The 72,089-nt window shown below is 46.0% G+C and overlaps 1 protein-coding gene across 1 annotated transcript; it reads left to right on the top strand.

Annotated features, from left to right (window-relative positions):
• The first annotated feature begins 24,426 nt into the window (after nt 1-24,426).
• ENTPD6 (ectonucleoside triphosphate diphosphohydrolase 6) lies at nt 24,427-61,102 on the top strand. Its single transcript, XM_040429653.1, has 14 exons — nt 24,427-24,507; nt 27,285-27,523; nt 32,389-32,465; nt 34,008-34,151; nt 34,851-34,926; nt 35,016-35,051; nt 41,244-41,332; nt 42,458-42,537; nt 44,241-44,305; nt 48,982-49,083; nt 51,198-51,335; nt 51,565-51,621; nt 56,096-56,208; nt 59,931-61,102. The coding sequence occupies exons 1-14, from the start codon at nt 24,500-24,502 to the stop codon at nt 60,015-60,017; spliced, it is 1,311 nt and encodes a 436-aa protein (XP_040285587.1). The 5' UTR covers nt 24,427-24,499; the 3' UTR covers nt 60,018-61,102.
• Nucleotides 61,103-72,089: the final 10,987 nt, after the last annotated feature.

Here is a 72,089-nt window from a genome sequence, read left to right as displayed (position 1 = left end):
GCAGAGGGTGCAGGAGTTAGGGGAAAAACTCAGTTCTTTTGAGTTAGGGCAAGGTTCTTCCACTCCTCAGGCCTCCAGTCCGCATTTTGAGCCCCAGATTAAGCTCCCAAACTTTACTTCCGTTTGCGCCCCGTGTCCTCTGGCCCCGAGAGTCAACGCGTGGGCATTATCATTTCCCGATTACAGGGTGATCCCCAGGACTGGGCGTTCTCTTTACCTGCTGGCACCAGTTGTTTATATTCTGTGGAGGGGTTCTTTCAGGCCTTGGGGACCCTCTATGATGAACCAGACAGGGCTCTAGTAGCCGAGACGGCTCTAAAGGCACTGGTTCAGGGCAATTTACCAGCGGAGGATTATTGCACCCAATTCAGAAGGTGGTGTGTCCCCTCAGGATGGAACGAACCAGCCCTGAAGAGTCAGTTCAGGTCAGGTCTGTCTGGTAAATTAAAGGATCTTCTGGTCAGTTATCAACTTCCAGAGACCTTAGAGGAGATGATGACCCTTGTTGTCCGACTTGACCGACGGGTTAGAGAGAGACGACAGAAACAACAGTTCTCTTCCCAGATGGTGGTCCAGCCAGAGGCCTATCCCAGAGACAATGCTGAGGTCTCCACCGAGGAACCCATGCAGGTTGGCATGACCCGAGGGAATCTTCGCCGCAGACGTGGAGAATGCTTTTACTGTGGAGATCCTGACCATTGGATCAACCAGTGTCCTAAGAAGGTCCTCTCTGTCAAGTCTCCTAAGACAAGGCAACCTAAAGACCAGGTACACCCTGAATTTTCTAAATGTAAGCTTTCGGTACCCATTACGATTTCTCTGGGAGTAGATAAATGGCCGGGTAAGGCCTTTATTGATTCTGGCTCAGCGGCTAGCTTTATTGACTCTGAGTATGCTGTAAGATTGGGTATTCCTATGTTTGCATTACCAACTCCTATCCATGTCATGGCTATTGATGCTACTCCTCTTATTGGTGGTACGGTGAGCTTATGTACCTCGGAGATTTCTCTAACCGTGGGTGTGTGCCACTCAGAGAGATGTTCGCTTCTAGTCCTGGAGAACCTACCTGCTGAGGTGGTACTAGGGTTGCCTTGGCTCCGACTACATAACCCCACTATAGATTGGTCCAATGGGGAGTTGGTGAGATGGGGGCCTAAGTGTGACTCGTGCTTGTCCGTGGTACAGGCTGGGGTCTCAGTAAAGTCTGATACTTTACCCTCTGTTGTTAAAGAATATTCTGATGTATTCTCATCACCAACCCCGGAGGTTCTACCCCCCCATAGACCTTATGATTGTACCATAGAGTTAGTAGAGGGGGCCAAGTTTCCTAAAGGACGAATTTATAATCTTTCTATGCCCGAACGCAAGGCCATGGAAGATTATATTAAGGAGAGCCTTGGTAAAGGGCATATTAGACCTTCTGTCTCTCCTATGGGGGCGGGGTTTTTCTTCGTTAGGAAAAAAGATGGTGGTCTTAGGCCATGTATCGATTACCGGAGATTAAATAAAATCACTGTCCAGAATAGATACTCCCTCCCATTAATTCCGGATTTATTTAACCAGGTTCTGGGGGCAACCTGGTTTTCCAAAATTGACCTGAAAGGGGCATACAATCTAATCCGAATCAAGGAGGGAGACGAATGGAAGACGGCGTTCAATACTCCGGTAGGACACTTTGAATATCAAGTGATGCCTTTTGGACTCAGCAATGCCCCAGCTGTGTTCCAAAACTTTATGAATGACATTCTTAGGGAGTACTTAGGTAAATTTGTTATTGTCTATCTTGACGACATTTTGATATTCTCTCCTGACTTCGAATCCCATGTGTCTCATGTTAAACAAGTATTAGAGGTGTTGAGGGAGAATCAGCTATCCGCTAAACAAGAGAAATGTGTCTTTGGTGTACAGGAGATTCTGTTTCTAGGGCATGTTCTGACTCCTCACGCCTTCAAGATGGATCCTGGTAAGGTACTAGCAATTAAGGAATGGGTAAGACCTTCATCCTTAAAGGCCTTACAACGGTTCTTAGGTTTCGCCAATTACTATCGTAAATTTATTATGAATTTTTCCGTAATTGCTAAACCGTTGACCGACCTTACTAAGAAAGGGGCGGATTTGGAGAATTGGTCTACTGAGGCCATTTCTTCATTTGAAAAATTAAAAGAGGCATTTAGTAGCGCTCCCATTCTGATCCAGCCTGATCAGGAGAGACCTTTTATTGTGGAGGTGGATGCGTCCGAGGACGGCGTAGGAGCAGTCCTTTCACAAGGTCCTGCTAGCCTCACTAATCTGAGACCATGTGCCTTCTTCTCCAGGAAATTCTCTCCCACGGAGAGAAACTACGACATAGGGAATAGGGAGCTGCTGGCCATTAAATGGGCATTTGAGGAGTAGAGGCATTTCCTGGAGGGGGCAAGACATTGTGTAACTGTTGTCACTGACCATAAAAACCTTATGTTTCTCGAGTCTGCTAAGAGGTTGAATCCCCGTCAAGCCAGATGGGCTCTGTTTTTTACTCGTTTTGATTTTTCCATCACGTTCAGGCCGGGAAGTAAAAATGTGAAGGCGGACGCATTATCTCGGAGCTTCCAGGCTTTTCAACCTACTGAGGTACCACCTGAATCCATCCTACCAGCAAAAATCTTCTTAGCAGCTCTTACCCAGGATATCTCGGCTCGCATTAGGTCTGAACAACATCTGGCACCGGTATCCACCCCAATAGATAAGTTGTTTGTTCCCGTACAATTTCGTCTCCAGCTGTTGGGTGAGTGTCACGATTCTGCCTTTTGTGGAAATCCGGGTGTTGAGGGCACTAAGGATCTGGTTTCTAGATCTTATTGGTGGCCCACTCTAACCAGGGATGTCAAGTCCTACGTGTCAGCCTGTGAGGTTTGTGCCAGGTCCAAGACACCTAGGACTCGCCCTGCTGGTAACCTACGACCCCTACCCATTCCCAGTAGACCCTGGTCCCATATCTCGATGGACTTTATAACTGACCTACCGCTGGCGGAGGGTAAGACTGTGGTTTGGGTAGTGGTCGATAGGTTTAGAAAGATGGTTCATTTCATTCCCCTGTCTAAACTTCCGAATACTAAAACCCTGGCATCTATTTTTGTGAGAGAGATTGTTCGTTTACATGGCATCCCGGAAAATATTGTTTCTGACAGGGGTGTGCAGTTTGTCTCCAAATTCTGGAGGGCCTTCTGTCAAAGATGTAAAATTTAATTGTCTTTTTCTTCCGCCTACCATCCTGAGAGTAATGGGCAGACTGAACGCCTTAATCAGTCTGTGGAACAATTCTTGAGGTTGTATGTTGCTGATGACCAGCAATTATGGGTCAAATTCCTTCCGTTGGCTGAATTTGCTTTGAATAACCGTGTCAATTCTTCTGCTGGGGTCTCCCCTTTCTTTTGTAACCATGGTTTTCATCCCCGTTTTCATTCTGGGTCGTCCGTCTCCTCCTCTAACCCTGAAGCGGATAAACTCTCCTCCGAACTGTGCACAGTTTGGGCCCGGGTTCAATCGAACCTAGAAAAGGCTCAATGTTCTCAAAAACTCAAGGCCGATAGGAGATGTTCAAGGGGGGTAAACTTTCAGGTTGGGGATAAAGTATGGTTGTCCTCCAAGAATCTATCTCTCAAGGTAGCTTCTAAAAAATTAGCTCCTCGTTTTATTGGACCATATAAGATCACGGAAGTGATTAACCCAGTATCTTTTAGGTTGGAGCTGCCTGAGTCATTCCACATTCATAATGTGTTCCATAAATCTCTGCTTAAAAAATATTTTGAACCGGTAGTACCATCAAAAGCCTCGCCTCCGCCGGTTCTTGTTAATGATGCTGTCGAGTATGTGGTGTCTAAAATAGTGGATGTCAGGAAGGTGCGTAATTCCTTGCAGTACCTGATTCACTGGAAGGGGTATGGACCTGAAGAGAGATCTTGGGTACCTGCCAGGGAGGTTCATGCTCCTAGACTTGTTCGTAAATTTCATTTAGAACACCCTGAAAAGCCATCGCCTGAAATCTTGGGTCCGGTGGCCCCTCGTAAAAGGGGGGGTACTGTCACGGGGTTCCGAAGGTGCACTCGGTCCCCCATTGCCCGCAGAACTGTTGCTTAGCTTTTGGAATGAGGTTCTGTGTTTGACCTCATTCCCAGGGCGGCTTTACTAGCTGGGTGGCCCCCTGCTCCTAGTCTGCCTTGAGCGCCGAGCTGATCACTCGGTGCTCGACTGGTTGGTCTGTCGGTCATGTGACGCTGTCCACGTCACATGACCCTCACTCCCCACTATAAATACAGGCAGCCTGCTGGCTACAGGTTGCCTGTTAATTTCTAGGTTCCTGGCTATTTGTTGGACTGCTGAATACTTACCTGATCCTGTTCCTGACCATCCTTTTGCCTGCTCCTCTTGTACTGCGCTTCCGTCCTGGTATTGTGACCTCGGCTCCCACCTGACTACTCTCTTAGGACTCCTCTTGTACTTCTCTGCTCTCCTGGTATTTATGACCCCGGCTTCTCCTGACAATTCTCTGCTTGCTCCATTTGTACTTTGCAGCTTTCCTGGTATTGACTCGGTCCGTTCACGTCCTGTTGTTTGTCTGTCTGTCATCCCTGCACTTACTCCAAGTTAGGGATTGCCGTCCAGTTGTCCCCTGTCATTAGGACTCGCGAGGCAAGTAGGCAGGGCCAGGGGTAAGGGTGGAGCGCAGTGGTCACTTCCCTCCCCCCTGTGTGTGTGTGTACGCGACCGTTACAGTTTGAAGGAGTTTTCCAAGTGTTTTTTACTGATGACCTATACTCTGGATGGGTCATCAGTATCTGATCGGTGGGGGTCCGACACCCGGGACCCCTACCGATCAGCTGTTTGAGAAGGCAGAGGAGCTTGCAGTAGCACCACAGCCTTCTCACAGCTTTCCTAGGCCATGTGATGTCACATTCATTGTTGACCTGGCTAGGTGCAGCTCAGCCCCAGTGAAGAGAATGGGGCTGGGCTGTAATACCAAGCACAGCCTCTATAGTAAGTATGGCGCTGTGCTTCATGAGCTGAGAGAAGGCTGCGGTGCTGATCTGTGGGGGTCCCGGGCATCAGACCCCACCGATCAGATACTGATGACATATACAAAGTATAGGCCAACAGTAAAAAAAACTTTTGGAAAACCCCTTTAAACATTCTGAACAGACCATTTTTATTCTGCAGCAATTTTGACCACTGATACCTTCAGTTATCACTTGTTATTATCGTGCAAAGCTGCATCCAACATTTCCCAGTAGACATATAGGGGGTCATTTATTAAGACCAGCGTATTAGACGCTGGTCTTAATAACCCCTTGTGCTGGCGGTGGATCCGCCAAAGTTATGTAGAGGCGCCGACTTAGTAAATGACCCCCATAGTATTGAAAGCTGATCACTGCAGTCAATGGGTGACCATCTAGGGTCGGGTCCTCCAGGTTAAGGGCTGCTCTTCCCAGCTCTCCTATGTGGGTCCTCCCCTCCTATCATATGGACAGTGATTGCCTTAACACAACCAGCCATGACAGTTTATTATGAAGAACGACGTTCTGTCTGTAGACAGTGCTACAGGAGACTGGGAAGGGCTATCTACACGCACAGCTAGTAGGACAGCCAGGACTCTTCAGTGAATTAGAAAGCTTTTTCCGGATAAATGGTTTTGAAGTGTTTGGATAATTAAAATGGATTTAAGCACTTTCTACTTCTTATCTCAAGCACATAAATTGTGAGTAGTGGAATTAATGTTTCACTTTGCAGCGTGTTGCTTTTTGGCTCAGGTTGGGTAATGAAATGTAGTGCAGATGTTTCGGCTAAGAAGTGGGGAAAATGCACCGTATGCCGAATGCTTAAGGACAGAATCATGCCTGATTTTTAATTATCTCTGACTTTTGAGGGTTGGCAGCCGCTGAGCAGCTTCAAACATCTTCTGGGTCATACTGGTGGATTCACTAGAAGTACTCTGATAATCCTTCCATACCCTTTAATGAACAGCTATTAGTGGGGTCAATAAACTTGGATCCCAATTCATTAGTTTACTTTGTCCCATTATCACAAGCCAGAAACTTCACACATGCAGCTCCTCACAAGACAACATTTCCTGCCCTGCTTCAGGTATTCAGTCTTGTCATTAAAGGGGTTATGCCATGATTGATGTCAAACATGAAAATCAGCCATCACACAGTACAGGACAATCTCCTAGAACCAGCCCTGTACCACACATGGATCCTGAGATCTCCCCATTCATTGCTCTGCTAGATTATCTTCGACCTTGCGGCTCAGGGGCATGTCCTTTCTGCTGCAGCTCAGGGGCATGCCCTTTCTGCTGCAGCTCAGGGGCATGCCCTTTCTGCTGCAGCTCAGGGGCATGCCCTTTCTGCTGCAGCTCAGGGGCGTGTCCTTTCTGCTGCAGATCTCTTCCTGTAACTGCCACAGCTTCTAACAGAACATATGGCTGGGGGCAGTTGAAGATTTAAACTGAGCATGTCCGACCAGATCAGTGAGACGGACAAAAATATAAGGAAAATAACAAACAGCAGGTGGCGCTGTACAGATACATTTTATTAAATAGCTCACTGGTTATACAAAATTTTTAAAACATGCAATAACAAAGCTTTTCAGATAAAGGTGCTGATTTGTAAAAGCTAGAATATGTTTTGTAACACAACCCCTTTAAGACACTGTGAGGCTTTAAAATGCAACACCTTTCTAAAAGCAGTTTTCTCATTTCAACATTTGTGGCATATAACTAGGATAATGCCAAAAAATGTCACATAGGTGAGGCTCCCACTCCTATCTCCAGAACAGGGCCCACACAGGGAGGGTAAACACACCGCTAGTGTGCTGCGTCCTGTCCATTCACCGCTATGAGCCCTCCGAAAATAGCTGCACCTGTCACCTGTCTAGTGCCTGTAGCCTATCAGACTAAGGGTCCATTCACACGTCCGTAGCGTGTTTTGCAGATCCACGGATCTGCAAAACACGGACAGCGGCAATGTGCGTTCCGCATTTTGCGGACCGCACATCTCCGTCACTAATAGAATATGCCTATTCTTGTCCGCGGACAAGAATAGGACATGTTCTATTTTTTTCAGGAACGGAAATGTGAACGTGGAAGTGCGGGTTCGTTCGGCCCCATAGAAATGAATGGGTCCGCAATTCCGTTCCGCAAAATGCGGAACGAAATTGCAGACGTGTAAATGGGGCCTAATGCGCCTAAGACGTCTCTCCCCTGCCCCACCGCAGCATCCATCTGTATCGCTCTCCTGTGGACGTCAGTACAGATGAATATAGAGATGAGCGCTTCCACAATGGAAAAGCTCATCTCCCGCTGCCCTACCATAGAAGCTGCACATGGGCCCCCCTCCCACACTGGGCCCGTGTGCAGCTGAACCGGATGGATCTGAAATACTTAGAGAGTTATTTATTAATTAATACCCCTTTAGCTGGCAGTGGAGGTGCCGAACTTATGTAGAGGCTCCGGCCTGTAAATAACATCCCTTGCTGGCGTAGATTTGGCCCATTTTCTATGCCTAAGGGTCCATTCACACGTCCGTAGTGTATTGCAGATCCACCATACAGCTGGCCGACCCCCTTATAGAACTGCCTATTCTTGTCCGCAATTGCGGACAAGAATAGTACATGTTCTATTTTTTTCCGGAGCTGCGGACCGGAAGATCAGGGGCGCGCTCCTGAAATGCGGATAGCACACTGTGTGCTGTCTGCATCCATTCCTGCCCCATAGAGAATGAATGGGTCCGCACCCGCTCCACAATTTGCGGAACGGATGCGGACCCATTCTACGGACGTGTGAATGGACCCTAAAACAGGCGTAGAAAATGACAAATGAGAAGGGCCTGCCGACCCGCCCCCTTCCCCGTCCACGCCGCGCCCCCTGGCATGAGCGGCGAAAAGTCACAGATTCTGGCAAAAATAACCTCTGTGCCGCAATCTGCCGAAGCAATACGCCACAAAGTGGCGTATATCTGTTAGTAGATGGACCCCTTAGGCTACTTTCACACTAGTGTTTAGGCTTTCCGTTTGCGAGATCCGTTCAGGGCTCTCACAAGCAGTCTAAAACGGATCAGTTTTGCCCTAATGCATTCTGAATGGAAAAGGATCCGCTCACAATGCATCTGTTTGCCTCCGATAAGTCACCATTCCGCTCTGGAGGCGGACACCAAAACGCTGCCTGCAGTGTTTTGCTGTCCGCCTGACGAAGCGGAGCCAAACGGATCCGTCCTGGCACACAATGTAAGTCAATGGGGAAGGATCCATTTTCTCTGACACAATCTGGCACAATAGAAAACGGATCCGTCTCCCATTGTCTTTCAATGGTGTTCAAGACGGATCCGTCATGGCTATAGAAGACATAATACAGCCGGATACGTTCATGACAGATGCATGCGGTTGTATTATTGTAACGGAAGCGTTTTTGTAGATCCATGACGGATCCGCAAAAATCGCTAATGTGAAAGTAGCCTTAGTCTTCAGTATTTCTTATTTTTTGCTATTTTTGCTGCCCTCAAACAGAACCAGGTTTGTCCAGGAGCTGTGCCTGGTATTGCATTTCACACAACCCACAGGCAGACATGGCACGGTTTCTGTAAAAAGCCAACAGGGGAGAGCTGACCCTGTAAGGGCGCATTCACACGTGGCAGAAAATTCTGCGACTGAAAATCAGTTCCATTCATTTGATGGATAGATTTCTGCAAGGCCCATTAATGTGAATAGAACAGATTTTCAGTCGCGGAATTTTCTGCCACAAAATCTGCCGCATGTGAAAGGTGCCCTAACAGCTCCTTTTGTGTACACTTGTCACAGGTAGGGTTGCCACCTGGCTGGTATCACCGGAAAAAACTGTATTTTAGTGGCCCTGCTGGTGCCGATAATTTTTTTTCTACCAGCAATTTTAATTGCCGGTATTTTCCTAACAGGACTGCTACTAATGAGCGCTTCCATTGCGGAGCGCTCATTAGTGCAGCCTTGACCTCCCCCTATGTGTTAATAAAAATGAAAAAAAAGCACTCACCTCCTCCATTTGCTCACGCTGCTGACTGGAGGACAGGACCTGTGAGATGTCATCACGCTGGAGCGCAGGTCCTGTTCTGAGCCTCCAGTCAGCAGTGGGTGTTCACAGTGGTGCGAGCAAATGAAGGAGTTTTTTTTTTTTTGCAGAAACAGAGAAGGGGGCACTAATGGGGGCATTATTCTAACTGGGGGCACTAATAGGGGGCATTATTCTAACTGGGGGCATAATTCCAACTGGGGGCAATAATGGGGGCATTATTCTAACTGGGGGCACTAATGGGGGGCATTATTCTAACTAGGAGCATTAATGGGAGCATCATTAATTCTGGGTGGCACTAATGGAGGCATTATTCTAACTGGGGGCACTAATGGGTGCATTATTCATCCTGGGCGGCACTGATGGGGGCATTAATATTATTGGGAGCCACATTATGACAGCGACTTAACACGCTGTGTTAAGCCATGCCCACCACCATACCCCCTTTAGGGGTGTGGCTTAACGTGGCTGGTATTTTTTGTTGGGAAAGGTGGCAACCCTAGTCATAGGCCTTAAGCAATCCACAGGGATGTTTTGTTTTTTTGTGAAAAAGAGCCTACTTTTTCCAGGTTAGGGGCAAAATTTGGTCCATGGACAAATCCATATGGGGTAAGGGGTAAAGGGTAAAGTAAAAGGCTAAATTCACATGCAGCAGATTTGTTACAGAAATTTTGGAGACTGTCACTGATATCAGAAATGGGCTGGATTTCTGCAAACACCATTGAGATGAATGAGACTGCAAATCTTCAGCAGGTGACTACACTGATATCTGGGTAGGCCAACGTCATGCACTGAAACATGAGTATTATATGGAAGATTTATCAAAACTGGTGTAAAGGAAAACAGGCCGAGTTGCCCATAGCAACCAATCAGATTCCTCCTTTCATTTTTCAGAGCTCCCTTGGAAAATGAAAGATGGAATCCGATTGGTTGCTATGGGGCAATTCAGTCAGTTTTCCTTTACAGTAGTTTTTATAAATGTCGCCTATATGCTTATCCTACAGCACATACTAGTAACTAGGTCCTTTTTAAATACCACGGTACAGCCAATTGGGGGTATGTAGCCTGTGTAGTATCCGCTTTCTGAACAGAGCGTGAGAAGTAAAGGGGGCTTCTGGTTTAGTGTGCATAGAGTTTGTTCAGGACATAACGTAACTTTCAATCATGAAAACATTCCAAATAGGATAAGTGTTAAGCATGGTATTACATTGCTGTGTTTGTGCTGGGGGAGGCGGGGCCACATAGGCTTAAAAGGCAGCAGCCGTTACCTGCTGCACGATCGCCGGCACGTCTGGGGGTCAGGAGGCAGAGCACTTCCGGGTCGTTGTGTTTCACAGGTCGGGCAGCGTGAGGGCTGGTCGCATCATCGCGACTTCAAGTAAGACGGGGGCTGTGGTGCGGTTGCTGGACACTGTAGGTGGGGTGGCAGAAACCGGGAGGCACGGCTCCAGTCTGCTCACGGGCGGCGGTGGCTGTGCAGTTCAAGCCGCAGTCCCCGGCGGGACTCGCACCCCACGGCGCCACCTGGTGGGCACTGGCGGCAGGCCAGGGAACATTACATACATTGGTGAAAGAGATGAACTGCCTTTTGCGTGAATGCAATCTAATAACGTTCGCCAGCACTTTATTAATGTTCTTTAGGAGGATTTGCAGCAGCATGTTTTGCTTAATACGTAATAGATGGTCACCTGTAATTACTCTAAGAAAGCTTTGATTTTGAACCCAGGCCAACTCTAACATTCATGAGCCATGGCCAAGGCAGAGTGATATAAAAAATAAAAATAAAAAAATAAATTTCCACACCTGCGGTGGCACATACCAATGGGACATCGCAACCACGGGAATGGTCATTCAACATTGTCAACATTCAACAGGCTTGACCTCTCCTGCCACCCCCCCCCCCCCCCCCGCCACCCCGTTTCTCATAGCGGCATCAGGGCACGCATCCACTCACCAGGTCTGTTCAGGCCTCTCGCACAAACAGGTCATAATTAAATTACCGCGGCCATGCACAGAGGCAGCAGGCAGGGGTGCGTTCCATCGACCTGTTCCTGTCACCAGCACTCTGTCCAAGCTGGGGGGGGACAGGACAGGGTACGTGCCCTACACACCACAGAGGTGTGGGGGCACCCATGCCTGCTACCAGCCGGTTCTGTGCGGTGGGGGGGGGGGGGGGGGGGTAGAGTCAATCTGCTGGTTTCATGGCGCAAGTAAAAAAAATAAAAATTATTTTTGTTTCCACAGTTCGTGTCACGTTCTGTGGCGCCATAGGCAAATACACGGCAGATAAGGTACGTATCAGTTTCCAACTCAGCCACAAGCAGTCAGACATCCATTACGTTAAGCCAACGGTGGAAGGGTGCCCCACGCACCATCCCGAAAAAAAAAAAAAAAAAAGGCTGTCACGACCTCAGACTCACATAAGTCCTGTCACGACCACGGGCATTCAAACGCGTCTGTCACGTCTTCAGACTTGTTATACAATCCTGTCACGACTACAGGCATTCAAAAAAAAAAACTGTCACGACTACAGGTGTTCATGTTCAAACGTCTGTCACGTCCACAGACTCGCAATAAAGTCCTGTCACGACCACAGGCAGTCTTGGTAAACACGTCTTTCACGTCTACAGGCCAGTTCTAAGTCCTGTCACGCCTACAGGCACATCACCTGCTCATCCACACATCAGCACAAAGTCCTGTCACGACCACAGGCACACGTACCGGGACGTCCTCTCAGTCATGGTCACACCACAGGTCCCGCCTGGTCAAATCTGTCACGACTACAGACACAGACCAGGGCCTGTCACGTCTTCAGGCTTCACAGGCCCGGGAGGCCAGTGGGCGCCATCACGCACGCAGCAGGTGGCGGTGGCACGGATGTCCGCCACTGCAACTGCAGGGCGGACAGCACCCATTAGTGGTCGGGCACAAGGTCGCGGTTCACAACTCGGGAAAAGGGGGGTACTAATGGCTTTTAATTAATGACCAGTAGGAAGATGTCGCAAGAATTCACGCCTGGAGGCTCTTCCGCGTCGCGGGATAGCGGGGACACCCAGTCTGAGCGAAGCGTGGGACCTTCTTTACGTTCCTGGACCATCCCGAAGTTGTCCGCCGAGCTGCGCCGGAGGGGCATCCCCTTTCCAGCATCTGCAAGAAAAGCCGAGTTATATCGTCTTCTGATGTCAGACGTACCACCCGTGAGCCAGGATGAGGTATCCATGGGAACCATTCACACATCACTCACCCAACTACACGCCGTGATCAACAGTATAACATCATCCATGACAGACCTACAGGCCAGAATAGAATTAGTGGAAGCCAGGTCTGCGGCGGCAGCATTAGCGGCACCAACATCGGTGGAACCTGCGGCAGGGCAATCCAGTGCTTCTGGTGGGTCTTCCCAGTTTCCCACCATCGACCCGTCCCATTTCATTCTGGCCAATATCAGGCAGGACATATTGGAGGGCAAAGACGTCAACCTGGCATCCCTGCTCATTGCGACACATGAGGCCCCGGACAATAGAACCATTGCTTGTGGGGAGGTTTCGGTCATCCTGAAGTCAAAGAATGCTAGGCTTAACAGGAAATTGAACGTCACGGAATTTGTCCTAGCATTCAGCTTATACAGGGACGTCATTTGCACAGCCAACCCGCATAGGAGGGCCGAGCTAGATTTGTACATGTACAAGGTGGTGGAATTAGGATATAAATATGGCGGCACAGCATTCTTCGACTACCACCGATCATTCTCAGCCAAAGCAGCAGCTGCCCTGATACAGTGCCAGCACGTTCTGGATTGGTCTAACATAGACACTGAATTATTCTGCCGCCATTTTGCAGGGCTAAAAGCCCCGACGTGCACGGTCTGCAACTCATACTCCCACACTGCGGGTTGGTGTTCCAATACGGGCCACGTAGCAGATCCAGCACAGCCTTATGCAGCCCCAGGTCCATCAAATATCAAACCGGCATCCGGGGTTGATAAGTTTGGACGTCCCATAAAATACCTTGGTAGAAGCCAGATATGCAACAATTACAATTACGCCATCTGTCATTACAATCAGTGCAGGTTGCTACACCTGTGTGCAATCTGTTTCAGGGCCCATCCACGCGCAGCATGCCCTCAAAAGAATCAAGGCCCGGCGTGACTAAGCGTGGTTGACATGGATCTGCTTGCATTATTCTTGGCTGAGCATCCACACCCGGGCTGGGTGCAGTTCGTCATCCACGGCTTGATCCACGCTTACCACACGGGGCTTCTCCCTCTCCCACAAACCACATTCGAATGCGATAATTTGCAGTCTGCAGCCAGAGACCCAGAGGCGGTAACTCAGTTTATCCACACAGAACTAGACCGGGGGTACTTGATAGGGCCGTTCAACCAACCTCCCTTCGCATGCTGGAGGGTCAATCCAGTAGGTATTGTGACCGGGAAGTTCAACAATAAAAAACGCCTAATCTATGATTTGTCCGCCCCCACATTCTTTACACATACCGAGCTTGAACTCATTGATTCCATCCGAGGAATTCTCCATGAGATATGCATCAATAGACGAGGCAATACAGGTCATAATCAAATTGGGAAAGGGCACCTGGCTGTCAAAAGCAGACATCACTGATGCCTTCAAGTTACTACCCATCCACCCTGAGTTATGGCAGTGGCACGGCATGAAATGGCAGGGTGCTTATTACTTCGCCAGCAAACTGACCTTCGGGTCAAAGTCCAGCCCCTGGTTGTTCGACCAGCTGGCCAGCGCGCTGCATTGGGTATTGACTAACACCTTCAGGGTAAACCATGTCATCCATTACCTGGATGACTTTCTCCTGGTAGAATCCCCAGATCAAGAACCTCAAGATCTACAGCTCCTGCGCACGGCTTTTTCAGACCTCAAAATTCAGTTGGCCCCACACAAGGTGGAGGGACCTAGCACAGAGATCACCTTTCTAGGCATTCGCTTGAACACAGTGGACATGAAGGCCAGTCTTCCTCAGGATAAGTTGGCCAGAATCAAGACTGTCGTTCACAGACTAGCGCAAGTGAGGGTGACTACCAGGGCAGATCTTCAGTCACTCCTTGGCATGTTGAATTTTGCTATGCGAATCATGCCGCAGGGCAGGTCCTTCATCTCAAGGCTCCTGGCACTCTTCCCACAAGCACCCTGCCAGGACAGCCCAGTCCAGCTGGACCAGAACGCCATCTCAGACTTACTGATGTGGGACAACTTCCTCTCCCAGTGGAATGGGGTTTCCCTGTTCATTCCAGTGGCATCCAGTAGTTCCCCAGTGGTCCACACAGACGCCTCGCCCACAGCCGGCTTTGCAGCCATACATGGCACTCATTGGTTTGCTCAACCATGGCCAGTAGACATCACCAGCATAACAGGGTTTTCAAGGAGTTCCTCACTCTTTGAAATCTATCCCATAGTAGCAGCGGCAGTCACATGGGGGGCACAGTGGAGAAACCAGACAGTCCTGTTTCTGACCGACAATGAGGCTCTCGCTGACATCCTAATGAAGGGGAGGTCAGCCTCCAGGGACATCATGGCGTTCGTGCGGAAGCTCGTGTGGCTGGCTCTGCAAAACAATTTCAATTTAATTTGCACACACATAAGTGGGCAACGTAATGTCGCAGCCGATGCTCTTTCTTGGTTTAACTTTCCCCTCTTCTTTCAGGTCTTTCCAGAGGCAGATCTCTCCCAAACACCAGCCCCGCCTCATGGCCAGCTATTGATGGAGTAGCGCCATTTCTCAAGTTGGCTAAAAGCCTCATGTCCGATTCTCTGTCCAGCAACACACGAAAGGCGTACAGGACGGCCTGTCGATTGTTCAACAGGTTCAAATTCACATACCCTCCGGCCGGTGAAGCTCCTATCACATACCTGCTTCCGTTTACAGCTTTTTGCCACTCACAGCTAAATCTATCCTATAGCACCATCAAGCTGTACCTCGCTGGCATACAGCATCATTGGTATGTACAGTTTCCGGATCAACCATCACTATTCACGGCCCATCCGATTAAATCCTTGTTGAAGGGCATCCAGAAACAGTCCATCAAAAGAAGACCCACTAGGCGACCTTTTACCGGCAACATGGTTAGGACCGTTTCTGACGCACTGGCCAATGACCCGTTCGGCAAATATATCAGCTCACTTGTCAGGGCGGCACTGTATCTGGCGTTCTACGGGTTCCTCAGGCCAGGCGAGTTTACTTGTGCAAAATCATCAAGCAAGTTTTTGCGGAGGAACCAATTGCTTTGGGACGGTACGCACCTCATCCTCAGCTTGGACTCCAGCAAGACGGGCCGACCTGGGGAATCCGTGCAGGTTAGGTACTTTGTCACCAACAACAAATGGTGCCCAGTGACAGTCCTACGCGAGTGGTTGCAGTACACCGGGAACGTGCCCGCGGAGTCCCCCCTGTTCCAATTGGATGGGTTTCCCTTGAACATTCAGACTTTCCTCACTAGTCTCCTCTCCAGGGGTCAACCCATTAGCAATAACAGGGCATTCATTTCGTATAGGTGCCGCCTCCGCAGCCTCCAAAAATAATGTACCAGCCCATGTCATCCAGAAATTGGGCAGATGGAAATCTGCATGTTACGCTCGTTATGTTCCTGACCCTCAACAGGAAATGTCACTTGCATTCAATCAGTTGCTGTTGTAAAATATCACACAGAATACACAGATTCATACCTTCCCTGCATCCGTGTGGTTTTTGGCCCCTTCAGGTTACCCTCAATACAGCAGTTCGGGCACAACTCTACTGCTTCAGGTAGGTACAGTTAGGTAGTTCTCACTCAGCCGATCCAAGCACAAGTGTTAAGCAATGGTATTACATTGCTGTGTTTGTGCTGGGGGAGGCGGGGCCACATAGGTTTAAAAGGCAGCAGTCGTTACCTGCTGCACGATCGCCGGCACGTCTGCCCACCCAACCCCCCCCCCTTTCCACACACAATCCACACTGGGGTAGCCCCCTTCAGGCTACCCTCAATACAGCAGTTCCGGCACAACTCTACTGCTTCAGGTAGGTACAGTTAGGTAGTTCTCACTCAGCCGATCCTAGCACAAGTATAGACCCCATTCACACGACCGTATTTTTGGGTCGACATTTTTTGGGGGATCAGATGTAGACCCATTCATTTCAATGTGTCCACATAAAATGCGTATGTCTGATCCGTAGCTCCGGAAAAAAAATAGAACATGTTTTAGTGACCACAAAATACACACAGTCGTGTGAATGCAAATGGAGGCAAAGGCTGCAAAGGGTGCATTCACACGATCGCATATATTTTTGCGGTCCGCAAAACACAGATCTGCAAAAAATACGGATGACCCAACATGGATGTGACATCCACGTTGGGTCAGTTTTTTTTTTTTTTTTTGAGGACCCATTGTAACAATGCCTATTCGCAAAAAGGTCAAGAATAGGACTATCTTTTTTGTGCGGCTGTGGAACGGACACGCGGATGCGGACAGCATCTTTTGCAGCCCCATTGAAACTAATGGGTCCTCATCCGATCCGCAAAAAAAGTGGACTGAAACTGCGGTCATGTGAATGGGGTCTTACCTTTATATTGATCACCTATCTAGAGAATAGGTCATCAGTATAAAGATCTCAGAAAATACTGGAACAATGTGCTGGGAGCCACTCATATACAGTATAGCTATATATGAGCAGCTCTCCGTTTTGCCTTGTATAGGGAGTCCCCTCTCTACGACGTAATGGACAGCGGCTGTGACAACTTCCAAAATTCACTCACTGTTCGCTCTAGTTCTGCATAATTCAGCAGACTGCAAATCAAACATGCCATAATGATTGGCTGTGAAACAGTACTCCCTATGAGGACACCATGTTCTGATTTATAGTGGGATATCATGATAAACTTTCAGACAGCGCCCTCTCCTGGACACAGTTCACAGTTGCATCATTTCACTGCAGTCAAAGTTTGTTCCCCGATCCACGCAGATTACTGCGACTGTCACCAGTGTGGGCATTTTAAGGTGGGGGAGACAGTCTTTGATTTTTGTACAATTCATTCTTTTGTTCATATCAATCCCAGTAGATACTGCAGGGCTCATGCACACGACAGTATGTATTTTGCAGTCCGCAAAACACGGATCTGCAAAAAATACGGATGATGTCAGTGTGCATTCCGTATTTTGCGGAACGGAACAGCTGGCCCCTAATAGAACAGTCCTATCCTTGTCAGTGATGCAGACAATAATAGGACATGTTCTGTTATTTTGCGGAAAGGAAATACGTAAACGGAATGCACACAGATTAACTTCAGTTTTTTTTTTTTTTGCGGATCCGCAAAAAACCGGAAGCCGCCCGTGTGCCTTCCGCAATTTGCGGAACAGAACGGGCGGCCCATTGTAGAAATGCCTATTCTTGTCTGCAGGGCCGGCCTTTGGGGTGTGCGGGCTGTGCGGCCGCACAGGGCGCCATAGCAACAGGGGCGCCGGGCGGCCAACAGCCCGCCGTGAACTAAGTCTAAAGGAGTCTTTACTCACAATTAATCTGCGACTGCGGGCGGCCGACTAACAGCGCTCAAAGCGCACGGTCCGGACAATTGAAGAAGTGAGGAGGGGGCGGGGCCCGCGGCCGCTCTGAGCTCCGCTCTGCTGCCTGGCATGCCTGTCTCTTTAAGAGAGCAGACCAGTGGCTGCTGGAGCATAGCTGCCGCACAGGCACGTCTTCCCTTTTGACGTTGCCACTGAGCTCCGCCCCCAGAGAGAAGACTGAGCGCTCCCGAGCGCCAGCCAGCAGCCACAGCAAGGAAGGCCCACGCGGCAGCACTACAGTCTACACAAAAGACCAAGTAGGTATTTGGAGAAATGTGCCTGGGGGGCTGGGGAGAAATGTGCCTGGGGGGCTGTGGAGAAATGTGCCTGGGGGGCTGGGGGAGAAATGTGCCTGGGGGGCTGGGGGAGAAATGTGCCTGGGGGGCTGGGGAGAAATGTGCCTGGGGGGCTGGGGAGAAATGTGCCTGGGGGGCTGGGGAGAAATGTGCCTGGGGGGCTGGGGAGAAATGTGCCTGGGGGGCTGGGGAGAAATGTGCCTGGGGGGCTGGGGAGAAATGTGCCTGGGGGGCTGGGGAGAAATGTGCCTGGGGGGCTGGAGAAATGTGCCTGGGGGGCTGGAGAAATGTGCCATGGGGGCTGGCAGAGATGTGCCATGGGGGCTGGGGGACAGAGATGTGCTGATGCTGCAGTGCCCATCTGGAGGGGAGAAATGTGCCATGGGGTAGGGGGGACAGAGATGTGCTGATGCTACCCATCTGGAGGGGAGAAACGTGTCATGGTGACTGGGGGGGGGGGGGGGGGGGATGTGCTGCTGCCAGCCCACTGGCCCATGGAGTGGGAGAAGTGTGCAATGGGGGAGGCTCATAGAGAACAGGGGGACAGCGTGCTTTCCTGCTACTACATCAAACCCCCCAGAGATTTTGGGGGCCATTAAGGGTTGGACTTTAACTCCTTGCTGCTGATGTTGAGTGTGCACAACACATAGCCACCAATCATATTCCTCTCCCCCAGCACATCAGTTACCTTTAGGAGTGGGGGATATGATTGGTGGCTATGTGCACACTCCGCATCATCCAACTCCTAATGCCCCCCAAAATGCCCGGTGTGGGGGGTATGACAGGCAGGAGGAGCAATGTGTATGCGGGCCCTTGCCCTGCACTCGCTCAGCTGTGCTTGCATACATATCGTGCCCTGTGTCCACTGTCCTGTGTCCACTCTGCTAAAGCCTGGCATAGCCCAGCTATACCAAAGCAGACAGGCAGGAACTGTGATGTGATCATATTTATTGTATGTATGTGTGTGTCCGTCTCTTCCTGTGTGTCACCATCACCATGCCCACAGTGTTCCTATGTCTTGACGCAGCTGCATCAGGACGTTCTCTGCGGAGGAAGAAGGAAGAGGAGGCAGCGCCGCCAGCAGGGAGTCCGTCTGATAGACACAGGAAGGCACACTAAGGACGAAGGTAACACTACCACATTATCAGCACTAGTGTTATCTGTGGTTTTACATAGGACTGCAGGTAACACTGCTACATTTTCAGAAATCAGAGAGCCATCACTGTCTGTGTTATCTGTATTTATTTATGCGACCAGGTGTAAGGAGGGGGGGGGGGGGGGGGCGCCACAAGGTTAGCTCGCACAGAGCGCCTGAACACCTAAGGCCGGCCCTGCTTGTCTGCAAACCGGACAAGAATAAAACGTGCTATATTTTTTTTGCGGGGCCACGGAACGGAGCAAAGGATGCGGACAGAGTGCTGTCCGCATCTTTTGCAGCCCCATTGAAGTGAATGGGTCCGCATCCGAGCCGCAAAAACTGTGGCTCGGATGTGGACCTGAAAAACGGTCGTGTGCACGAGGCCTAAAGAGGACCTTCCACCGGTCCTGACATTACCATATAAATACCTGGCTGTGTAGGGCATACAGATGGCATGCGATATCGCTCCTTTTTTTTTTAAATATGCGCTGCTCCGTTTGGGCCGCTGTGCCCCCCGTTCCGGTTTCCTGCCCTGTATGCTAATCCATACCATCGTTACAGGGAGGAGGAGACGGCCGTGTTTCTAAGGGGCGTCTCCTTCTCCCTGACTGTGAGCTGCCCAATCGCAGCGGAGGGCGTCACAGTCAAGCAGAAGGTGAACAATTTTTTCTCCCTGGCTGTGACGCCCATTGAGAAACAGCACCGTCTCCTCCTCCCTGCACCGATGGTATAGATTTACATACAGGGTGGAGGGCTCAGAGCAGCGCATAGAAATAAAAAAACAGCGATATCACATACCATAAGTATGCCGCCCTACACAGTCAGGTATTTATATGGTAATGTCACGACCAGTGAAAGGTCCTCTTTAATGGGGTTTTCCAGGAATTCAATACTGAAGGCCTATCCTCAGGATAGGTCATCAATATTTGACCGGTAGGGGTCTGACTAGCTGCACCCCTGACCATCAACTGTTTAAAGAAGCCTCAGCGCTTCCTAGGCCGGTGACCTCACATTTATTGGTCCTATTTGCAGTTAAGTCCCATTCAAGTGAATGGGGCTGAACTGCAATACCAAGCACAGCCACTATACAATGTATGGCACTGTGCATTGAATGCTATATAGATATCGGCAGAGTTCAAGGCACGTCACAGAGGAGGGACCAGACTGGAAGGCTCCAGGGGAGGTACTGGGAACAAGAGAAGGGGTGATGCTCCGCCAGGCATTTTGGACCTCATTTGCATACCAAACAAAGTTCATTTTCTGGTGTTCTGAAAGATCAATAACCCAGACAAAGGTATTGTTTTAGTCATGTTACACAGAACTAGATAGCATTGCCATGGGTTACAAGCCGTGACAGACTCCCTTTGACAATTTATATTTCTGGGTGGTTCTGGAAGGTGATGGCGGACTTTGGCAAATGACTGGACATTCATAGCAATCCGTATTTTTCGCCCTATAAGACGCACCGGCCCATAAGATGCACCTAGGTTTTTGAGGAGAAAAAAACTAAAAAAAATATTTTGAACCAAAAGGTGTGCTTTTGGTGGGTTTTGAACTAATGGTGATCTGTGGCTGACACTTATGGGGGGGATCTGGGGCTGACACTGTTATGGGGGATATGTGGATGACACTGTTATGGGGGATATGTGGATGACACTGTTATGGGGGCATCTGTGGATGGCACTGTTATGGGGGCATCTGTGGATGGCACTGTTATGGGGGCATCTGTGGATGGCACTGTTATGGGGGCATCTGTGGATGGCACTGTTATGGGGGCATCTGTGGATGGCACTGTTATGGGGGCATTTGTGGATGACAGATATAGCATCTTATGCTATGTGTCATTCACAGACCCCCCCCCCCCCCCCCCCCTAACAGTGCCCCTGTGTAGTGAATGACCCCCAATACAGGGGGTGGGGGCCGGCATCTAGTTTTGTAATGTCAGCGGGGCCCGGTGCAGTCACTGTATTCTATTGCACCGGGCCCCGCTCACTGTAGTAATCCTATCTATAACTGTGGGCATTGTTTAACTATAATAATCTTCAATACAATCCATTAATCTTCACTTACTAACGTCCGTATCAGGCACTCATTCCGTATCAAAATTGCGGAACGGATGCGGACCCATTTTGCGGATGTGTGAATGGACCCTAAGGGATCATGCACACTAACGTATTTTCTTTCCATGTCCGTTCTGTTTTTTTTTTTGCGAAGCGTATGCGGAACCATGCATTTCAATGGGTCCACCAAAAAAACTAAAGTTATTCCATGTGCATTCCGTTTCCGTATGTCCGTTCTAAAAAGAATAGAACATGTCCTATTATTGTCCGCATTACAGACAAGGATAGGACTGTTCTATTAGGGGCCAGCTGTTCTATTCCGCAAAATACGGAATGCACATGGACGTCATCTGTATTTTTTGCGGACCGCAAAATACATATGGCCGTGTGCATGAGCCCTAAGGCCTCTTTCACACGACCGTTTTTTTTTTCGTTTACGGGCCGTTTTTTTGCGTTCCGTATACGGAACCATTCATTTCAATGGTTCTGCAAAAAAAAACTGAATTCCGATTCCGTACTTCTGTTCCAAGATAGAACATGTCCTATTATTGTCCGCAAATTACGTTCCGTGGCTCCATTCAAGTCAAGGGGTCCGCAAAAAAACGGAACAAATACGGAAATGCAGCCGTATGTCTTGTGTATCCGTTCCGTTTTTGCGGAACCATCTATTGAAAATGTTATGCCCAGCCCAATTTTTTCTATGCAATTACTGTATATGCTATACGGAAAAACGGAACAGAAACAAAAAATGGAACGGATCCGTGAAAAACAGATCGCAAAACACTGAAAAAGCCAAAGCCATACGTTGTGTGAACTCGGCCTGAGGCCTCATGCACACGATTGTATTTTTTCACGGTCCGCAAAACAGGGTTCCGTTGGTCCGTGATCCGTGACCGTTTTTTCATCCGTGGGTCTTCCTTGATTTTTGGAGGATCCACGGACATGAAAAAAAAGTCGTTTTGGTGTCCGCCTGGCCGTGCGGAGCCAAACGGATCCGTCCTGAATTACAATGCAAGTCAATGGGGACGGATCCGTTTGACGTTGACACAATATGGTGCAATTTCAAACGGATCCGTCTTCCATTGACTTTCAATGTAAAGTCAGGAGTTAATATACCATAGGATCTGAGTTTTCTCCAATCCGATGGTATATTTTAACTTGAAGTGTCCCCATCACCATGGGAACGCCTCTATGTTAGAATATACCATCGGATTTGAGTTAGATCGTGAAACTCAGATCCGATAGTATATTCTAACACAGAGGCGTTCCCATGGTGATGGGGACGCTTCAAGTTAGAATATACTGAGAACTGTGTACATGACTGCCCCCTGGCAGCACCCGATCTCTTACAGGGGGCTGTGATCCGCACAATTAACCCCTCAGGTGCTGCACCTGAAGGGGTTAATTGTGCATATCATAGCCCCCTATAAGAGATCGGGTGCTGCCAGGCAGCAGACCCCCCTCCCTCCCCAGTTTTAATTTCATTGGTGGCCAGTGCGGCCCCCCCTCTATTGTATTATTTTCATTGGTGGCACAGTGTGCGGCCCCACCGCCCCCCTCCCTCTATTGTATTATTTTCATTGGTGGCACAGTGTGCGGCCCCCCCTCCCTCTATTGTATTATTTTCATTGGTGGCACAGTGCGCGCCCCTTCCTCCCTTCCTCTATTGTATTATCATTGGTGGCCAGTGTGCGCCCCCCCCTCTATTTTGGTGGCCAGTGTGCGGCCTCCCCTCCCCCCCCCAACCCGATCATTGGTGGCAGCGGAAAGTTAGAAGCATCATACTTACCTGCTGCGATGTCTGTGACCGGCCGGGAGCTCCTCCTACTGGTAAGTGACAGATCATTAAGCAATGCGCCGCACAGACCTGTCACTTACCAGCAGGAGGAGCTCCCGGCCGGTCACAGACATTGCAGCAGGTAAGTATGATGCTTCTAACTCTCCGCTGCCACCAATGATCGGGTTGGGGGGAAGAGGGGAGGCCGCACACTGGCCACCAATTATATTAATACAATAGAGGGGGGGCCGGGGGGCGCGCACACTGGCCACCAATGATAATACAATAGAGGGAGGAAGGGGGGGGCCGCACACTGTGCCACCAATGAAAATAATACAATAGAGGGAGGGGGGGCCGCACACTGTGCCACCAATGAAAATAATACAATAGAGGGAGGGAGGGGGGCCGCACTGGCCACCAATGAAATTAAAACTGGGGAGGGAGGGGGGTCTGCCCCCTGCTGCTTGGCAGCCCCTGATCTCTTATAGGGGGCTATGATATGCACAAATAACCCCTTCAGGTGCAGCACCTGAGGGGTTAATTGTGCGGATCACAGCCCCCTGTAAGAGATCGGGTGCTGCCAGGCAGCAGTCATGTACACAGTTCTCAGTATATTCTAACTAGAAGCGTCCCCATCACTATGGGAACGCCTCTGTGTTAGTGAAAACTCAAATCCGACAGTATATTCTAAGTGAAAACTCAGCTCTGAAAAAGCTTCCATACAGACGGATCTTCGGATCTGTCTGTATGAAAGTAACCTATGGCCACGGATCAAGGACGCGGATGCCAATCTTGTGTGCATCCGTGTTCTTTCACGGATCCATTGACTTGAATGGGTCCGTGAACCGTTGTCCGTCAAAAAAATAGGACAGGTCCTATTTTTTTGACGGACAGTTAACACGGATCACGGATGCGGCTGCAAAACGGTGCATTTTCCGATTTTTCCACGGACCCATTGAAAGTCAATGGGTTCGTGAAAAAAAACGGAAAACGGCACAACGCCCACGAATGCACACAACGGTCGTGTGCATGAGGCCTAATACTCATACAGCTGATGTCCAGCACCCTCAGGTTGTGTTCTATATGGGCATTGTATAGGCTAATAGATATTCTATATGGTGATGTCTATTGTAGTGTCCTGCCCATGATACCCTCCTTTTTGGGGTTATGGAAATGACCACCCTAGCAGGGGGTACCAGATGACCCCCACCAATCAGCCGGAGTATAAACCATCATCCAAACAACCTGAAGTGAACAGTGCACATCACTTCTTTTAGACAGGACAACCTCCCCCATCATCCCCCTGCACACAGAGCCAGAGGATCTCCCCGCAGCCTCGGAATGCGGACGGAATGCGATACGGTAGCAGCTGGACTCAGACAGCAAGCTCCTCCCACTTCCCGTCTGTTCACGTGACCTTCCTCCCTCTGTTCCCTAGCCTATGAGAGCAGACGCTTTGCTTACGCTCCTCCTTCTCTCCCCTGGGGATGACGTACGCGGGGGGATGACGTACGGGGGGGCGGGGCAGTGATGTGGAGCTTTTCCGTAGTGACAGGAGCAGCGGCCGGCACCGCCAGCCCTATGGCTTGTGACTATGAGCAGGTAAGTGGTGGTGACAGGGCTGCCCCTCTGCCTTTCTCATTCAGAACCGCGGAGCAGATAACCGCCTGGTGTGAATGCCGGCATTCATTCACTTATTGGGGCACATAGAGACGTCCCTCCCTGGCATTGTCCCTGTCACTTTTCTGAATTGTAAGGCAGTGTGATTTCCAAGCTTTGCCCCATTTTCAGTGTAATCAGGTCACAGATGTGACATCACTATGTTGATAATTTAATTGCCTCTAACGATTTTTTTCCTTGCCGGTGTAACGTTCTACTTCCCTACCTCGTGAGATTTCCCTACCCTTCCACAGGCGCACAACGACGGGTTAGGGAAATTTCACAGCAGAGTGCGCATGCGCCGGGAGGGAAAATGTATGTGCCAGTGCGCAGGCGCCGTGATCGGATGGATGTTCTCAGCTGGACACTGGCCGACACTGCGCATGCGCTGGGAGCCTCACCAGCGGTTAGGGTAGGGAAAAAGCACTGGCCTGTACGTAATTTTTCCCTTCCCTAACCGCTGGTGAGGCTCCCGGCGCAGTGTCGGCCGGTGTCCAGCTGAGAACATCCATCCGATCACCGCGCCTGCGCACTGGCCCATAATTTTTCCCTCCCGACGCATGCGCACTCTGCTGTGAAATTTCCCTAACCCGTCGTTGTGCGCCTGCGCGGCGCACCTCCTCACGTCATATCCGGTGCGACCGGAAGTGACGAGGGTAGGGAAATCTCACGAGGTAGAGAAGTATAACGTTACACCCCGCCGCTTGGAATCCATTAAGCCGCCCACCGTCTGTACGCCGTACCGCTAACCTCTGACAGTACGCGGCACAGCGGGGCTTCAGTTGTAGGATGAGTCCAAGTGTCAAAGTTAAAGAAGTTTTTAGCTAAGTTTTATTTATAATGAAGAGTTCCTCTACTTACTAGTCTACTGTCTTTCAATTTTTCGTCAAATTTAAAGGGGTTGTCCAGTTTTCCTCTTCAGTTAATTGCTTAAAGGGGTTCTGCAGTTTGTTTAAACTGATGATCTGTCCTCTGGATGGATCATCTGCATCTGATCAGCAAGGTGTCGGACCCCCGCTGATCAGATGCAGATGATCTATCATCAGTTTAAACAAACTGCAGAACCCCCTTTAAGTATAATATGCGCTTTAATACACGTGAGGTCTCTGCCACTCTGCTTCTATGAAAAACCACATTGATGTTCCATAATGATCAGGAGAACGGAAGGAAGGGGGGCAATCAGATTGCTGTTTACAGCCCCCGGCTTTCCTGGACATGTGACTGGCAAAGCTAAAGAACGAAAAACGAAATCTTGTCTCCCTCCCTTCCATATCATTACAGAAGTAGCCACATTCACTATACTGTACAGGCCTTTAGTAGGAACCTGAGCGACAACCACTGTGTTGGCTGAAACTGTTGTCAGCTCTCCCAGAAAGCGATGAAGAGCTCTTTGAATTGCCCATACTCCGTAGATCGCTTTAGACTTGGGTGTTGGTTCAGCCAGCAGCTATTCCTCCAGTCTCCACCTGTACACATGCACACTCAGCTTGGCCAGGCATGCTTGTGTTTTTAATGGGGAGTGCGAAATTAGCTGCCATATCCTTCTAGCAGTGGCCTGAAGCAAAGGATCAGGCATGTTGAACTCTAGTGTGCCTGATCCTTTCTCCTTGGTGTCTGTGGAGAGTTCGGACTCCTGCTGAAATTGATGGGGTTCAGAAACATCTGGCAGCATTAAGGTACAGTAGGTCCGCACGGATGAGAAATGCTGCTGAATACAGTGGCAGGTAGGTGGATCCGATTTACCAGATCTCATCCACCTGTAACATTTTCCACTTGGAAGTAATCCTGCAGATTTTAAATCTTCACCCTAAAGGGCCCTTAACACGGGCCGAGAATCCCAAAGATAACGCTGGTTAGCGATGATCTGGCGGTGTGAATATACTGTCGTTTACCGTCAGCAGATCGTGCTGTGTAAACAATAAGTCAGTATGGGGAAGAGCGATGGCCTTAGTGATCGCTCCTCCCTATACTGTGGAGGAGATGGCTGTATGTAATAGCAGTGGTCTTCTCCGCTGACGAGCAGGCAATGGCCAGGAAGCTGCTCATCTGTCGTCCCAATGTAAAGGGACCTTATAGGAGCTTTAGTCAGAGAAGAAGGACTGATATGCATTGGTGATCCTTTGGTAGGGGAGTATGCATTGATAATATTTGGCCAGCATGTCGAGGGTGAACACACTTGGGCTGTATCCACACGAATGTCCGTCATGCGGCTGACTAAAGTCTATGGGACTATTGACATGGCCGTTTTCTAACTGCCAGTGAATAGCGGCTGTCACAAAATAGGATATGTTCTATTTCTGGCTGTTTTCGTGGCCAGACAGATCCCATTGGAATCAATGGGCCTGTTTTTAACGGCCATTTAGATAGGTGTGTAAGTGAAGGGCCTTTCAGGGGTTAAAATAAGATTTTAAAAACTCCCACTTGCTATACACTGAAGGCAGCAAGATCTGACCCCCCCAGCGTTGTGACGTCACATGACGTGCCTCCAATACGGAGCAAGTGTTTTTTTGGGTTTTTTTTTTAACGGCTGTCAAAAACGGAAAGGCGGACAGAAAATGGATGAAAAAAGGCTATGAAAAACGGCCAGTTTTTTAACTATTTTTACCATCCGCCTCTTTACACGTGGGGTGTGAATGCTCTTCCGTCCACCCTGGGTATGTACTGTGTGTGTCGCATTAGTGTCCAGCTCTTTGACTATAACGACCTTCAATGTTTTTCAGTTCTGAAACCACAACCATGAAAATCCCAAAGCTTCCGTTCCTCCTGCTTCTTGCTTTGTGCATCACGCTGTATCTCAGCTACCTCCGATGGAATCCTAGTGTCCAGATCGAGAAACCGGAGTCTGACCTGAAGAACGCACCTGGAGCTGTCCGACGTGAAATACTCTACGGTATAATGTTTGATGCTGGGAGCACAGGAACACGAGTGCACGTTTACAAGTTCAGTCAATCATCCTCCGGTAAGAGATCCTGTATACAAACTTCTCATTGGCGAGCCAAGAATCTAGCTTAACCCCTTCACGCCCGATGACGTACATGTACGTCATCGGTCCGGTCTTTAAACATGGCGCCTGATCGCGGGCGCCATAGCCGCGGGTGGCCGCCTGCTTCTTATAGCAGACACCCGCGGCTCTTGTCCGCAACCGGCAGTAATGCCGATCGCGGACATTTAACCCCTCAGACGCCGTATCGATCCTGACTACGGCATCTGAGCGCACTGGAAACCAAAAGCGCTTTGGGTTATGCTCCGGCTCCCTCGTGTGGCGATCGGAGGAGCCGGAGCTTGTGTGCAGCAGCTCCTGTCTTTGTGAATGACAGGAGGCTGCTGCATAGTATTTCCTATGGAGCCCTTGCCTGTAATAGGGCTCCATAGGAAAGTAGTAAAATCATTATAGATTCCAATGCAAGTGCATTGGAGTTTATGATAATAGCAGATGATTGATTTAAAATTAAATGTTTTAAAAAATGAATAAAAATTCAAATCACCCCCCTCCCCTGCATCCGCCTGATCAGCCGGCTCTGGTCCTTAAGGGGTTAAAGGGGTTATCCCATGATTAATGTAAAGAATGAAAATCAGACATCATATAGGATGGTCTCTTTCTAACATTTGGGAGATTTTTTTTTTTTTTGCTAACCCGCACCTCCTGGACATACCTACAAAGGGGAGCATACTTGCCTGCTTCCCGGCGTTGGGTCCTGGCTCTTTCACTCCCCAGCCTCGGCTGCCTTATTCAGGTCCCCCGTTGTCAACATCTGCTTGGACAACGCTGCAGCCAGTGACCTGCTGACTTTGCATCATGTGACCACTTTTACATGGTGTAAGGGCCACAGGTAACCTCTGCAGCCAGTGTTTGGCTGCAGTGGTGTCAAAGCAGATATTGACAGCGCGGGATCCCAGCTAGGCAACCAAGGCTTGGGGAGCAGGTAAGTGGGCAGATCTGCCCCGGGGGAGGGGGTATGCCCAAAAAAAACAAAAAACTAAAACAAAGGTGGCCGACCCCCTTAAGACCTGACTGTCTAAGAGAGACTGGTAGGGATGTGCTGTCTGACAAACTATGTGGTTGTTAGGAAATGTAGCCCTAACACCTAGATTGTTAGCCTTGCTTAAAGGGGTTTTCTGGATAGGTCATCAGTATCTGATCGTTGGTGGTCCGGGACCTTCGTCAATCAGCTGTTCGAGAAGGCAGCGGCGCTTGCAGTAGCGCCGCGGCCTCCTCTCTGCTTTTCCTAGATCAGTGACGACATGTTGATCAGTCACATGGCCTAAGCGCAGCTCAACCCCATAGAAGTGAAAGGGGCTGAGTGCGATACCAAGCACGGCCACTATCCAATGTATGGCGCTGTGCTTGGCAAGGAGCTCACAGGAGCGCTGGCGCCATCTCAAACAGCTGATCAGTGGGGGACCCGGGTGTCAGAGCCCCCACCGATCAGATACTGATGACTTGGCCATTGGTTAGCTCATCAGTATTAAAATCTTGGAAAACCTGCATTTTCTGCGGCTTTATTGTAATACCATACCCGGTGTACTGATCTATGCAGGAATATCAGGGCTATTACTGTTCAGTCATTAGTCTCTTTTGGGTTAAAGCTTGTTAATAGGAATTCAGGAAGCCCGGTATATGTACATTTAGTATAGGCTGAATCATAGGACAGGATTGCCAGGACATATACAGCTGCTGAATCGGGATGTTTCCTATCGCAGACCCGGAGATCACGGTGTGCTTTATATAATGGAAGTCACAGGAAGTAGGACATTTGGGCTGCTGCTGTTTGAAATTCTTAATGACGTCCATTGGTTTTCCGCCTTTGTGCTGTAATTTGCGTGTCCCAGCCTGCTCCGCTTATCTCAGTATATTAATTGTATGCAGAATTTATTAAGGGGTGTGATGAATAGATTATTCCCTCCTTCTGCTACTCTGATGGATTTGTCGTAGCCGCTGGTCCTTATTTACTTCAAGGGAATCGTCACCTTGAAAATAGTGTGATCTGCAGGCAGCATGTTCTAGAGCAGGAGGAGCTGAGCAGATTGATATATAGTTTTATGGGAAAAGATTCCATATAACTTGTATTTTCTTCATCTAAATGCCGGCATGTTCTGAGCTCAGGAGTTATGAGGGCGGTCCTTCTCTTGCCTTTGTGATAATGCATAGACCAGTAGATGTCAGTTGCTGACCGCCCACAGCCATATCTACTGTAAGAAGCTGTGACAGTTGGGGTATGTTCACACAATGGATTTTGAAAATCTGCCTACAAATTAACGAAACCACGTCTGTGTGTGTTTCCCATTTAAATGAATGGGAGGCGTTTTTAGGAGGCAGCTCTTTAGCTCCATGTTGTGAAGTAACTTGTCCTCCTGTGTGATTAGGACAGGTTATGTGTGTACTAATAGGACTGCGGCCATTTTATTTCTCCTGATGATTGCTCCCCAGACAAAACGAGCCACTATAACTAATGAGAGGTATTAGGGAGTATATTTATAATAATCATATTTAAGTGTTTTAATTTTCTTAATTCCCGGTGTGAAAGACATTGAGTGGTTAATGAACATGAATTGTGCTTATTGTACTTATTTGTCAAGTAGTCTCCATTTTGAAGTTTTATGCTTTAATGTCTTGGGCTAATATAACATCTATGAAGAGCATGAATTTTAACTGAATTAAATGGGTTATCCAATCCTATAAAATGCCCCCCACGCTGAATATATTTATCTGGGTCCCCACTTCCTGCACCACTTCTGGTCCCCGCATCGCCACTGCTGCTTCTCCCTGTGCACGGATGAAAACATCCGGTGCTGGGGTGGGGGGGGGGCAGGCAATGGGGGACGAGCCTCCTTAGTGTCACCCTTGATGCTAGGGATGCTCATCCCCGTCCCTGCCTGCCATTGGCTGCTCCCATAATCAAGCCTCCCCTCCCCGCGGGGACCAGGAGCAGCGCAGGGACCCAGGTAAGTATATTCAGCGTGGGGGGCCCGGCATAAGGGGGTGGTTATAGGATTGGATAACTTCTTTAAGAAATATAGTCTGTTTCCTGTTCTGTTGTATTGTAACATTTATAAGGAACTTAGACACTGAAAATAGGGAACTACTCAGACACTGAGACATTAGGAAATCTAGTGTGAGGAGGGGGCACCCGGATGTAATGTTCAGATGTATTTTCTCCATACCAATGCTTGTGATTGGTCATATTGAACTTGTACCCAAAAAAAAGGGTGAAACAGCCAACATATATACCGCACGGCCATGGACTATGAACTCCTATAATTGCACAACACACCAGCGGTAATGTTCATACAAAATCTTTATTTAACATATATGCATACTGACAAAAAATGAATAAATACTATATAATACAAACTCAGTAGGGAAATGCAGAAGAATGTGGATGAAAGCCCCCCAGACCAGTACATATATAAATAAATAATGCTTGTATCAGATTGCCACTGCCCATATGCTACACTGGATACTATATAAATCACGATGGAATATTGAATGCGCTCACATGTCAGTCAACTCATTAAGTGCACGACCTCCCCACAAGCTGCAACAGCCACACCTGGGTGGATTGAGATGACTGATGAGCATAACACTGTGCAAAAGAGAATAGCATGAACCCAGTGACACAAATGGGCAGCAATAGCGGCATATACAGTGCATAACTCGTATAAAAATACTGAACCTGGTGAGGGGGGGCGGCCCGACGTCCGTTTCGCACGCTGGCTTTTTCACAAAACTTGATGGCTAAAAGGGGGGGGGGGGGGTTAGCCCCCCCCCCCCCCCCGCCCTCCAATGTACAACTAATAAAATTGGCTCTGCAAATGTTGCCTGGCAGAGAGTGTCTGGGTCTTTGATTCTTAGATCGACCCCTTGCAAATGGGGAGAACTTATTAACCAATTTGAACCCCACAGACAAGTGAGATGTGGTCCCCTAGTTTGGGACTTGTCCTAAATTGCAGCGACACCAGAGAACCCCTTTAATGTCTATGGTCACCTTGTGTTGTAAATGATGGTAAAGTTCTTTATCCTTACTAGTAGTTGGTACATGGTTGGGGAAAAAAGTTTAAAGGAGATTTCTGACTTTTCTATACTGATGACCTATGCGCCAGTGAATAGGTCATCAGTACCTGATTGGTGGGAGACCAAGTCCCGGGCCCCCACGGTCAGCTGTTTGACCCTAGGCCAGTGACGTCGTCTAGGTGCAGCTCACCCCTATAGAAGTGAATGGAGATGAGCTGCGATACCAAACACAGCCGCTATACAATGTACGGCGCTGTGCATGGCGAACTGTCAGTAGGCAGCGGCACTACTGCTAGCATACAACTGATGGGTGTTGGGCCACCGCCAATCAGATGCCAATTACCTATCCTGAGGATAGGCCATCAGTATAAAGTCGGAAAACTCCTTTAGAGCGAACCTTTAAGGAGGACTGAGGCCCCCACAACACCACTGCCTTACAGTGTGTACACGTAGCTGTGTATACAGTCAGTACCTGCACGCTGCGTGTGAATGAGGTTCTGGGAGTCATGGAGGTGGAGCCGCTTGGCTGACCAGTCATGGTGGCTGCTCCTGTATAAGGCTCGCACTGTCTTGATTGATGTCCTCTCAAGCCGTTCTCATGTGCAGCGAAGCAGGGTGTCCTCGCCCCAGGTTCCAGTGCATGGCGTACAGAATACAGGTAGTGATTATCCAGATGGAGACCTGTACGGGCGGTTATGTATACCCACCATAAGGCAGTGCGGACTGGGGGCCCAAATCCTGCTGACTGGTTCCCTTTAACCCTTCGTGTGCAGAAGCTGCCACCAGGACAATCATGTGTCTCTTTGTCTCAGGGGCACCCCATCTGGAGCACGAACTCTTCAAGGCCATAAAGCCAGGACTGTCCGAGTATGCTGACCAGCCAGAAAAGGTAAGTGCAGAGGATTGGGGATATCTTCATGTTTTCTTATAGGACTACACATGAAATGAATTACTAGCCACCGGTGTGAGAGTCTTTCTTCTCCCATCAGTCAGATTTCTGTTTGCATATTTTGGTCAATATGACATTGGCCCGAGGAACAAATTCCTGAAGGGGCACAAAAGAGAAAAGACTGGGGGGATGCATCCTTCTAATGCCAGTGTGAGCCTGCACTACCCTAAATCTGTGCTGGTAGCTGCCAAAGCAAATATTAGATAGACTGCTTATTGCCTTAGTTATGGCTGTGAAGTACTTGTTAAATGTCATGGGATTTGATACGAAGTCATTACTTTTTATCCGTGTCCTGGAACATTACTTGTTTGCATAGGTATTATGTGAGCTTTCTGCAAATAGGTCGGTCACAGAGACTGAATTATTTCACACCTTCCTGATTGAGTTTTGGAAAATGTTTTATAACAAAAAACAGTGCATTGTCATGAGTAGGGATAAGCGGACCTGAACATTACAGGTTCGGCGTTTGGGCAGTGGAGGAATCCCGTTATGGATTCTTTGACGGAATGCAAAATGGAAGCCTTTAAGAGACGTTCCGTTGTGATCTGTCATAATAGAAGTCTATGGTCAAGCATATCGAATCCGTCTAGTTTCCGTTATTATGACAGATCAAAACAGAACGCCTCTTAAAGGCTTCCATTTTGCATACCGTCGTAGAATTGCGTTATAACGCAATCCATAACTGGATTCCTCCACTGCCCAAACGCCGAACCCGAACATTAACCTGTGATGTTTGGGTTCGCTCATCCCTAGTGATGACAATGCACTGTTTTTGTTATGAAATATTTTCTAAACTTCAATAAAAATAATTTGTGAAATAATTCAGTCTCTGTAAAGTTCAGGTTCACTCATCCCTAGTCATGAGCAATAAGCGGACATTTCGAAAAGTCGCAGTGACTGAATTAATGCCCTGTGCCGTCTCATAAGAGCCAACAATCCCTGTCATAGTCACGGATGAGATAAAGCACTGTATTTATTAGTGAGGTATTTGAGGTATATAACTAAAATTCCCGAACCCAGGTGGAATTTTAAAGTGTTCCTCCAGATCCATTCCTTGGTCTGATTTGGGATGCAGAGCAGCCTGTACATCAGGCATCCTCAAACTGCGGCCCTCCAGCTGTTGTAAAACTACAACTCCCACAATGCCCTGCTGTAGGCTGATACCTGTAGGCTGTTCGGGCATGCTGGGAGTTGTAGTTTTGCAACAGCTGGAGGGCCGCAGTTTTGAGGATACCTGCTGTACATGCTGGGTGTTGCTGTTGCTGAGGAATCTGCACGGCACCAGGATACTATTTTGGTAGCAGGACTCGGGTCCTTATGTAGGAATCATCAGATAGGTGAATGTGACCAGTGCCATAGGAGACAGGCATGTAGTAGAGCAACCAGCTAAAACAAGTAGATGTGAAAGTATAGCGGTGTCCAAAGTACCTTTCATATAGAATGAAGAATCTACTCCCATAACCTTTTCTCTTATGACCCCAGTGTACTGCAGGAATAAAAGAGCTGCTAGATATTGCCATTAAAGAAATACCCGAACACCTCTGCAGATCGACTCCACTCGTCCTCAAAGCGACAGCTGGATTACGCCTTTTACCGGAAGAGAAAGCACAGAAATTATTGGACACGGTAAGAAAAAATAATCCATGTGCCCCTTATATGAATGATCGATGAAGGGGGCCGTCTGGTTTACAAACCCCATTTTCAAGAAGCCTGTTAGGGCTATGAGCGATGAGTCTCATTCAGAGAGGAGCTACAACAATCTCCCTCTGTGTCTCTTCCTCCACAGATTGAATTGTTCTCGGACAAATTACATTTGTATCTTATGAACAAATGACAATGACAGGACAATGAATGCGTTTATTGTAGTCAGTGACTACTAGCGGAATCTATTTCATAGGTTGCATCTGTCATTCTTCATATGTATCTCCAACAATTTATGACTTAACCCCGTAAGCCACAGTGGTGTAACTGTACATCTTGGATTGGCTTGTAATGGCAGGGATTGGAGATAACACTGATCCCAGCCAATTTACCGCCTAGATGCTGCTGCTGTCCCCCTCGCTCCCGCGGGATCTGTCATAAATGTACGATAGGTGCCATCGCCAACAGTGGGACCTATCGTGTGAACAGTGCCCCATCTTGCAGCCATAGTGACTAGAGAGGAGGCCGCACATGCATGGCTCTCTTGTTTACTTCTGCAGGAGTTTAGAAAATAGCCGAGTATAGGCCATACATGTCCAGATGAGATTAACCCTTTAAGTGTATATAAAATGTCTTGTAAGTAATAAAATCTTGATTTATTTTTCATTTGTTTCATATATTTAGGTGAAGAACATTTTTCTGTCCTCTCCATTCCTTGTTGGAAAAGAAAGTGTCTCTATAATGGATGGAACTGATGAAGGTAAGAAATCAAGCTATAAATGAGAACCAGTTGCCAGCAAAATATATGCAATATCCAGTTTATCAACAATTGCGTTTTTTATTTTCCAGGAATATTTGCTTGGATCACTGTTAACTTTCTAACAGGTAAGCAGTGCTGGCTGCCTTTTTATTGGAAAACGTTATCTATTTGCATGTGCCCATTATATAGGGCCCAAGGGGTCTGTGCCCTGAAAAAGGTGCCCAAGGATTGGAATCTGTACAAGGTGCCACTGTCTCTTCACATCTACTTTAGAGATTATAGGGGGACAGTGTAAAAGCATGTCCTGGACATCGTGTCTGCAGAATCACCTGTTCTGAAACCTTAGCGCTTCTTTACCCATACAAGTACGACCGGATGATATTTTCTGAATTTTCTCTTTAAGGACAGAATTTATTTATTTATTTATTAACACAGGAGTTGTCGGGGTTGAATTTTTGCATGGTCCCTAAACAAGGACTCGCCATGTTGTCTGCATTGCTCCAAATCTTAAAAATGTTTCTAGGGGCAAAAGGATGAGAGGACATGACTCATGGTGGTATTTGAGTCTTCCTCTTTTGATCCCAAAAGATCCCTTTTATTAGCAAAAACGTGGGTGTTACCCTCAGAACCTAAATAGAAATAAGCATTGTGACGTGTGTTTTAACAAAGAATGATCTATATATCCTCAAACTGTGCATCTGGACACAATTTAGAAATTCTAAGGCTACTTTCACACTTGCGTTCGGGGCTCCGCTTGTGAGTTCCGTTTGAAGGCTCTCACAAGCGGCCCCGAACGGATCCGTCCAGCCCTAATGCATTCTGAGTGGATGCGGATCCGCTCAGAATGCATCAGTCTGGCACCGTTTGTCCTCCGCTCCGCTCAGCAGGCGGACCCCTGAACGCAGCTTGCAGCGTTCGGGTGTCCGCCTGGCCGTGCGGAGGCAAACGGATCCGTCCAGACTTACAATGTAAGTCAATGGGGACGGATCCGTTTGAAGTTGACACAATATGGCTCAATTTTCAAACGGATCTGTCCCCTATTGACTTTCAATGTAAAGTCAAAACGGATCCGTTTGCATTATCATGAACAAAAAAAATAAAAAAAAAATTTTTTTTTTTTTGTTTTTTTTTTTTGTTCATGGTAATGCAAACGGATCCGTTCTGAACGGATCTAAGCGTTTGCATAATAGGTGCGGATCCGTCTGTGCAGATACCAGACGGATCCGCACCTAACGCAGGTGTGAAAGTAGCCTAAGGCAGGAAAACCAAAGCAAAGGAATTCCTTCGTCTAGATACATGATGTTCCCACTGTTGCCATCTAGCTTTTATACCAAATATTACAACCTAGGTATATCCAAGATTTAATTATGTTTAACTAATCCTACTATATCAGAGTGGAAACAAATTTGAGAAGTATCAGTATCTTCTTAAATGGGCTTAGTACTGTATGCAGCTCGTCACATTCAGAAGCTAAAGCCAAGGTAGAAACCTGAGGGTCAGCTTTAGGTTTTTGCTACTGATTCCACGGTGCAAGAATCCACCTTTGTGAAAATCTGCTTTCACTGGGAGTCATTTACAAAAGAATGGCATTTCACACTCCAGTCTTAATGGGGTTGTCCAATCCTATAAAATGTCCCCCCATATGCCGTGTCGTCCCCCCCCCACACACACACACACTGAATATACTTACCTGAGTCCCTGCGCCACTGCTTCTGTTTATGCACGGATGAAAACATGCAGTATCGGGGGCAGCCAATGGCAGACGGGGACAAGCCTCCCTAGCTCTATATAGTTACAAATGAACCAGAAGACCAATAACGCCTTTTTGTTTCATGTGCCAATTATGAAAACATAAAATGTATTAGATCCATTGTTAAAGAGGACCTTTCATCAGTTTTGACATAGGCTAATTATGGCATTACCTTGTAGGATGCCATGGATGTAGTATTTTTATTAAATAAAGAAATAAACTATATATATATATATATATATATATATATATATATATATATTATATATTCCATTCTAAATAGAGTCGAGAGCAAAGAAGTACTTGAGCATGCGCAAATGAACAAGGCTAATTGATGAAGACGAGACTAAGTCCGAAGACATGTGTGAGATCGGTGATCTGTAGGAAAGAGAGACTAAGTTCCGTGACATGCGCAGTGTTGTGAATTGTGAGGCGTAGAGCCTAAGGCTAGTTTCACACTAGCGGCAAGGAACTCCGGCAGGTGAACAGCCTGCCAGATCCGTGCTGCTGCAAGTGCATGAGTCCCGGCGGAGGGCCACTCCGGCCCCTTTGTCGTAGTTTTATTCCGGCCGCCTCTCGGCATGTTTGCCGTGCTGCCTCTGAAACTCCGGCCCGCCCCCATTATAGTCAATGGGACCAGAGCGGTAGTCCGGAGTTCCTTGCCGCTAGTGTGAAATTACCCTAAGTCTCCTTACATGCGCAGTAGACATGGGCTTGAGGTTTGAGGACCAAGTCTGTGTTCATGCCCAGGAATGTATAGAGAGAAGGAAGGGGGCGTACACAGTGCGGATGTCCGGTAAAAGAAGGAGCGGTAAGGATGGGATTCTTGCAATTGGAGTCTTTCTAACTTAGGACTAATGCTCAAATGGGAATATGGAAATTAGCAATGCGCTAGAGACATGGGTGATGTCATCAGCAGAGACTTTATAGAGCCATCCCGGCCTCTCTCAAACACACTGCCCAATTTCCATGAAGATGCCAGTTTGACTGGTGAAACATGTCGGTGGGGCAGTGTTTTCTTTAGCACAGCTAGTGCGCATAGGGAATGAAGTAGCACCTAGGATCTAAACACTTTATATAGCGAAGGGTTTACAGGACAGTGAGCCGTGAACTAGTGCACAGCATCTGCTCATTGGCCCCTAACTAGTAAAAGTGGACTGTGAGTTAAACGGCTCTGTTGTAGAGAGAAAAATATAAAGCAACCATGTGACACAGCTGATATTTGTAAACATGTTTATTATATTTTAACAATGGATCTAATAAATGTTACATTTTAATAATTGGCACATGAAACTAAAAGGAGTTATTGGTCTTATGGACCATTTGTAACAATATAGAGTAAAGTGGAGCCTTTACATTGGACAAGGGCCAGCAAACAAGTTTGTATTTAGGGAGCCTCCCTGGCGTCTCCCGCAATGCTGGAGAGGCTCGTCCCTGCCTGCCATTGGCTGCTCTCCCCGCCAACACCGGATGCTTTCATCCGTGCATGGGGGAAGCAGCGGCGGCGGTGCGTTGACCAGGAGCAGCGCAGGGACCCAGGTAAGTATATTCAGTATGGGGGCTTTTTTTGGATTGAATAACCCCTTTAAAGGGGTTGTCAAGTAATTATTATTCAGGACTCCAGATAGCGACCAAAATGTGACTTAGAATTTACAAATGGCGACAATTTTGCAACTAGACCCGCCGCCGCAGCTCTGCCGTTGAATACAGTGGCGGGGCACCGGAGATGATAGTTCTCTGCCCCGCCGCCTATGTTCTTCTCAGCAGCGCAGTGGAGGAGTCTCTCCCTCCCCCCTGTGCTGCCGCCACCAATAAGAAGAGAGACAGGAGGAGGAGGGGAGGGGCTGTGGCCACTGCGCCACCAATGAAGATAACTGACCTGTTAATACAAATACAGGAGGCGGGTGCCGGAATCAAATAGCCGGCACCCGACCTCTGACAGGGAGCTGCAATCAGCGGCAGTTAACCCTTCAGGTGCGGTACCTGAAGGGTTAACTGCCGCTGATCGCAGCTCCCTGTCATAGAGGTCGGGTGCCGGCTATTTAATTCTGGCACCCGCCTCCTGTATTTGTATTAACAGGTCAGTTATCTTCATAACACCCCCACCCAAGCACCCCAGTATAATAAACATTGGTGGCGCAGTGCCAATGAGGGTTAAAATAAATTAACTCCCCTCCTCCAATTGATCGCGTAGCTGCCGGTCTCCTGTTCTTTCTTCAGGACCTGTCAAAGGACCTGTGGTGACGTCACTGAGCTAATCACATGGTCCATTACCATGGTGATGGATCATGTGATGTACCATGTGATGAGCACAGTGATGTCACCACAGGTCCTTTGACAGGTCCTGAAGAAAGAACAGGAGACCGGCAGCTACGCGATCAATTGGAGGAGGTGAGTTCATTTATTTTAATTTTTTAACCCTCAATTGACCTTCTACTAAGCATTCTGTATTAAAGAATGCTATTATTTTCCCTTATAACCATGTTATAAGGGAAAATAACACAGTGAATAGACTTACATCCTAGCAACCATGCGTGAAAATCACACCGCATCCACACTTGCTTGCGGATGCTTGCGATTTTCACGCAGACCCATTAACTTCTATGGAGCCTGCGTTTCGTGAAAAACGCACAACATAGAGCATGCTGCGATTTTCACGCAGCGCACAAGTGATGCGTGAAAATCACCGCTCATGTGCACAGCCCCATAGAAATGAACGGGTCCGGATTCGGTGCGGGTGCAATGCGTTCACCTCACGCATTGCACCTGCGCAGAAATCTCGCCCATGTGAAAGGTGCCTAAGGGTGAATAGGACAAGGGTTCCAGCTCCTAAGGGGGCTAATAGTAAGTAAAAAAAAACACAAACACTAAGGCTACTTTCACACTTGCGGCAGTGTGATCCGGGAAGCAGTTCCTTCGTCGGAACTGCCCGCCGGATCCACCGATCTGGATGTGACTGAAAGCATTTGTGAGACTCATCCGGTTGCGGATCCATCTCACAAATGCATTGCAAGAACGAATCCATCTCTCCGCTTGTCATGCGGACAGACGGATCCGTCTTGTATCTTTTTACGCATTTTTACCGGTCTGCCCATGCAGTATTTTGAATGCCGGATCCGGCACTAATGCATTCCTAAGGGGAAAAATGCCAGATCCGGCATTCAGGCAAGTCTTCAGTTTTTTCCGCCGGAGATAAAACCGTAGCATGCTGCGGTTTTCTCTTTTGCCTGATCAGACTGAACTGAAGACATCCTGAACGGATTACTCTCCATTCAGAATGCATGGGGATATGCTGGATCAGTTATTTTCCGGTATAGAGCCCCTGTGACGGAACTCTATGCCGGAAATGAAAAACGCTAGTGTGAAAGTACCCTAAAATATTTAAGTTTAAATCCCCCCTTTCCCAAATTTACATAGAAAATATATAAACCATAAATAAATAAACATATTACATAGCGCTGCATCCGAAAAGTCCAAACTATTAAATTATTTAAAAATATCTCCTATGCGGTGAGCGCCGTAAAATAAATAAATAAATAAAAACCATGCGATTCGCCATTTTTTAGTCACCTTGTCATCCCAAAAAATAGGATAGGACTGTTCTATTATGGGCCGGCCGTTTCATAAAATGCAAAATGCACGCTATACTTTTTTATGGTGACGAAAGCGAATCAAAATTTTCGTATCGAATCAACCCTACGCCGATCTGATCGGCGTAGGGTTGTCACGATACCAAAATTTGGATTCTGTTTCGATTTGGCGACTAAAAATGTAATTTGGCTCCTAAATTTTTCAGTTAAGGAGCCAATGGCTACTTTTTTTTTTTTTTTTTTTTTTTTTTTTTTTTTTTTTTTTGTCTGGAGCACTGTTATTGATGACCTATCCTCAGGATAGGTGATCAATATCTGATCGGCTGTTAGAAGAACTATCCGTGAGTGCCGCAGGCTTTTCCAAGGCCAGTGACACCACTGTACATCGGTCACATGGCCTAGTTGCAGCTCAGGCCCATTCAAGTCAATAAAGCTGAGTTGCAATAGCAAGCACAGCCACTATACTATGTACATCGCTGTGCTTGTAAAGCTGCCTGGAGCCACCTGTGCTCCCCACCAGATCTCTGGGGAGTGCGTCGGCTCTTTGAAACAGTTGATAGGCGGGGGTGCCAAAACTCTGACCCCTGCCAATCTGATAATGATGACCTATAACTGGATCACCCCTTTAATAAAGGCTGCCATTGTAACATGCAGCCTAATTATTAAAAGACACAGGCTTCTTAATAAATTTGTGACGTCTGTGCATCAGAAACAACTAGGAGCTGGCGTAGATTTCAGTTCTAATTTATGCCAGTTTTATAGCCTAAATTATATATATTAAATGTGTTGGGCTGTGGTCGCCGACCCCCTTCTGCAAAGCTCCTGCCACTTTTTAAGAAGTGACAGGAGTGGTGTAGAAACGGAGTGGGTATCTGTTAGGTGTGCTCCAGCCTTTTCACTGCAGCCTGTTTAATAATGGTATGTTGATGAGAATAACGTGTAGGTGGTTTGCCTCTAATGGTGTCTTATGCCAACAGGGAGTTTAACAAACCCTTCTGCCAAACTGGCTGGCATGCTGGATCTCGGCGGTGGATCAACACAAATCACCTTCTATCCATATGAAAAGGTATAGTTGGCGAAGATGACCTCCTGCAGTAATTATATGAATCCCCTGCATCTTGTTGACAGGCTACAGTGTTCATCTGCCATAGGATTTTAAGGAGAAACTCATATAGTTTTATATTCATGAGCACTTTACGGTAAAGGAGAGTCTGACCACTAGGTGGCCCTCTTTAAACTTTACTAGGACTGAGTCATTGAACGCTGCCATGTATGTTCAGCACTAGACCAACTTTACTAAATGTAGATGTCACGGTAGGGAGCAATGTGCCCTGAATTCACCTTTCCCACTGTCCCTACCTACTTGCAAGATCCGTGGCCCACAATTGGTTGTCAGTCCCTTCCTGAGTAAGTGCAGTGGTCTATATGGGAGGGAAGAGCTGGAGGAAAATAATAAACTAGTGACAGATCGGCAGCCACGGAAACAGACAAGCCAGGTCAAACCAAGAGAGAGGACACTAAACTGAATCAGGAACCAGCTCCGCTAAAATCAATACCAGGAGAAGAGATGGGGAAAACCAGAAATATACATATGAGACCCAATACCAAGCCGGAGTCAAAACCAGGAAGAAACATCGGGGTCCAAATCAGGCAAAAGTCAAGGTTAGAGTCTAAATAGGAGGTCAAGAATCCAGTAGACAAATACACAGAAGAAGGCTAGTGGGGCAATCCAGAGGAATAGCACCAGTCATGGGGAATTTGTGGCCAGCAAATTGCCTGTTTACATAGGCTGCGCCTCCAGGTGACGTGACGCGTCCAGCATCACAATGACTGGTGATGCCAGCATGCCTGATGTGCCAGCGATGCCCCTAATTGGCCCATGCTCCTGCACAGGCACTGCTTACTGGTGCTTGATCCGGCCTGGGAGTAGAGCAGCCCAGCAGCAGGTGCCAGATGGTAAATCTGGAGCCTCTTTATACTGTTTTTAGTCTAACTTTGCACCATCTATTTTTTGGCTCAATGAAAATTTTTGGTGCATTTAAGCTGTGCCCTTTTAACGCAAAGTCGCACCCTTTTTTGGACAATGCACAAAAAAAAAGTCTGAAACAATAAATTACTACATTTTATGCGATTTTATATTTCTGTGTTACAATGATTTTTCTGCAGTAAAACTGTATTCTCTCCTATACAGTCCACATTTACTGGTGCTCCACCTGGCTATATTACCAACTTTCAGCTGTTTAACCGCACGTTCCACCTCTATTCACACAGGTGAGTTATAATCCGATTATGTTAATACTGTTGAATTATTTTTTTTGTCTTTTACAGTTAACTATATTAACAAGTCAACTTGAGAATGTCAGGCTACTTTCACACTAGCGTTCGGGTGTCCGCTTGTGAGCTCCGTTTGAAGGGGCTCACAAGCGGCCCCGAACGCATCCGTCCAGCCCTAATGCATTCTGAGTGGATGCGGATCCGCTGAGAATGCATCAGTCTGGCAGCGTTTAGCCTCAGCTCCGCTCAGCAAGCGGACACCTGAACGCTGCTTGCAGCGTTCGGGTGTCCGCCTGGCCGCGCGGAGGCAAGCGGATCCGTCCAGACTTACAATGTAAGTCAATGGGGACGGATCCGTTTGAAGATGACACAATATGGCTCAATCTTCCAACGGATCCGTCCCCCATTGACTTTCAATGTAAAGTCTGGACGGATCCGTCTGAACTACTTTTACACTTAGAAATTTTTCTACAATATAATGCAGACGGATCCGTTCTGAACGGATCCCAAGTCTGCATTATATGAGCGGATCCGTCTGAGCAGACATCAGACGGACCCGCTCTGAACGGTAGTGTGAAAGTAGCCTCACCTGGAAGCAGACAGCCATGGAAGCACACATACAGTGAAGTGGTTGTTCCATTAGCCACAATGGTTTCCACCATTAGTCCTATGTAGTTATCCCTTGAAAGTGTCCCGTGTGCTGACCCAGCTCATATGTCATGTAACACTGTTGCTTTACTGAATGTCAATGCCATGTTTCAGTCAGGCCATGGATGCATTACATAGGACTGACTGATTCATGGGCTATACCAGGTGTCAGCAACCTCCGGCACTCCAGGTGGTGTAAAAACTACATCTCCCATCATGCACACTTGCTTGGCTGTTCTCTGAACTCCCACAGAATTGAATGGAGCATGCTGGGAGTTGTAGTTTCACAACAGCCGGAGTGCCGAAGGTTGCTGATCCCTAGGCTATACCATTCTACTGTGCAGATAGGGGTCAACAACCTGATACAAGAAAGGTATTTAAGCAAAATTGTAAATACTTGTATATTTGAAAATTTTATAATTTCCTATTATATAAACAAATTAAAAAAATAAAAACCAGAATACCCCTTTAATATCTCTTCCCTTATATTTGTTATAGATGTATATAGATATGAATTGTCTGTGAATAGGATGTTTTATGGCAATGTATGCATTCATCTTCCGACTATGAATCTTAGAGCAGAGTCGTCAATCATGCTGTAGTCCCTCCCGCCCCCATTTAGCTGCTCACATTGTAAAGATTACATGTAAAACAACAGGAGGAGTTACAGTATAAGAGGACATTGGCACAACTGTATAAGTTGTCGTGTGCCATAAATTGCGGGTCCGCAAAACACGGATAACGGCCATGCGCGTTCCACATTTTGCGGATAAACACATCCCCTCCCTTTGTTAGAAATGCCTATTCTTGTCCAAAAACAGACAAGAATAGTACACATAATATATAATTTTTATTTCTACACTATGACACGATACAAAATGTTTTAAATGTATATCAAACACTTGGTATTCTGTCCCCCAAAACATGAAAACACAATTACTGATGTGCATCCATATTCTCTTAAATGTTAGACTTGGATTTTATATATTTTTTCTGTTTTAGAAGGCCTTACTATTTTTTATTTTATTTTTTTGTCCATCTTTTGTCTGCAGTTACCTTGGACTTGGATTAATGTCGGCGAGAATGCAGATTATGGGAGGCACTGAAGGAGAACCAAGTAATTTATTTATTTTTTGTTCTTTATTAAAAAGGGAAATAATTGTATTCTGTACATGTGACTTATCTGAAGACATTTATGATGCTGTAAGATCTCTGCAGACACTGAAAGTGTAGGCTCACATTTGAAGAAGCCACACTTTTAGTCAATAACATAATGGCCAACTCTCTAGCATACTGGAATGATTGTAATTTCTGTCCTCGGGGCTGGAAATCAGGAATTACCGACTATTTAACCAGTCCATAGATGACCAGTTCGCAAGTCCATATCTGCATGGGATCTTCTCTTTACAGGCCCCATAAGATGCTGAAGTTATAATGAAATGCAACATTACAGCGAGCATTTTGTGTGACATCAGACACTTGTGGGCCATGGTTTTAGAGTGGTTGTTCAGCTGGGCAAAATTTTAGTAGATTGCATAGAATAGTTAAAATCTCCTGCCACTCCCTTTCAGACACCAGCCAGGTCCGGTCTCTACATGAGGGAAAGGCCCGCTCAGCCAATCACTAGCTGAGGTGAGTCACCACTGCACCCAGTAATTGACTAAGCAGCAAAGCCCACACCAAGAGGCAGGTACCCAGAAAATGTTGGAACAGGAGCAGTGGGCAATTCATTTATTTGTAATTTTTCTTTAACCACCCGGGATACTTTACCGAACGTATTGCCCCATTGTACAACCCTATTAACATTAGCGTAGGTGGTTAGGAGGACCATGGACCTGAAGTGTCAGATTATCAGGTAAAGTCCTTTTTAGTTAGTTTTCAGGATATCCTGATCATTACTTGCTGGATTAATGGACCTTTACTGCAGATTCCATCCCTTATTCCAACACAAGCATTTAAAATTCAATTATAAATTCAAAGTAATGCTGTGGACAGTTGATCTCTATCCTCTTGGAACTTACTGGATTACTGTAATTAAGAAAATCCAATAATGATTATTTATGCAGTTCCCTAATTCTAAATAAGCAGTGGGTTTGCCTGCAGGCTGGACATATACAGCCAGCCTAAGGCCTCTTTCACATGGGCGTTGCGGGAAAAGGTGCGGGTGCGTTGCGGGAACATGCGCGATTTTTCCATACGAGTGCAAAACATTTTAATGCGTTTTGCACTCGCGTGAGAAAAATTGGCATGTTTGGTACCCAAACCCGAACTTCTTCACAGATAGGAATAATAGGAAACCAGGAAACTGGACCTTTCCTCTACTTCCATATCTGCTGCGCCAGGGTCCAGTCCCTCATGCCAGCATCCCTCAGCTTCATCTGACAGCCTGGAGTTTGAGCTTGCCATCTTAAGACGGAAAGGACTCTCAGACAAGGTAATAAATACTTTAATGCAAAGTAGGAAACCAGTGACTTCCAAGATATATCTTAAGATCATGGAAGGCTTTTCTTTTGTTTGCTAATACCTCCTGGGATCCATCCATGCCTCCAGATCTGGGACTGGTCCTAGATTTTCTCCAATCAGGTCTGGACAAAGGTCTTAGAGTAAGTACACTGAAGTTTCAGGTGGCTGCGTTAAGTGCCTTCATGGGGGTAAGGTTGGCTGATGCAGATCTGATTAGAAGATTTTTTTTAAAAGGAGTCTGTCACCACATTTGAGAATATTAGACTGATCCAATAGCGTTATATGCAGGCTCGGACTGGCCCACAGGGGTACAGGGGAATCCCCCGGTGGGCCCCTGAGCAAGGTGGGCCCCTAGTCTCCCACCCCCTGCACAAGTGACACATAACACATTAGATTTAGTACACTACATACATATATTTAATGTACAGCTCCTCCACCAGCTTATGTTCATATAAAAAACTTGTTAGATTATTTATTATATTTTAATGTATCCGTACGGTGGGCCCCAAAATAAATTTTACTGGTGGTCCCTAGGTACCCCAGTCCGACACTGGTTATATGTGCCTTTGTTGTATCTAATGGAGTTTTCTTTCAGCCAAAAATTAACTTTTAAGATTCTGTAAATGCGCCCTCTCAAGTGCCCAAGGCGGCGCCTCAATCGTCTGAGTCCCAGGCAGCACCTCCTCAACGGCTCATAACCCCACCCTCCGTGTGCCTCTGCTTGCCCGTTTACTCTCCTCCTCTGTCCTTTTCCACGGGCGGGCAGAGGCACACGGAGGGCGGGGTTATGAGCCGTTGAGGAGGTGCTGCCTGGGGCTCGGACGATTGACACGCCGCCCTGGGCACTTGAGAGGGCGCATTTACAGAATCTTAAAAGTTAATTTTTGGCTGAAAGAAAACTCCATTAGATACAACAAAGGTACCGTTTTTAAGTTCTGGGTGGCACATAGAACGCTATTTGATCAGTCTAATATGCTCAAATGTGGTGACAGACTCCCTTTAAGGGTGCTAATAGATTCCACCTAAACTTTAGATGCTCTGTCCCTCCGTGGGATTTAAATCTAGTCTTGTCTGTCCTCATGGATTCTCCCTTTTGAGCCTATTCAGGATTTATCTATGAGACTTTTGACTTTTAAAGGGAACCTGTCACCTCCAAAACACATTTTAAACCAACATCATTAACTTACAGTAGCCCCCAGTGTGTTCCTAATCATGTTTTTCATTCCTCCACTGGTTGTTGTATACTTTTATAAAAAACGCTGTTTTAAACTGTGTTTTCATTATCCTCAGAGTCAGCTTGAAGTCAAGGGGGCAGCGACCTCCATGCTTCAAGTCAAGCTATCCCCGCCCCTTACCCGTCCTCCCTTCACTGTGATTGACATCCTGCTGTGAGGCTGGGATCATGCAAGTCTCGCGCATGCGCGGTGCGGTCCTTGTCACTGCGCAATCCCGGCTCCCGCATTCAGCCGGCCGCTTTCCTCTCTCTGTGCATGCGCCGGGCTTTTCCATCGTGCGCGCCCGGCTGTTTTTTGCAGGATAAGTTGTACTTTCCAACGCCACCATTTAATATTGCGTATGATGTAGTGGGAAGCGGGGGAAAAATTCCAAATGGAGTGAAATTGCAAAAAAAAACTATTCCATGTTTTTTAGTTTTTTTTACGGCGTTCGATGTACGATCAAACTGACCAGCTACTTTTATTCTATAGGTCCAGTACGAATCCGGCGATACCTTTTTTATATGTATATTTTTTTTCTTGCGCTTTGATAGTGATAAAATAATACAAATCGGGAGAAAATCTTTTTTATTTTTTCATCGCCATATTTTGACCCCTATAACTTTTTTTGTAATTATGTGTACGGAGCTGTGTGGGGGCTCATTTTTTGCGGGGCGATCTGAACTTTTCATTGATACCATTCTGGGGTATGTGTGTGTGTCATTTTTTTTTTTTTTTTAATCACTCTTTATTACATTTTTTTGTAGAAAAAGAAGCGACCAAAAACGGCGAATCGGCCATTTTGACACTTTTTTCCGTTTTGCTGTTTGCCGTATGGGGAATATATTTTTATACTATGGAAGTTTTCGCACATATCGCGACACCCATGATGTGTATTTTTTATTATTATTTTTTTTGTTATTTTATTTTTATTTTGGGAAAAGGGGGGGGTGATTTGAATTTTTATGTTTTTATACTTTTAAAAGTTTTTTTTTTTTTTTTTATAGTTCCCATAGGGAACTATAACAAGCAGTCATTAGATTGCTATTCTCATAGACCCCAAAGCACTAGCATTGGAGTCTATGAGAAAATTGCTATTACAGGCAAGGGCTCCATAGGAAATGCTATGCAGCAGTCTCCTGTCATTCACAAAGACAGGGGCTGCTGCTCCTCCGATCGCCACACGGGGGAGCCGGAGCATCACCGGAAGCGGGTGCTTCCGGTGTTTCACGCACTCAGATGCCGTGGTCAGAACTGACCACGGCATCTGAGGGGTTAAATGACCGCGATCAGCATTACTGCTGATTGCGGAGATAAGCCGCGGGTGTCTGCTATAAGAAACAGCAGGCCACCAGTGGCTATGACACCGGCTCCGCTCAGGAGCGGGTTCCATCTTTAAAGACTGGCCAGGGCCGTACTAGTACGGCGCTGGTCGGGAAGGGGTTAAAAGGGCAACTCAATCAAATGCATTTGATTAATCGTCCAGGCATAGTACAGGAGTTATGACTGAATTGAGCTGCGACACATGGGTATGTTGGCTCTGCAGGCATTTCTGTGGACGCTTCTGTCACCCACAAAATTATCTGTGTATGCCTAGCTGTACGATTTCCTTATAATTAACTTTAATTTAACCCTGACTTTGCACGATCTGCACCTCAAGTAGATTATGTTCTAGTGAGTCAGACTGCAGTCTTGCTAGTTACAGGGAGGATCTCGTCTGGGAGGCTAGGGCTACACGTGTCGCTGAAAAGTCACTCAACATTTTTTTGTAATTGGTCAATGGTTTCACATTGCGTCATACTGTGACGCGACGGTCGCAAACAATCCATCTAAGTTGAATTTTTGTGCAACTCTTTCAGTGCAACACTATTGACTATCATTACAATAAATGTGTGACTTTTCAGCGACGCATGTTGCTGTGTAGCTGCACACTTTATCGTGCGACACGTCGCCTTGTAATCCTAGCCTAAAAGATTTCTTCAGTTCATAGTCACATAGAAGTCTATGGAGAGGCATAGCTACTGTTAAGGAGGAAGAGCACTGACCGCATTTGCTGTATAAGCACATCTTAGTTGGAAAACTCAAATCTATTACTTTTTGTTCTTTTTTTTTGTAGTTAAGCCAGATGAAGAGTTAATAACGCCTTGTATAACACCGGACCATGTCACAGAATTTAACCATGCAGGAATAACTTATAAAGTAAAGGGACAGAATAACGGTATGTATATCCCTTATGTGAACGTGTATTGTAGTGTGATAAATTATATATTATTCATACATTGAGCTGTTTTATCCAGATTACTTACCAGCAGCCAAGGATACAAAATAATGCACTACCTTTTCGGTTAGGGTCTGTCGTGTATTTAATTTAATTTTATTATATTATATACGCAAGTCTGTACAAGACTCACCTCTTCTTCTCCAGCAATGCTGCCCAGTTCTCCCTACTGCTGCATCCATGACGTCATGTTATTAGCTGCATCGGTGACATGTCTGTATACTACACAAGACCGCAGATGCCAGTTATTGGCTGCAGCCATCACGTGCCATATACCGATCCAGGGTGACAATCCCGGATTTCAGTAGCTATCCTGCAGACCTGGGAGGGCCCCCTCTTAACTGTCCGTCTGTCCTTAGGACGCAGAGACGGCTGATTGCAATGGTTAATCAGGGAGCAAGGGATTGGGCACACATTTAATAGGTATGTAACTGTGCAGACTTTATTTTATAAATCTATACACATGTAGTGCTGTGTTTGTATAGATACGAATTGGGAGGTGTTAGTTCAAAAGTTGGGAGGTCTGCGGTGGTGTAAATAGCAGGGAGAAACAGGTGAGTGTAGGTTGATCTTTTATTTTATGATATTAAGTAGCTTTTGTGAACTCTGACAACCATTTTCATGCAAAACAACAATATTAAAGGGGTTCTGCAGTTTTTTTAAACTCATGATCTATCCTCTGGATAGATCATCAGCATCTGATTTGGCAGGGGTCCGACACCCGGGACCCCCGCCGATCAGCTGTTTGAGAAGGCAGAGGCGCTGGCAGTAGCGCCACGGCCTTCTCGCTGTTTACCGCAGGCCCAGTGACGTCATGACTAGTATCACTGGGCGGGGATAAGCTCCATTCAAGTGAACGGAGCTTAGCCCCGCCCAGGCCAGTGATACCAGTCATGACGTCACTGGGCCTGCGGTAAACAGCGAGAAGGCCGTGGCGCTACTGCCAGCGCCTCTGCCTTCTCAAACAGCTGATCGGCGGGGGTCCCGGGTGTCGAACCCCCGACGATCAGATGCTGATGATCTATCCAGTGGATGGATAGATCAGTTTAAAAAAAAAACTGCAGCACCCATCTAAACTTCGTTCCCATCACCATTCAGCCTTTCCGCTCTCCTGCTCCGTTTAGGAGCAGGGGAACGGAAAGACGGATTCGCACATAACTGAGCAGAACGGAACCTAAGGACATAGACTATAATTGGGTCCGTTAGGTTTCTGCTCAGAAAAAGATTTTGGAGCGGAGGCAAAAGTAGTGCATGCAGGATTTTTGTCTCCGCTTCAAAAATCTTCCTCTGAGTGGAAACCTAACGTACCCCATTATAGTCTATGGGGTCCTCAGGTTTGTTCTGCTCAGTTATAGGCCGAGTCCGTCCTTTCCATTCTCCCGATCCTAAACGGACCAGGAGAACGGAAAGGCTGAACGGTGATGTGAACGAAGCCTTGTTAAATATTAGTAATTGTTTTAAGTCCTTTCATAGAACATCCACTTAATGCATCCAGTCCTGGTGGTCACACATGCCCAATAACCCAATCCTTCATCCCAGTTCCTGTTTTGTGCAGGCATTAGTGTTTCCTGCGATTGTACAGGCTGCCTAATAAGAACGGGCGCACTAAAAGCAACTTTGTCTTGCTAGCACTGAACACATTAGGTGGATGTTCTGAAAAGGGAATTAAAGGGTTACTCTTGTCTCAGGATGACCCCCTCCCTGGCCTGGATTCAGTGGCAGGAGAAGGATGGAGTTATAGAAATAGCCAACAGGCCTGTAGTACACAGTTTTAATAGCTCCCATAGAAAAATAACTGGGAGTTACGGACACAGTGTAGCACAGTCCACCTGGCTGTTAATGCAGCATCCAGGCCGCAAAAGGTTAGGGAGGGCATTCCGAGATAGGAGGACATCATAACAAGTATATTACTGCAGTATTAAGCCATAGGATGATTTTTTTTTTTTTTTTATATCATTCAAATTTAAAAATTGTTCTGTTTTGTGTGACCTGACAGAGAAAACTTGAATATTAAATTTAAAAAAAGTTTATTTTTTTTCCATGTTCTTGTGCAGTAAAATCTTTATATGAATCATGCTATAAAAGTGTAGCAACGCTGCTGACCAAAGTAAACCACGCTGACGAAGTGCCAACTGTGTTCTTTTATGCCTTTTCTTATTATTTTGATCGGGCTGAGGACACACACTTAATAGGTATGTAACCGCAGGCTTTATTTTATAAATCTATTCACATATTTATTGTTGTGTGTGTGTGTGTGTGTGTGTGTGTGTATACACACACACACACAGTGAGGCAGCCATTTTGAACTTGGCTAAGGGTTTTCTAATGAGAAGGGATTGTGTGATTCATCAATCTTGGCTCCCTCCACCAAATAATGCATATACTGTATATAAATATGGTTTTGTTTTTTGTTTTTTTTAGATCCAAGTGTTGGTGGCTATGTAAAAGTGAGAGATTTTGAAACGGCAGCCATAAAAGGTGAGTCACTTTGAAATGAATTCTGGCTGGTTTTTCTTAAAAAGGTTGTGTGATGTCCTAGGCAGAGCTTCCATCAAGAATTTCTGGGCCCCATGGAGGCAAATTATGTGGTGGTAAACGTACTGCCTGCCTTACAGAAGGTCTGTTCAGAGACCTATGATGATAATAAAAATAATATTATCATTATTATCATTCCTCATGCACATGACTGTATCCATTTTGTGGATTCACAAAATATGGATACCAGCCAAACGCATGTTAATACTGGAACTGGCTATACTTGTCAGCAAAACGGACAAGAATGGGGCATCCTACATAATAAAATCTTTGTGTGAGTGCGCTGTGTCCGTGTGTGTGTACCCAGTTCTGCACTGGGCATGCGCGGCGGGGAGTCCAATCAGGACACAGCGCTATACACCCACACACACAGCGCTCCATAACTGTTTAACCCCTTCCACGCCGCTGTCCTTAGGACCACGGCATGGAAGTGGTTAAATGGCCGTTTCAAGCAGAGTGTTAGCTCTGCCCCGCTGCCATCCTGAATGGAGGGGGTTGCTGCATGCTCTGCCATCTTGAAAGGGGGGGCGGGGGTGTTGTGTGTGTGTGTGTGTGTGTGTGTGTGTGTGTGGGGGGGGGGGGGGCATTAACCCTTCAAGCATCGGGCTGCTGCTCCCTCCCTCCCCCATCAGGCCGCAGTGCTGTGGCAGCGTCCCGATGGTTACCATGGCAACCAGATGCCTTCACAGGCACCCGGCTTGCCGTGGTATAAGCCTGATCAGGCTCCTGCTAAAGGCAGGAGCCTGATCAGGCTTAGGGATCGTTCTGTTCAATGGTTCCTCAAAAAAATGTACTCCATATGTATTCCGTTTCCGTATTTCCATTTTTCCGTTCCATTCAAAGATAGAACATGTCCTATTATTGCCCGCAAATCACGTTCCGTGGCTCCATTCAAGTCAATGGGTCCGCAAAAAAAACAGAACACATACAGAATGTAGTCCGTATGTCTTCTGTATCAGTTCCGTTTTGGCGGAACCATATATTGAAAATTTTATGCCCAGCCCAATTTTTTCTATGTAATTACTGTATACTGTATATGCCATACGGAAAAACGGAACGGAACCGGAAACACTACTGAAACAAAAAACAAAAAAATGGATCAGTTAAAAACAGCTCGAAAACCCCAGAAAAAGCCATACGGTCGTGTGAACGAGCCCTTAGTGCAAGTCCAGTACACTGCAGTACACTATATAGTGTATTGTAAGCCATCGAACCCACTGGATCTTCAAGAACCAAGTGGGTCTGGGTCCAAAAAAAGTAAATAAAATAAAAAGTTAAAAAATTAATTAAAAAAAACACATAATTGGTTAAAAATGTAAAAAATAAAAACACTAAACAGGTTAGGTATTGCCACGTCCGTAAGGACCTAATCTATAAAAGGATCATGTTACTTTTACTGCATGGTGAACACCATAAAAAAAAAATATATTAAAAACTATGATGGAATTGCAATTTTGCTTACCGCACTTCCCATAAAATGGTATAAAAAGTGATAAAAAAAAGTCATATGTATCCAAAATTAGCCCCAATCAAACCATGACCTCATCCCACAAAAAATGAGCCCCTACATAAGCCAATCTTCCAAAAAATAAAAAAAATATGGCTTTCAGAAAATAGAGACACAAAAACATGATTTTTATTTTTTTCCAAACCATGCTTTTATTGAATAAAACAAAGTTAAAAAAAATGCACATATTAGCTATCGTCATGTCTGAAACGACCTGCTCTATAAAAAAAAACATGTGATCCAACCCATCTGGTGAACACCATAAAAAATAAAAAAAAATGTGCCCAAAAAATCAATTTTTTTAAATCATCTTACATCACAAAAAGTGTAATACCAAGCGATCAAAAATTCATATGTGCCCCAAAATGGTACCAATCAAACCTTCATCTCTTCCAGAAAAAAATGAGACTCTACCTAAGACAATCGCCCAAAAAATTTAAAAAAATTAGGCTTTCAGAAAATGGAAACACAAAACATGATGATTTAAAAAAAAAAATGTATTGTGCAAATACAAAATAACCTAAAAAAATTGACTTATTAGGTATTGCCGCATTGTTACGACCTGCTCTATAAAAATATCACATTATCTACTGTGTCAGGTGAACATTGTAAAAAAACAGCCAGAACAAAAGTACAGTTGTGAACTATTGTGTAATCCTATTTTAGTAGTATAGTTCTGTAGTGGTAAGTTTGCTGCCTGCTATACAGAAGGTATGGGGTTCAATTCTCAGAGACTATTAAGGCAATTTCTCCAGTAAATGTCGCCAGTACTGCCCTCATGACAGCCTTGGCCCTAGTGATCATGCAAGAAAGAAAAAGCAGCTCTGCCCTCACTAACTAATATCTGTAACATGCTATGTGGGTGGTTGCCAAAAATGTAAGAGAATTTCCTTAGCAGCTGTTCCTATATATATATATATATATATATATATATATATATATATATATATATATATATATATATATATATATATATATATAGGGGTGGGCGATATGGCCTAAAATCTATATTGCGATATAATTTTAAGCATGTGCGATATATATCGCGATATATTGTTTTCTATATTTGGGGGGCGGGTTTAAACTTTTTTTTTACTTTTTATTTAATAACTATTAGTCTCCTTAAGGGCTAGAACGTAGAACCCTTGTCATATTCACCCTAATAGAGCTCTATTAGGGTGAATAGGACTTTACACTCTCCCTGCTGCCCTGTGCTTTGTGCACACAGCAGCAGGGAGCTGATCCCCCTCCCCTAAATGGTGCCATCCCCAGATCCCCCCCTCCCCTAAACGGTGCCATCCACAGATCCCTTCCCCCCTCCCCTAAACGGTGCCATCCACAGATCCCTTCCCCCCTCCCCTAAACGGTGCCATCCCCAGATCCCCCCTCCCCTAAACGGTGCCATCCCCAGATCCCCCCCCTCCCCTAAACGGTGCCATCCCCAGATCCCCCCCCCCCCCCCTCCCCTAAACGGTGCCATCCACAGATCCCCCCCCCCCTCCCCTAAACGGTGCCATCCACAGATTCCCCCCCCCCCTAAACGGTGCCATCCACAGATCCCCCCCCCCCCTAAACGGTGCCATCCACAGATTCCCCCCTCCCCTAAACGGTGCCATCCACAGATTCCCCCCTCCCCTAAACGGTGCCATCCACAGACACCTCCCCCCTCCCCTAAACGGTGCCATCCACAGACACCCCCCCCCCTCCCCTAAACGGTGCCATCCACAGATTCCCCCCTCCCCTAAACGGTGCCATCCACAGATTCCCCCCTCCCCTAAACGGTGCCATCCACAGATTCCCCCCTCCCCTAAAACGGTGCCATCCACAGACACCCCCCCCCCCCCCTCCCCGACGCTCACAGGAATACATTTAAAAACTAATCAGTAACTTTAACTTTATTCATTGGTGATCTCTTTACTGTATACCTTACTAGGTCTTAGCTCCGATAACAGCAGGCAGTGCGGGGGGCGGCGCTCACTCACTGACGTCACGCGCCAGCGCCGCCTAGTGGGAGGAGCAGGCGCGTGACGTCAGTGAGTGAGCGCCGCACGCCCGCACTGCCTGCTGTTACCGGAGCTAAGACCTAGTAAGGTATACAGTAAAGAGATCACCAATGAATAAAGTTAAAGTTACTGATTAGTTTTTAAATGTTCTACTGTCAGCGGCGTGGCCCTGTATAGTTTAACCCCCAGGCAAGCGTCCCTGTCACCATGGGAACGCCTGGGGGTTAGAATATACCATCGGATTTGAGTTTTCACGCGCTCACTGAGATCGTGAAAACTCAATGATTTACTGTCAGTCCCTCCCCTCCTCCTCTTTTGTCATTGGTGGTCAGCGGCAGCCGCGCACAGTGGGGAGGGAGGGACTCTCTCCTTCTCCACTGTGCCGGCTCAGGATCATATCGCGGTCCGGCGATATAGGCGATATGCTCAAAATCCATATCGTGGCACAAATTTATATCGCCTATATTGTCTATATCGCCCACCCCTAATATATATATATATATCTCAAATGACCCCCTTAACAGAGAGAGTGATGCACATAATAGTGCTGTATTTCCCAGTATTTGCAGTATAATACAAGCACAATTTACATGGATTATATGAAGGCCAGAGAGTGGTTGTCATACTGGCTATCTATACATTGCAGTAACCCCACTGCTCTCCCCATGTACTAAATATGAGCACCATCAATGACCTCTTCCCTGCTGTTCCATGCACAGCTGTGTTCACTGCTGCTGTTCTCCTCTATTACTTGATTCACTCTTGCTGTTATAGAAGTTTAGAAGAGAAGGTGACTGTCTGCAGTCCCAGGTGAAATACATTCATATACACACATTCTGCTGATTTTATCACGTATGCCCTTTTTATGTAGAAATGTCTAAATTATTTTTTTTTCCATTTGACTTAGAATGTACAAATATGGAAAAGACTGCAGGCAGCAATCCTTACCTCTGTATGGATCTAACGTATATAACACACCTTCTTCAGGATCTTGGTTTTCCAAAAGACAAGCGCTTAAAGGTAACGTGACTCTTTTTCAGTGTTGTACCTTTTTATTTTGATATATCCCTGGACCACCTATGAGCCAGAATGGAGAGCTTCGCTTTAAGAGCAGCTCACATTATGGTGGACTCAAGCCCCCTTGTAATACATGGATAGCCATTCTTCTGAGTGGCCACCATGTAATACTACATTTGCTTGGTTGGCAGCAGCTTTCCCCCTGTAAAACTGCTGTTTGCCAGGAATGCTGGGAACAGCATACAGGTCAACTGGGATCCTGTTTAGAGACGACCCCTTTAAGGTCATGTATATAAAGGGGTTGTTGGGGTTCAGAGCTGAATCAGGACATATCCCCTTCCTCACCTAGGCAGTCACTATGACATGAGCATCGGAGCATTTAATGCTTCGATGCTCTCCCTTGCCCTGTGCTGCATCTCCCAGGGCAAGGGCTTTTTTTTGTTCATATTTTTCCACTGCTAGACAGAGGCTTCTGCCTAGCAGTGTTCCCGGTGACATCACCAGCTCTGATGGGCAGGATTTAGCGCTGCCATAGCCGTTTTACAGCCTAGGGCTGTGCTAAAGCCCGGCCATTAGTTCCGGGGATGTCACCAGGCTCTCTGCTAGGCGGAAGCCTCCTCCTAGCTTTACCCATCAAGAGCCTGGTACATCACTGAATCTCCAGGAAAAAGCCCCTACCTTGCGCGATTCAGCACAGGGCAAGAAAGTTAATGGAAACATTTCATGTCAGAGAGGCTGAGTGGGGGAAGAAGGGGATATGTCCGCGTTCAGCACTGAACCCAGAAAACCCCTTTAAGCTTATGATACAGTTTTTCTATAGTTATTATGACTCATTCAGAACATGACCATGGCCTTGGTTATGCTGTTTGGTCTCTGCTGTTTTCCATTTTCTCCCACTCCCACTCTTCTTTCTTTATTTTTATCCTCTAATTGCTATTTCTTGAGCGCTCTCCTGCTTTGCTTTTTCCTCTAGGATGGAATAACTATATTTCATGTATGTCACTGTGGTACATGACTTTCGTGGCACTTGAATCAAACCTGTCAGGTGATTTTTGCTGCCCAATCTGAGAGCAGAATACAGTATGATAGGAGAGGCTGAGCTCTGTGATATATAGGTTTATATGATTTGGAACAGGATTTCTTACTAAAAAGCCGAGTGCCCTTACAGGACTCCTAGGACAGACAGTGAGAGTCCTGATTACCCCACCCACACAGTCTGATTGATGGATCCCCCTGTATCAGTGTGTGTATAAAGATGGCTATCAACCATTGTGGGGGATAATCAGGACTCTCATTGTCTTTCTTAGGAGTCCCATCAGTCCGGGTTGGAACTACGTCTGTAGAGGCCGTAGCATTTGCTTTGGGATCCACATTGGCAGGCGGCTTGGGCCTCCCCTGCCAGACAGTATATACATATCCTCTGTATAGACTGCTTTGCTAATGGCTGATAACAGAGCGTACAAAAGAGCTCCAGACCCAACAGCAGTGACTAGTGACCAGGGCCTGCTCTGTATCTGCAAAACTGCAAGAGCTGAAGGACCTGTGATAACTTCACCTTCATGTGATCAGTGCAGGAGGGGGCGAAGCTCAGCAGTGGAGGGAAGAAGTGGTGAGGAAGGACCTGAGATAACTTCACCTTCATGTGATCAGTGCAGGAGGGGACGAAGCTCGTCAGTGGTGAGGAAGGACCTGTGACGACTTCACCTTCATGTGATCAGTGCAGGAGGGGACGAAGCTCAGCAGTGGAGGGAAGAAGTGGTGAGGAAGGACCTGAGACGACGTCACCTTCATGTGATCAGTGCAGGAAGGGGCCTAGTTCAGCAGTGGAGGGAAGAAGTGGTGAGGAAGGACCTGAGATAACTTCACCTTCATGTGATCAGTGCAGGAGGGGGCGAAGCTCAGCAGTGGAGGGAAGAAGTGGTGAGGAAGGACCTGAGATAACTTCACCTTCATGTGATCAGTGCAGGAGGGGGCGAAGCTCAGCAGTGGAGGGAAGAAGTGGTGAGGAAGGACCTGTGATAACTTCACCTTCATGTGATCAGTGCAGGAGGGGGCGAAGCTCAGCAGTGGAGGGAAGAAGTGGTGAGGAAGGACCTGTGATGACTTCACCTTCATGTGATCAGTGCAGGAGGGGCGAAGCTCAGCAGTGGAGGGAAGAAGTGGTGAGGAAGGACCTGAGACGACGTCACCTTCATGTGATCAGTGCAGGAGGGGGCGAAGCTCAGCAGTGGAGAGGAGAAGTGGTGAGGAAGGACCTGTGACGACTTCGCCTTCATGTGCAAAAAAAGGAGGGGTTAGTCAGCACCTCCCAGTGCGCAGGTGCACGCCGCCATGGCAAAGACCTAGAGGGAAAAAAAGGAGACAATGCAGCAGCACTCTGCAAATCAGACAAAGTACAACAATGCTTACAAAAATTATGATGCTAATACTACGCTTATTTATAAAAGCGAGATGCTTGGTCAATGCATTTTGTACAAAATCATCTAAGCCCGTATGCCAAACGTCAAGGCGATCTCTGTTACACGGGTCCTAACACTAAATACTACCTGTTATGCGCCATAATGACCGCCATAAAATTCTGGGAGTGTTGGACCCACATGCATGTTGGATCCACTCTGCCTTTTTCCATTTTTTTTTGTGCCAAAATGGCCTCCATTACAAGGGATGCAGGTACCAACATGCATGCTGAGCCCACTCTATACCCTTCCTGGTGCTAGACAGCTTCCAATGAATGCAGTGAGAGCAGGCCACAACTTCGCCTTCATGTGATCAGTGCAGGAGGGGGCGAAGCTCAGCAGTGGAGGGAAGAAGTGGTGAGGAAGGACCTGAGACGACGTCACCTTCATGTGATCAGTGCAGAAAGGGGCCTAGTTCAGCAGTGGAGGGAAGAAGTGGTGAGGAAGGAGCATGTGTGAAGAAAGTGGAGATGTGATTTAGTGTGAGAGCCATGGAAATGCTGGGAGTTCTCTCCTTTTATACCTCCTCCCTGTAATATCTTCTGACATCATATGATAACAACCTGGACATGTTGGGAGTTATATTTCTCTTATCCCTCCTCTCTGCAATGTCCAATAGCAAACTATTGCAGGCACCAAGTTTGGTGGGTAAATCAATGATTTATCTAGTGTCATTTGGCTGCCACTGTTATATAGATTTCAGTTTTCATTCTGTGTGTTGTATTGTCACCTCTTCCCCCCCCCCCCCACTGGCCAGTACACAGACATACATACTGTAATAATAGTTGCAAGTGCCTAGGACAGGGATCAGCAACCTCTGGCACTCCAGCTTTTCAGAAACTACAACTCCCAGAATGCTTCATTCACTTCTGTGGGAGTTAGAAGAAAAGCTGAGGATGTTTGCATGCTGGGAGTTGTAGTTTCACAGCAGCTGGAGTGCCGAAGGTTGCTGATCCCTGGCCTAGGCCATAATGGATGTTTGTCATCTATTACGGCCTGGGACTCATTCTCCGGCAGTGACATCATCGTTCTGGCTGGGCTCAGTAGAAGAGCAGTCGGGCAGAGGATCATCCTCTGACCAGTCCTCATCCTATCAGGTGCAATGATATCACTGCAGCAATTGATAGGTATAATTTAGAATTATGTTTAATCATTTTTTTTTCCCCCCACTTACTATATCCCCTTCCTGCCGCTCTAGCTCTGTGCAGGGATTACACATACCAAGGCATTTATTATATCTTAGTCTTTTGTATTGTTTTGTCTCCACAGCTTGTTAAGAAAATCAATGATGTAGAAACAAGCTGGGCCCTCGGTGCCACGTTTTATTACATGGATGTGATGAAGAACAATGTCTAGAACAACGTAAATTAATATGACGAACTGTAAGGGAAGAGGCAAAATACTTGAACAAATTCTGATGCTTTCAGAGACCTCGCCATAATATGTGCCATAAGACCCGGTGTCAGGGTTGATTATTTTATTATTTATCTGGACTAATGCTGATTGAAAACATAAGACCTCTAGATTGTACTGAGATGATATAACATGATAGGCCTTTAACTTGATTCTTACTGATTTGCTCTTCTCCTTCCACTCCTCCCACTGTCAAGGAACTGAGCTGAAATTTTACTTTTGTTACAGAAAACTGACCTTTTTTCGTCCAGTACAGTAAAGCTGTGTTCACATAAGCTTTGTTATCCATTCCCTCACCATTCCAGTGATTTTTTTTTTTTTCATGGCAGGAACTTTGCAGACCGCTGTTTTTGCCATCAGAAATACTGACACTGATGGAAATTATCTGGATCCATCATACCAGATCTGTTACTTTTCATGCAGTTCAAAGTGTGGTAACAGACAGTTTTGAACATGCATTGACTTTTTTACAATGTGAACACACATAGGATATGGTACTATATCTGAATCTTATTTGGCAACTAGAAAACTCTCAAAAAGGTCCCTTCAGCTCTCCTGACATGTCTAGTTTATTCTTGTGTTCTTCATGAAACAACAATTCTGGAGCATCTTTTCTTATCATTCTGAGTTCTCATTCTTCTGTTATTCCTCCTGAATATTTATAAATTGTATGTTACCATTTCCATTGGCAAAGGCAGAATTTTTCCAGTGGGCCACTGCTGCTGGCCAGGTACATACTACAGGGGTCCAGGCAGCATGCCGAAGGTAGGGCTGGCTTGGTGCTGTGGCTGTATATCACCTCCTAAGCCCCCTGCTCCGTATCTTAATTCGGGGAGGAGGAGGACAGCATGTGGCAGCTATTGATGGCCACCACAGAGGGACATTCTTCTGGGGAGGGATTTTGTGCTCCATTGTGGTATTTGGTTCTTTGGGATGGTATTCTGTGCTGCACTATGGTATTGCTGACCCTGCCAACTTGTGTTGCCTACATCCTGTCAGTTTGGAACCACCTACAACATTGGGGCCACTTTTAGTGTTTTGTTTTCCAGGGCCACTTTAAGTTCACAGTCTGCCCCTGGGCAAAGTGGTGTGACATGAGATGATGGCTGATTGGACAGTGTCAGAGTTTGTAGGGACAAACCTTCAGCTGGTACCAACAGTTGTCATTTTAGTCCTAAATTTCTAGGAGGAATAACAGGAATAGCAAAATGCAACAATATGTTCAAGAGTTATGTGCTTGAATATTTATTTATTGCGTGAGATGTCATTAAGAGATGACAGGTCCACTTTAAATGGAAATATGGCCGCCTGTATATCGATTAACCAGCAACTTCCTTTACTGTATGTTCAGTTTTCTCGAGTTTCAAAGTCAATGATTTGGAATATTGTCTTGTACACTGGATAACACTGTGGTGCTTCATTTCTTTAGTACAGACCTTTTTGATCCACAGTTCTCCATGCTCATGCCGGGTCTAAAAAAAAAAAAGTTTTTACCATTTTCTACACCTGTCTTACATTTAGGAGTGGCAGAGGATCCGCCGAAGTTATGTAGAGGCCGGCGCATCTACATAACTACGGTAGATCCACCACCAGTGCAGGGCCATCTAAAACGCTGGTCTTAATAAATAACCCCTATTGTCTACCTTTTTCCACCAAAAGTGGGCCAGTCTATATATGGTTCTAGGTCAATAGACACCATATGCATCTATCAACAGATTGCCCCCTTGTGGTGATAACCGGCAGCAGGATGGGGCAGAGCTTGGAAAAAAATGTACTGTATCACAAAAAAGAGCACCTCAGCCTTAGTAGTAGTATAAATACATGACATCCAAAATGTCTGACAGTGGCATTACAATGTACTTTTGATTTTAATTCAAGTAGTTCCTGACAACTTTGTGCCATTTAATAGCTTTTGGTAAATTGAGGTAAAGCCAAACAGCGGTGATTGTCACTGACCAGGTCCTACCTCATAGAGCCTCTGCTACATCTCTGGATTAAACGACGACCGCTCATGGGCAGATTTATCATGAAAAACTTCAAGGTGCTGTCCTTTTTTATTTTTTTTGTGTGAATACAATGGTTTTCAGCACACTCATGATTGTTAAAGTTTGTTTTAACTTATTAACCTATTATGAACATTTTGTAGATATGTAAATGTTCAATTTAATAAAGATGTAGTTTTGTAACTTCAAGACTAGTGTTTTACTTCTAATATCCTAGAAACCAGATTGGTTGGGGGGGATATAAAATCAGCCTAAGGCTACTTTTTTTTATTTTTTTTATTTGATTCAACTTTATTGTCATTACACATGTAAAGTACAGGGTAACGTAATACAGTTTGCATCTAATCAGAAGTCCAAAGCGCAGCAGTGCAATAAAAACAAGTTATATACAGATAAGGATAGTGTAGAAAGTGGGAATAGTTTTATACAGATTATGTACAAATCAGTTAAGTATACAGGTGTTTATATTGCTATATAGAGCAAATATACAGATGTCCTATGGACAAATATACAGATGTGCTGATGTATACATATATACAGATAAACTGTTCTATTGCTTTACAGATGGGGAATATACAGATGTACTATGAACAAGTTATACAGATGTACTATGGACACATACAGATGTGCTGATGTATACATATATACAGATATGTTCTATCACTATATAGATGGTGAATATACAGATGTACTATGAACAAGTTATACAGATGTACTATGGACACATACAGATGTACTATGGACACATACAGATGTACTATGGACACATACAGATGTACTATGGACACATACAGATGTACTATGGACACATACAGATGTACTATGGACACATACAGATGTACTATGGACACATACAGATGTACTATGGACACATACAGATGTACTATGGACACATACAGATGTATACATAATGTATATACAGATGTACTATGAACAAGTTAAACAGATGCGCTATGTATATACATATTTATAGATGTATAGTAAACACATCTGCAAAATGCTATGAATATAGCTCCATAAGTGGAAGAGTAGCGCTATGGACAGACTGTAATAGTGAACAGTGTAGTGTAAGTACGTACTATAGCAGAGACTATGCTATGACAGTGTCCCAACTAAAGCAGTAACCAATATGAACATACCGTGAATGTTGAGAATGAATGACATGATCATGGTCATAGGAAGGGATGGAGGCAGAAGTGCAGAGGGTTAAGTGAGTATGGATGACATGCACACGACAGTGAGAAAAAGCGTCCGTTAAAAACGGATAAACTGTCCATTTTTAACTGACGTATTTTTCACTGATGCCTTTCTGAGAAACGGATGTTAGAAACAGACCCATTCAATTTTATGGGGGCAGTTGTTCAGTGGAAACGGACAGGATAGAACACGTTCTATTTTTTGACGTCCGTTATTCATTGACCCCTGCAGCAAAAGCATGGGGCAATGACTGGTTGCTATGGCAGCCTTGTGAAGGCACCCAGGACTGTTATAGCAAGCCATACCCTGTAAAAAGCCTATAGATTGCAATAGTGTTCTATTGCAGCCTGTGATACAAATGATCAGAAGATTAAAAGTACAGTACAAATATTAAAGATTATTAAAAATCCAAATCGCCCACTTCACCAAATGGGTCTTCCTGTTCAGATGCATATACAGTAAATGTACATGTAGCTGAACAAAAAGACTTTAATCTTGGATTGACATGAATGCTGTATTATGTTTCATTTTGATTGTTCTAGCTGTTGCTATGTTATTTATTAGGGATCGACCGATTATCGGTTTTACCGATATTATCGGCCGATATTCAGGATTTTGAACGTTATCGGCATCTATTTTGCCGATATACCGATAACGTATTGGGAACACAGAACGCGCTGCTCTCAACGCTCTCTGTGTTCCCTCAGCAGCACAGGGGAGAAGGAAGCAGTGTCTCCTCCCCCTGCGCTGTTGCTGCCGCTGCCGCCAATGACAGGATAGAAGACAAGAGGAGGGGAGGGGCTGTGGCCGCTGGGCCACCAATGAAGATGAGTCTTTCATTAATTCATATACAGGAGGTGGGAGCTGGCTGCAGAATCACATAGCCGGCTCCCGACCTCTATGAGCGGTAGCTGCGGTCCGCGGTAGTTAACCCCTTGGGTGCTGCGGATCGCAGCTAACGCTCATAGAGGTCGGGAGCCAGCTATGTGATTCTGCAGCCAGCTCCCGCCTCCTGTATATGAATGAGAGACTTATCTTCATTGGTGGCGCAGTGTGCCCCCCCCCCCAAGCCCCCCAATATTAATCATTGGTGGCGCAGTGCGCCCCCCATCCCAATAGTAAAAACATTGGTGCGCCCCCCCCCCCAGTTTTACTCATTGGTGGCAGTGGCCACAGGATCCCCTCTCCCCTGCTCCTCCGATCGGAGCCCCAGCAGTGTAAGCCTGGGGCTCCGATCGGTTACCATGGCAGCCAGGACGCTATTGAAGCCCTGGCTGCCATGTTCAGCTCCATGCTGCTGTGTGCACAAAGCACAGAGCAGCAGGGACAGTGAGAGATCCTATTCACCCTGATAGAGCTCTATCAGGGTGAATAGGACAAGGGTTCTAGTCCCTAAGGGGGCTAAAAGTTAGTAAAACAAAACAAAAAAAAACCCACAAAAATATTAAGTATAAATGAAAAAGATTTACAAAAAAAATAAAAATACACGTTAACAATAAACATTAATTTTCAGCAGATTTGTGTAGGAAATTTTTTTTTTCCTCAAAAATGAAAATTCCCAGAATATCGGTATAAATTATCGGTATCGGCCCTAAAAAATCAATTTCGGCCGATCCCTATTATTTATAATTGATATTCAGGTTTACTGTCTGAGATATTTGATAATGAGAATTATATTTTCATCACAGAACTTAGCATCAAGATATTTGCATTTTTCAAGCCTCTACTTAACCCCTTCAGGACCCTGACATTTTTCACCTTAAAGGGAACCTGTCATCAACTTTATGCTGACCTCACTGAGGGCAGCATGAAATAGTGACAGAAATGCTGATTTCAGCGGTCTGTCACTCATGAGCTAAAAGTAAGTGGTTGCTGAGAACCAGCATCATAATCATTGCAGACCAGGCCTTGAAAAGAGTCAAATCTACCTGAGAAGAGTCCTGGTTATTCATAATCTCCTGCTCTCACCCATCTGCTGATGATTGGCAGTTCTCTCCTAGAGAGAAAGGGAGAAAACTAGATATAAGACTGTCAGATATCAGCAGGCGGGCAGGGAGAGCAGGAATCCATGAATAACCAGGACTCTTCTCAGGTGGCCGGGACTCTTTTCCAGGCCCAGTCTGCAATGATTGTGATGTTGGTTCTCGGCAACCACTTAATTTTAAAGGATAACTGTCACATTTAGACCCTAATTTCAATTTTCATATATGTAGTTACTAATAACCTGATATACCAGAATCAGTTACTATTAGACTGACTTACCCCATATTTAATAAGATTCAGCCCTTAGCAACCAGTCTGCATAAAACTGCAATTTCACTATTCAGTTAAGATGGCCGCCACTGCCCTCACCCTGAGGCTAATTCTGCCTGCTCTCACTAGCCAGTGACAATAGCCCCCCAAAAGTGTCAGTAACCAGAGTCCTCCCCCCCCTAAAGGGCTAATCTCCTGCAGCACAAAGGGGTCCTCTTACCACATGTTGCTTTCATTTATAGACTGAACAGATGGCAGATCTCCCTTCCCTGTTGTGCGCTGCTTCAACTCTGCATTCTCCAGCTCTGCTGAGTGAGGGAGCGTCTGCCAAGCGCAGGGACAGGGAGAAGTGCACACAGCCCAGGCACTGTTATCAGCTGCTGGGGAGGACCTGGCTTTGATCATTTACTTACAGTCCCTGGCCGTCAGTAATGTGAGCCTTTCTATCAACATATAGACGGACCATGCCTAGCAACCCTATTTTAAGCACAGGTAAAAGTAGGCAGTACAGGGAACAAAAATGTGGAATTAAGGGGTAATTGAATACACAGTGAAAAGTTGAAATAGGGCCACCAAGGTGATATTAATCACCACAATCCAATACTCCAAAAAAAAATTAAATTTTTTTTTAATGAAAGACCACCGAAATCAACTCCCCTGTCTCTACTTTATAATGCCGTTAGTTTGGGCAGCTTAAAGTTGATGAACGGTTCCCTTTAAGGACCATGCCATTTTTTGCAAATCTGACATGTCACTTTATGTGGTGATAACTTTATGTGGCATGTCACTTTATGTGGTGATAACTTTAAAACGCTTTTACTAATCCAAGCCATTCTGAGATTGTTTTCTCGTCACATATTGTACTTCATGACAGTGGTAAATTTGAGTCAAAATATTTCTTTTTTTTTTTTTTTAATTTACCAAGAATTTGGAAAACTTTGCAACTTTAAAAATTTCAATTTCTCTGCTTTTAAAACAGATAGTGATACCTCCTAAAATAGTTATTGCTTTACTTTTCCCATATGTTTACTTTATGGTTGGATCATTTTGTAAATTACATTTTCTTTTTTTGGGACATTAGAAGGCTTAGAAGTTTAGAAGCAAATCTTGAAATTTTTCAGAAAATTTCCAAAACCCACTTTTTAAAGGGAACCTGTCACCGGGATTTGATGTATAGAGCTGAGGACATGAGTTGCTAGATGGCCGCTAGCACATCTGCAATACCAAGTCCCCATAGCACTGTGCGCTTTTATTTTTAAAAAAATAAATAATGATTTGATCCATATGCAAATTAACCTAATATGTGTCCTGTACGTGAGATGAGTCCAGCGTGAAGGAGCCTAGCACCGCCCCGCATCCTCCGAATCTCCTCCTTGCTCCCCGACGTCAGAAAGCCAGATCTCGTGATGCGCGAGCTAGCACATGTGCAGTTCCTTCCCTGAGGCTGATGCCAGCACAGGGAAGGAACACTATGAGGACACTGCGCATCGCGAGATTACGGCGCTCTGGCTTTCTGACGTCTGGGAGCAAGGAGGAGATTCGTAGGATGCGGGCGGTGCTGGACTCCTCTCACGTACAGGACACATCAGGTTAATTTGCATATGGATCAAATCGTTTTTTTACAGAATAAAAGCACACAGAGCTATGGGGACTGCGTATTGCAGATGTGCTAGCGGCCATCTAGCAACCCATGTCCTCAGCTTTATACATCAAATCCCGGTGACAGATTCCCTTTAAGGACCAGTTCAGGTCTGAAGTCACTTTGAGGGGCTTACATAATAGAAACCACCATAAATGCCCCCATTTTAGAAACTACACCCTCAAGGTATTCAAAGCTGATTTTACAAACAAACAAAACTCAATATTTATTACCCTGATTCTGCAGTTTACAGAAACACCCCATTTGTGATCATAAACTGCTGTACGGGCACACGGCAGGGCGCAGAAGGAAAGGAATGCCATATGGTTTTTGGAGGGCAGATTTCACTGGGATAATTGCCAAGTTGCCATGTCACTATTTGAAGACCCCCTGATGCACCCCTAGAGTAGAAACTCCAAAAAAGTGACCCCATTTTGGAAACTACGGGATAAGGTGGCAGTTGTGTTGGTACTATTTTAGGGTACATATGATTTTTGGCTGCTCTATGTTACACTTTTTGTGAGGTAAGGTAACAAAAAAATGCCTGTTTTGGCATCGTTGTTGTTTTTTGTTTTTACCATGTTCATCTGACGGGTTAGATCATGTGCTATTTTTATAGAGCAGGTTTTACGGAAGAGACAATATGGTTTGTTTCAGTTTTATATAATAAAGCATTTAAAAAAAATAATAATAATGTTTTAGTGTCTCCATATTCTGAGAGCCATAATTATTTTTTTTTTGCCCAATAGGCTCAATAGCCCGATAGGCTCATTTTTTGCGGGATAAGGTGACTGTTTGGTACTTTTTTGGGAGGCATACACCTTTTTTGATCGCTTGGTGATGTACGGGGACAAAAAAAATGATTGTTTTAGCACAGTTTTTATTTTATTTTTTCTACAGCGTTCAGGTGAGGGGGTGGATCATGTGATATTTTTATAGAGCCGGTCGTTACTGATGCGGCAATACCCAATATGTCTGGTGTTCATTTTATTTTGGGAAATTTACAGTATTTTTCACCCCATAAGACACTTTTTTTTTCCGCCCAAAAGTGTGGGGGAAAATTCCCCTGCATCTTATGGGGCGAATACTAATGAAGCGCTTCCATTATGGAAGCGCTTCATTAGTACCAGAGGACCAGGAAGCAGTGAAGGAAGTCTGTACTCACTGCTTTCTGGTCCTCGTCTGTCGGCTGTGAAGGCTGCGCACAGTGTGAGGGCGCTCTGTGACCTCACGCTGTGCGAGCCAATTTACAGCACAGCTGACGGAGGAGGAAGAGCGAGCTCGGGCGGTGAGGAGCGACTGCATCTGGAGCAGGAAAGGTAAGTGGTTTTTTTATTTTATAAAACATAAGGCTCCAGCAATATGGACATGCTGGAGGCTGATATGGGGACAATATGGAGATGCTGCAGGCTGATATGGGGACAATATGGAGATGCTGCAGGCTGATATGGGGGTAATATGGTGATGCTTGGGGCTGATATGGGGGCAATATGGAGATGCTTGGGGCTGATATGAGGCAATGGGGACTGCTGGGGGCTGATGAGAGGCATTAGGCTATTATCTGAGGTCTTGTTGGGGTCTGATTAGTGGTCTGACCCGAGTTCTAATGAAAAATATTTTTTTCTTATTGCCCTCTAAAACCTGCGTCTTATAGGGCGTAAAATCCACAATTTTTTATTTATATTTTTTAACTTGAAACTTTTTTTATTTATTATGAAAAACACTTTTTTTTCACTCTCTATTTTTGTCCCACTATAGGACTTCATCTTCTGGGGTCTGGTCCCCTCTGCAATGTATTACAATACATCCTGTATTGTAATATATTGCATGTCAGCTTGTATGCTGACAGCTTGCCTGTGAGACCCAGCCTAAGGGCTGGATCTCACGGGCTTCTGTAGAAGGCAAGCACCGATGCCTATGGAAGGCATCGGGCTTGCCTTCTCTGCCATCGGATCCCTGCCACTGCAGCGGCGGGACCCAATGGGGAAGCGGAGGGCACCCGCACCCTCCACATGCTGCAGTCAGCTTTGACCACGGCATACAAGGGGTTAATATACCGGCATCAGTGTTTTCAACAATCCCGGCTTATGCAGCAGAGGCCCGGCTGTCAGTGTACGGCGCTGGTCCTTAAGGGACACAGACAGTAGGCTTGGATTCAATCCAATGTTCCATGCCTTTAGTTGGAGATTTATCAAACTGTTGTAAAGTAGAACTGGGTAAGTTGCCCATAGCAAGCAACAGATTCCACCTTTCACAGCTCCATTGGAAAATTAAAGGTGGACTCTGGTTGCTATGGGCAACTAAACCAGTTCTACTTTTACACCAGTTTGATAAATCTCCCCTTAGTGTTTGTTCTTAATCCCAAAGTGTGGGAATCTTTATTCTTCTTCATGAATAATAATACGTTTCAAAAAAAGAAAAGTTATGACCACTGTAAAATAGAGGGGGAAACTATGTTACTGCTCCTTAAATGGGTTCTCCGGGAATTAACAAAATGAAAAACACTTAAATATTAATTTATTATAAATATATTACCAAATATCTTACATTAGTTATATAGCTAGTTTTATCTAGGGAGTAATCATCAGGAGAAATAAAATGGCCACCGTCCTATTAGTACACACAAAACCTGCCCTAATCCCACAGGAAGACATGTTTCTTCAGAACATGGAGCGAAAGAGCTGCCTCATCCTCCTCTCTGCTCTGCCTTTCTGTGGGAATGGAGTTCATGAGGAGACATGAAGTAGAGAGAGGAGGTGGGGATGTGTTGCTGTGCTATGTCACAGACTGCATACAAGTGCTGCTGCTCATTAGCTTCATCTCCATCTGCCTCTCTGTACTTGGTCTCCTCGTGAACTCCATTCCTACAGAGATTCAGCTGAAGATCATATTAAACTGTATTCAGGATCATAATCTCTGACAAGCACAGCAGAGAGGAGGATGAGGCAGCTCTTTAGCTCAGTGATGTGAAGTAACTTGTCCTGTTGTGTGATTACAACAGGTTTTGTGTGTACTGATAGGACGGCAACCATTTTATTTCTCCTAATTGCTCCACAGACAAAATGAGTCATTATTACTAATGAAAGGTATTTGGGAATATATTTATAATAAGAAAAATAAGTATTTTCAGTAACTTTATTTTCTTAAAATGCACTTAACCTCTTAAGGATACAGGGCATACAGGTATGTCCTGGTACTTAAGGACACAGGGCGTACCTGTACGCCCTGTATATTTCCGATCACAGCCATGAGGCGGGAGGTGATCAGAACAGCTCACCGCAGCTCAATTGAGACCTGCAGTGTATGGCGTTTACGGGAGTTGCGGCGGGCGGTCGGCGGTGCCATCGGGTCCCCGTGCGGCTGTAATGGGGACCCGATGGCATGGAAGGCAGTGCAATGCCTTCCTTAATCATCAGCGCTGCCTTCCGGTGAATAGCCTGTGAGATCCAGCCCCTTGGATCTCAGGCAGGAAGCTGTATGAGTAATACACACTGAATTACTCATACAGCCAATGCATTCCAATACAGAAGTATTGAAATGCATTGTAAAGGGGATCAGACCCCCAAAAGTTGAAGTCCCAAAGTGGGACAAAAAATACAGTGAAAAAATAAAGTTGCCCCCCCCCCCAAAAAAATTAAGTTTCAAGTAAAAAAAAATAATAAATCATTTTCCGCCAAATAAAGTACATATTAGGTATTGCCGCATCCGTATCGACCGGCTCTATAAACATATCACATGACTTAACCCCCCAGATGAACACCATAAAAAATAGAAACTGTGCTAAATAAACAATTTTTTTTGTCACCTTACATCACTAACACTCAGTTCACACCTGAGCGTTTTACAGCGCGTTCCTACGCGCTGTAAAACGCACAACAAGGAGAAACCAATGCTTCCCTATGGGAATGGTTCTCACCTGGGCGTTTTACAGCGCGTACGATCGCGCTGTAAAACGCCCGACGCTCAAGCAAGTACTTGAGCGTTTTTTTTGGGCGTTTGTCGCGCGTTCCCGTACATAGACTTTCGGGAACGCGCGACAATGTGTGTTCGTTTGTCTCTGTATGCGCGCTTGTAAACGCCCGTACAATCGCGCATACAGAGCGCTCCTTTCAGAACGCTCTGGTGTGAACCCAGCGTAAAAGTACAACAGCAAGCAATCAAAAAGGCGTATGCCCACCAAAATAGTACCAATCTAACGGTCACCTCATCCCGCAAAAAATTAGCCCCTATCTAAGACAATCGCCCAAAAAATTAAAAAAACTATGGCTCAGAATATGGAGACACTAAAACATAATTTATTTTGTTTTTAACCACCTCAGCCCCTATAGCTTAAACACCCTTAAAGACCAGGCCACTTTTTACACTTCTGACCTACACTACTTTCACCGTTTATTGCTCGGTCATGCAACTTACCACCCAAATGAATTTTACCTCCTTTTCTTCTCACTAATAGAGCTTTCATTTGGTGGTATTTCATTGCTGCTGACATTTTAACTTTTTTTGTTATTAATCGAAATTTAACGATTTTTTTGCAAAAAAATGACATTTTTCACTTTCAGTTGTAAAATTTTGCAAAAAAAACTACATCCATATATAAATTTTTCTCAAAATGTATTGTTCTACATGTCCTTGATAAAAAAAAAAATGTTTGGGTAAAAAAAAAAATGTTTTGGGTAAAAGTTATAGCGTTTACAAACTATGGTACAAAAATGTGAATTTCCGCTTTTTGAAGCAGCTCTGACTTTCTGAGCACCTGTCATGTTTCCTGAGGTTCTACAATGCCCAGACAGTACAAACACCCCACAAATGACCCCATTTCTGAAAGTACACACCCTAAGGTATTCGCTGATGGGCATAGTGAGTTCATAGAACTTTTTATTTTTTGTCACAAGTTAGTGGAAAATGATGATTTTTTTTTTTTTT

Source organism: Bufo bufo, chromosome 4, assembly GCF_905171765.1.
Source record: "Bufo bufo chromosome 4, aBufBuf1.1, whole genome shotgun sequence".
NCBI classification, from domain to species: Eukaryota; Metazoa; Chordata; class Amphibia; order Anura; family Bufonidae; genus Bufo; species Bufo bufo.
This window is presented reverse-complemented; position numbering and strand designations above follow the sequence as displayed.

Excerpts from the sequence above, each read along its gene's own strand:
- ENTPD6 (XM_040429653.1), top strand. Across the intron at positions 34,152-34,850 it reads CACAGAAATTATTGGACACG|GTGAAGAACATTTTTCTGTC; the intron begins GTAAGAAAAAAT and ends TCATATATTTAG. Across the intron at positions 35,052-41,243 it reads CACTGTTAACTTTCTAACAG|GGAGTTTAACAAACCCTTCT; the intron begins GTAAGCAGTGCT and ends TTATGCCAACAG.